Genomic DNA, 72089 nt, shown 5'->3' with positions numbered 1-72089 from the left:
CCGCACTTGATACAACTGTCCATGAGCCATAGCATCCATACGTTTCTCTTCAATCAAATTCAATTGATCGTACCGACTTTGACACCATTCAGCCTCAGTTAATTTTGCTTCCATGATTACTCGAAGAGATGGAATCTCCACTTCCAGAGGGAGAACTGCTTCCATGCCATACACAAGAGAGAAAGGAGTTGCCCCGGTTGAACTACGCACTGTAGTACGGTAACCATGCAAGGCAAAAGGTAGCATTTCATGCCAGTCTTTGTAAGTAGTGACCATCTTCTGAACAATCTTCTTGATGTTCTTGTTAGCGGCCTCAACTGCACCATTCATCTGAGGTCTATAAGGAGAAGAATTGTGATGTTCAATTTTGAATTCTTCACATAAAGCTTGCATCATGCTATTGTTCAGATTGGAACCATTGTCAGTGATGATCTTGTTGGGAACACCGTATCGACAGATGATGTTATTCTTGATAAACTTGACAACCACTTGCTTGGTCACATTTGCATAGGAGGCAGCTTCAACCCACTTGGTAAAATAGTCAATTGCCACTAGGATGAAACGATGTCCATTGGAAGCTTTTGGTTCAATTCTTCCGATCATGTCAATGCCCCACATAGAGAAAGGCCATGGGGAAGAGATAATATTGAGGGCATGTGGAGGCACATGAATCTTGTCAGCATAAATTTGACATTTGTGGCATCTCTTAGCATGCTTGTGGCAGTCACGCTCCAGAGTTATCCAGTAATAGCCGGCTCTTAATAGTTTTCTTGACATGGTATGACCCGAAGCGTGGGTCCCAAAAGTACCGTCATGTACATCATGCATTAATTTCTCAGCTTCTTGTTTGTCAACACACCTCAACAAGACCATGTCATAGTTCCCCTTGTATAGGATTTCTCCATCCAGAAGGAATTTGCTAGCCCATCGTCTTAAAGTCTTCTTATCCCTGTTGGAAGCACCAGGTGGATATTCATGATTCTGCAAGAATTGTTTGATGTTGTAATATCAAGGCTTTTTATCATTCACATCTTCATCAGCCCGATCTGGTATATTTTCAATAGTAAACACATGAGCGGGTCTATCAAGACGCTGCACCTTGATTACGGGCACGTCATTCCAATGGTTCACACGAAACATGGAAGACAAAGTAGCAAGAGCATCAGCCATCTGGTTTTCATCCCGAGGGATGTGGTGCAGCTCAACCTTGGTAAAGTATGTCAACAGACGTCTTTCATAGTCGCGGTATGGGATTAGCTTTCCATGATGAGTCTCCCATTCACCCTTTATCTGATTAATAACAAGCGCAGAATCTCCATAGATGTCAAGGTGCTTAATTCTCAGATCAATGGCTTCTTCAACGCCCAAGATGCATGCTTCATATTCAGCTATGTTGTTTGTGCATTTGAAAGTTATTCGAGCAGTGAAAGGAATGTGGTGCCCCTGCGGAGTTACAATGATGGCTCCAATTCCTTTACCATAAGCATTAACAGCACCATCGAACACCAATCCCCATTTGCTATTGGGGTCCGGCCCTTCATTGATCAGTGGTTCTTCACAGTCTTTTGCTTTCAGATACATAATCTCTTCATCAGGGAAATCAAACTTAATTGGCTGGTAATCATCGAGAGGTTGACAAGCAAGATGCTCAGCAAGGACACTTCCTTTGATTGCCTTATGAGCTTTGTACACAATATCATATTCAGACAACAACATTTGCCAACGTGCAATCTTTCCAGTAACGGCAGGCTTTTCAAAGATGTACTTGATTGGATCCATTCGGGATATCAACCAAGTTGTATGATTCACCATATAATGACGCAGGCGTTTGGCAGCCCAGGCTAAAGCACAACAAGTCTTTTCAAGCATTGTATACCGAGTTTCACAGTCAGTGAACTTCTTGCTTAGATAGTAGATAACATGTTCTTTCTTTCCGGTTTCGACTTGTTGACCGAGAACACAACCCACTGAATCATCTAACACTGACAGATACATAATCAAAGGCCTTCCTTCCACTGGTGGGACAAGGATAGGTGGCTCCAACAGGTATTCTTTAATGCTATCAAAAGCTTCCTGGCATTCATCATTCCACACAACTGGCTGATTCTTTCTAAGCAATTTGAAAATTGGTCTGCAGGTAGTAGTCATGTGAGATATGAATCTTGAAATATAATTCAGATGTCCGAGGAAACCTCTGACTTGCTTTTCAGTTTGAGGGGCCGGCATCTCTCTGATGGCTCGGACTTTGTCAGGGTCAACTTCAATGCCTCTCTGACTGACAATGAAGCCTAGCAACTTTCCAGATCGTACACCGAATGTACACTTGTTAGGATTCAACCGCAGCTTGTACTTTCTCAGTCTTTCAAACATCTTTTTCAAATACACAACATGCTGCTCTTCATCACTTGACTTCACAATCATATCCTCAACATATACTTCAATCTCTTTGTGAATCATATCATGAAACAGAGTTGTCATACCCCTTTGATAGGTAGCACCAGCGTTTATCAAGCCGAATGGCATCACTTTATAACAGAACGTTCCCCACGGAGTAATGAAGGACGTCTTTTCTCTATCTTCAGGTGACATCCGTATCTGGTTATAGCCAGAGAAACCATCCATGAAGGAGAACACTTTGGATTGAGCAGTACTGTCGACAAGAACATCAATATGAGGCAATGGGAAGTTATCTTTCGGACTGGCTTTGTTCAGATCTCTGTAATCAACACACATTCGAACTTTCCCATCTTTCTTTGGCACTGGTACAATGTTGGCAATCCACTCAGGATATTCAGCTGTCATGAGGAAACCCGCATCAATTTGCTTCTGTACCTCAGCCTTGATCTTAAGAGCCATGTCTGGACGAGACCTTCTCAACTTCTGTTTGACAGGAGGACATTCAGGTCTTGTCGGTATCCGATGTTCCACAATCTTGGGATCTAGACCCGGCATATCTTCATAGGACCATGCAAAGACATCTGGATAATCATGGAGAAGCTGAGTGATCTTCTTTTTCACTTCTGGCTCAAGTGCAGCACCAATCTTGATCTGTCGCTTGTTTTCTTCAGTACCCAGGTTGATAAGCTCGATCTCTTCCTGGTGAGGCTGAATGGCTCTTCTTTCTTGCTCAAGCAGTCGAGTGATCTCATATGGTATCTCTTCATCATCTTCCTGATCTTCAGCTTCATATACTGGGAATTCAAAATTTGGATGAACCATAGGGTCACTGTGTTCAACGGGTTTATTGTGGTTCAATCTGCATAATATGATTGTGATGATTTTAGAAAAGTGTTTTTTTGCAGATTTTTGAAATTAATAAGAAAATACAGATGTTTTGGTTTTTTCTGGCATTACCATTATTTCCAAGAAAAAGGCACTAAAAAGTAAAAAAAAAAAAAAAAACAAAGAGTCGTGAGAAAGACGACAACTTTTATTGATAACGGCAATGCCGAAACAAACATGCCCTTACAATGATATCACTTTCGCCTTGGGCAGAGCGAAAGGATTGTTATTTTGAAAACAAAGAAAACATGAGCAACAAGACACATTACATGGAAGCATGCATGACTAAAGGAACATCAATGGCCTCCCAATTTCTCACGGTGCCTCCTGGTACAACAAATGTAGGCACGTAACTACTCTCAGCAGCATCTTCAGCAATAGCATTGATAAACCCAGCACTGTAGAAAGTTCCTGTTGAAACACCGGATGTTGGGGAGAATCCAAGGCCCTCTTTACGTTTGTTTTCCAGAATCTGAATCACTTTGCCCCAGCCGGCAGCTTGTCCTTCTTGAACAGCCTTCTGGGCATCTTTCAATGAAGCCATGCTAGCACCAGCTCTCCGGGGTTCTGCACCCACAATAGTCAAGCCTTGAAATGACGTCCCTTCAGCGGACCCTGCTTCAACACAAGAGAAAGATGACACTTGGCTAACCAGATATGCTTCTTCACCATGCACAGTGACAATCTTACCGTTCTTCACAAACTTGAGCTTTTGATGCAAAGTAGAAGTTACTGCCCCAGCGTCGTGAATCCACGGTCTTCCGAGGAGACAACTGTAAGAAGCATTGATGTCCATGACCTGGAAAGTGATCTGGAATGTCTCAGGACCAATGGTAATTGGCAAGTCTACTTCCCCAAGAACATCCTTGCGGGATCCGTCGAAAGCCTTAACCAGATAGCTACTTCCCCTCAGAGAAATTCCATGATGACTTAACTGCCTTAGCGTAGATTCCGGCATTACATTTAAAGATGATCCAGTGTCCACCAACACATTGGATATCATGTCAGACTTGCAGTGTACTGAGATATGTAAAGCTAAGTTGTGGTGTTTCCCTGCTTCGGGGAGTTCATCGTCACCAAACCCCAAGTTATTGCAAACAGTAATATTACCCACTATTCCATTGAACTGATCCACAGAGACTTCATGATCAACATATGCCTGTTCCAGTACCTTCATTAACACTTTCCTGTGGGCTTCTGAGCTCAAGAGCAGAGACAAGATGGATATCTTTGACGGAGTTTGCAGCAGCTGGTCAACAATCTTATAGTCACTCTTCTTAATAAGCCTCAGAATTTCGTCCAGATTAGACTCTTCAATAGATTGGCCTGATGGGCCGGGGCTCTTGTCAATAGGAGGAGCAACTGGTGGAGTTATTGTGGCAATAGGTTTAACCACCTTCTTTTGGAATAAGGGTGGACGGATTTTCCCGCTTCTCAGAGCTGTAATTTCACTAGCAACGTTATCAACTATTGCTGGGGATACCAGAGGCACTTCCACTCCATTCTCAATCATGGTTGCATTGTACTTGTAAGGTATTGCTTTGGTAGAGGCATAAGATACATGACCAGGTAACCTGATCACCAAAGGTTCAACATTTCTTGTCTGGGATGCACTTCCAGCAGGAGAATCATGAAACACTGGCACGATCACACATACATCACTGACGATCAAGTGTTTGTCGTCCATCAGGCTCTGTATATCATCTTGCACCACACAACAACCCATAGGATTTTGGAGACATTCTGAACAAGAAGCATGATCGTGATTGAACAAAGAAGCCTGGCAAAGTTTGACATGTAGCGGTACCAAGGGAGTAACAACATTGCGGACATCCAACATGGGATCCCCTTGAGGAACGAGAACTCTTTCGAAAGCCTCGATCATGTTAACAGCAGCATGGTTTGGAAGTGGATTGTCAAGAACATGAGGAACACTATTTTCAAAAGTCAACCGTCCTTTTTCTATCAGGTCTTTCACAATATATTTCAGAGCATAGCAACCTTCAACATCGCGGCCTTGAGCGCCCTGATGGAATTCACATGTAAGATCCTGTCGGAACCTGGGAGGCAAAGGATTAGGCGGAGGCTTGCCTGGTCTAGTGACGCAGTGTCCTTTAGCGAGTAAGGTAGGGAGCAGCTCAGCATACCGCATAGGTATTGGTGGAAAATAAGTCTTGGGCCGAGGACCCTGTTGTTGCTGCTGCTGTTGTTGAGCAGGAGGCTGGGGTTGTACTTGCTGAGCAATGGCATTAACGGGCACTGGTGGTTGACCCGGCGGCAGAGGATATTGCTGATAGAATGGCGGGAAGAAAGGATGCTGAGAGTACTGCATGTATTGATAGGGCAAAGGTAATTGAGTAGCATTAGCAGGTGTAGACTGATTACTGGATACCATCCCTACTTCAGATTCTTTCCTCTTATGGTGGCCATTACCATACTTCTTTGGTGCGCTGGCTGAAGATTCACCCTTTTCAAGAACAATGATACCCTCTCTGACAGCCTCCTCTAGACGAGTTCCCATAGTAACCATATCGGAGAAGTTGTTTGGGGCAGAGACTATCATTCTCTCCTTATATTCCTTCTTCAGAGTCTTCAGGAATGTCTGTGTTAATTCTTCCTCATCAAGTCGAGGAGAAACATGGGCAGCTGCCCCTCTCCATCTCTAGGCATATTCACGGAATGTTTCATCTGATTTCTGAGACAAGGACTTAAGAGAGTCCCTATTTGGCTTCAGACGGGTGTTGAACTCATAATGACTTTCAAAGGCAGCAGCAAGATCCTCGAAAGTATGGATGTTGTCTTTGCTCAAACCAGTGTACCAATCTGCCGCATCTTCTGCTAGGCTGTCTTGGAAGCAGTGTATCATCAGTGCATCATTATCTACATAATTGGCCATCTTTCGGACGTACCGAATGACATGGCTATGTGGACAGGAAGATCCATTGTATTTTTCAAAATCTGGCACCTTAAACTTCTTAGGGATCTCAAATCGGGATATCAAGCATATATCACGAGCCTTAGTAGAGACATTGTTTCCCCGGCTAGCTTTGACCTCACGGAGTTCTCCAGCCAATTCTCTTAACTGTTGTTTCATAGCCTCCATTGCAAGGTTTTGTCCACGCGGAGTATCGACATCAATCACCTGTTGCACAGTATGGAAAATAGGATCGGTAACAACAGTAGTTACTTGAGGCATAGAGGTGGATACGGGAATCTGTCCTTGACCAGCAAAACCAGAGACACCAGCAACAGTATTAGGAGAATAGTAAGCTGAAAGCCCATAAGGACGCCCATTGGGCATAACAAACCGAGCATCAGACACCACAGTAGATAGTGGGATAGACGGAATTGCTTCAGTAGAAACTGGAACAGATGTGGCTGGTTGTTCTTGTGTAGCCATCATGGTGGACATAGCGTCATGAGCCTTAGCCAAGTCTTCTTTCATAGCAGCCAATTCGGCACGGAGCTGAGCATTTTCTTCTTCAAAGTTAGCCATGATTCTTCTCTTGTGAAATCTTGTTTGATGAATTCTATCTGGTTGGTAAACTTTGCGAGCACGAGCCACTTTTCGGACTGCGGCGGACAAAACCAGGAGGCAATGAGCACGAGATAAGTCTTTTGTGACCGATGAATGCATATGATGCATGAAATGTGTAAATGCATATGCAAAAGACTCTTTTTGTGTTATCGAAGGGTTTTAGACAAATTAGAAGTTTGTAAACATTACTAAACAACAATTAACATAAACGGGAAACAAACAACCAACATATAGTTTTACAAGACGATTCCCTTTGAAATGCTAAGCCAAGGGATAGACTTTGAAATGTAAAACAACATAAACAAATGGAAATAACGACAGGAAATGGAGATCCTCAAACATAGGAAGTGGAAGCATCATCCTCGGACTCAGACTCATAGCTGCAGTATCGTGCATAGAAGTTACGGGCACCCCTAGCCCTCTTGGAGTCTCTCATAAGCATCCTATCTTTCTCTTCAATCTCTCTCCTAGCCTTAGCTAACTCTTTCTTCAGTGTCAAGACCTCATGAGTCTGCTGCCCATCCTTTCCATCCAAAGTCATGATCAAGTTCTCAGCCTCATAGTATCTAGCCCTCCACTGATGCTTCTCCCGACTCTCCATAGCTAGATGCTCCTGATACATCTCCTGGGTAGGTGGGAGTAGGGGCAAAGGCATGGTAGGAATAGATGCAGACACATATCTCATAGAGGGGTAAGGCATACCAATCTCCTCAGCTTGGTTTATCACCCACTGTGTATAGGCCTCATGAGCAACACCGGACCTTATACCCATATGCTTCACCTCTTTCTTTCGAAGTTTAGACCAAGCTTCCATGAAATCCTCTCTTATTCCCGTGGGAGCATTGGAGTAGTGGAAGAAGTAAGGAGATGTAGCAAGATTGATGGGCTTTCCCTTCATCGGGAAACCAAATTGTCGCAAAGCGAGCTCCGGGTTATAGTTGATTCCACCCCGGGTACCAAGAAGAGGTACATTAAGAAACTTTCCACCACCAAAGATAATTTCCTTGACTCTAGAAGCGGGAGTGAGCCAAACCACTTCATTGGGAGTGAGAGCCATAATCCTCTGTGAAATAGACCAATTCTCCGGATTATCGTGGAAAGACTCCGGAAGGTACGAAATAAACCACCTATAGAGGAGAGGCACGCAACAAAGAATGTATCCACGACCCTTGCCAGAACGATCGTGAATAGCATGATATGTGTCAGCTAGCAAAGTAGGAACCGGATTCTTGGAGTGGAAGATCATAATAGCATTCATATCCACGAAGTCATCAAGATTCGGAAAGAGAATAAGCCCATAGATGAGGAGTGCAAGAATAGCCTCAAGAGTGTCCTGACAAGTGGTCTTGAGGTTGGCTTTCTCAAGTAGATACTTCGAAGTGAACCCTCGGATACGTGCCTTAGTGACAAGATTCTTGGAGACATCAGTGGTCTTGAGATAGAGATCTTTAGCAATAACCAATGGAGTAGGAGGATTCTCAAGTCCTGCGAAGGGTACTCCCTTAGCAATAGATAGACCCATCAAGTGAGAATAAGCCTCTAGAGTAGGCACCAACTGAAAGTCGGGAAAAGTAAAGCACTGATACTCCCGATCATAGAATTGCACTAGAGTGTGCACAAGCTTCTCATCCACATTAGTCTGGAGAATAGTAAGTAAAGCCCCGTAACGATGTCGGAAACCAGTCGGATCCTCAACCTTGAGTGCCAAATCTCTCAAACTAGCCAAATCCACTTCCTTGAACTTGTAGGACTTAGTCTTCCCCATTCCTACAATGTTTACAAATTCAACTTGTCTAAGCCCTTCGATAACAATGCATGGAAAAAGTTTATGCATGTATGCATGTATGCATGAATGCATGATTATGTTCAAGTTCGGAGAAAACATGGTGGGTTGAAGTTCAAAGTCGAGGAGTCATGGGTGGACACGGCGTCCGGTGAAACTAAGGCTTTAGGAAATAGTAACCGGGTTCTAAAAAGGTTCCCAAGTTGCAACCTCTCCGACGTATATCACGGTGTCACGAGACAACACTCGCTCCATGATTATATGTAAGAAGGTCTAACTTGAGTGTAGTATCGCGTGACGACTAAAACTCGAGACAACACTCGGTTTAGCCTCCGCACTACGTCCCAGAAAAATGGCCATGGATAGGTTTGGTTATCTACGGTTCATAGCGTCATAGAACAATTAGAAGTAAAGTGCCTAAACGCGACAACACGCGCCGACAACATCACCCCCAAAATGCCTTAGCTATGTGGGATTGATCGCATAATCCAAAACACGAGGCAACCCCCGGAATGAATTGTCGATTATATCCCTCTTAAATCTTAAGTTCACTCAGCCCTGGTGCAGGACTTTTGATATTCTCACCCCACACGTTTGCAAGAAATTAAACATTTATTCACATAGGAAATCAAGTAAAAGAAACAAGTAAAAAGAGCGCAAGCGTGAAAATAATGACTAGGCGTAACTCTCAAATCTCCCCAGTGAAGTCGCCAGCTGTTTTATCTTGGTTTTTCGGGTGTCAAACATTGATTACGTTTGAACCTTTTTAACCGGTGATATCTTATTTTTTCTTGGGAAGGGAAAAAGTAAGCAAAACCCTTGAGAATCGAGGTCCGGGAGTTGTTTTCGCTACGGGAAGGTGTTAGGCACCCATAACGACTATAGTATCCTATAGGAACCGTCTTTATTTTCTACGCGCGCGCTTTATTTTTAAATGCTATTTAAGAAAGTGATATTAAGCCTAAGAGTTTTCTAAGTGAAGAATTGGAGGGAGAAGAAAGTGTTTGAATTTTTGTTTTATTTGAATTGAAGGAATTTTGGTTCCTTGCCTACGTACCCTTTTAAGGGATCAAATCCACCGTAGTTCTCTTCCAAAAAATGTTTTTGTTTTTGTTGGTTGATTTTAAGTTTGAAAATTGAAGTTTGAAGAATGGAGATTGAGAGGCCTCAAGGGCGTAAGATTGGAAAAATGTGAGGTGGGATTAGTTATTTTGCAAAATGAAAGTCAAAGTATGATTAAAATTCATTAAGTTTTATTTAAGAAAGGAAAAGGAAAATTCAATGGGATTTTGATCCCAAGGTTTATTAAGAAAAATATTTGAGTGATATTGTTCATATTTTTTGGAAAATTGATTTTTCAAAGCGTAAATCCTAAGCATTGATCTAAACATACAATCCTAAACATACATCTAAACATGCATATCCTATCCATATACCTAAAGTGATGTGTGTGCATGTGTCGGTGCTTGTGTCGGTGTACATTATTAGAGTCCATTGTCCTTTACATCATTGGCCTAGATACATTCTATGGTCTTGCAAGAAATTTAAAAAAATGCATAAAAGGAAATTACAAAGTCCCTAGGTTTTTTTTTTTTTTTTTTTACATGCTAAATCTTGGCAAGAATTTAATTGCAAGAAAAATAGAGATGAATATGAGATGAGGGAAGCTTATGGGATGCATGAAATATGAAGTGAAAGGGTTAGTAGCACAAGATATAATAGGATAAAGGAATAAGACAAGAAGATGTTAAACAAAAAGTGGTAAGATTAACAAGAATAAAGTGTCAAAATACTCTAAAAATTCACCATACATCTCAATATGGATATGACTTATAATTCTCTCATTCTAACAATTCTCAAGAAGTTTTTGTTGTAGTAATAATGTGAGAGTTATAAGAACATACTCTAGTCAAGAACTATGATAAAATTTTAAATATATATGACACTTTATTTCTACACACCACTATCCATATGACTTGCAAAACAAGTAAACCACTACAACACCTCAAACTCCTAGTGAAAATATATCAAACACATGGGTAAATTCATCACAACTTCACACATCACATTTCAAAAACATGTATCAAGGATTGGAATCAAATTTAAGCACATTCTCATAAGTCTTTTCCATAAAATTCAAGAGATAAAGCCAAAACACAACACATTATTTTTTTATCCAATTTTGATTCAGGAACATCACAAGAAAACAAAGCAAAAAATGATGAGAAGCATTCACAAAAATCTTATAGAATTTTCTAAAAATTTTAGGCATGGTGAGGGTGTAAAAAACACAAGACTGTGTGCAAACAGCAAGAAAAATCCAAAAAAAAACGAAAAGGGAGTAACACAAGACCCAGGCCCAAGTACATGTTGGATCTTGGATCATCCAACAGCCTCAGAGGCGTTGGATTGATCCAACTCCTCCAAAACCCTAAATCTAATGGCCAGGAACACGTGGTGCATCATAAGCCAAAGAGAGAACACACGGCCACTGGATCTACACCGTACACACAACGAACCAGTGATCAAACGGTCAAGAAAGCAGGAGAGAGTGGACCAAACTCGAACCAGACTGGTTCGTATGAACCAGTTTGGTTCAAGTGGTATAAAAAGGCATGGGACCGGTTTTTATTCATTTTTCACTCTTTTCTCTTTCTTCCTCCTTCGCTCTCTCTCGTCTTCTCACCGTTCTCTCTAATCTAACCCTAATCAAACCCTAAAACACTCAGAGATTCATGCTATCTTCAGATTTAAACCTTGATTCCAAAACAAATGGTAGATCGACGTAGTCTGGACTTCGATCCTTACGGTTTTTTTTTGAAAATATTTTGGATCTTGAATCTTTTCGAAGAAAAACAGTTTTAAAAGCTTCGATCTACGTCGATCTATGGATGAAACACTTTTGTGTATGCTTTGGAAGAAAAGACGAAGCAGTTCATGCATTTATCTATGTTTCTGAAACTTTTTCATGGAATCAACCGTTCATTCTCCGATCTACACCATTCTTTATTCAAAACAACAATTAAACTGGAGATTTTAAAGAGAGAAGAACGAGAATTTTACCTCGGTGTAAATTGGAGAACGAATGGAGATGACGACGGAATACTTCGCGTTTTCCTTCGTTCTTTCGAAATGAGGCCTTGAACCGAAAATAAATCGGTGAGTTTGCTGGTTCTTGTACACCGGTTTGATTCAGTCCGTCTTTCTTCTTCTTCGGTTTGAATCTGGTTTTCTTCCTTCTTCTTCTCACTCTCTCAGTTCTTCGATCGTGATTGAATCTGTCACTGTAAGTGACGGAGTCTCACTTGAATTGCGAAGAAATACGATTCAATGATGAAGATTCAGTGATGAATCTCTGAGAATCGTCGTAATTTGCCTCAATTGTGATGAATTTGGTGAAGATTTGAGTTGGTTAGGGTTTGTTGGATGATGAAGTTCTTCGTGAGCTTCATCATGTTCTTGATGAGGAATGGTGTTTGATTCTGTTAGAGGAGAGAGAATTGGTGGAAACGTGTTTGTTGAGTTGGCCAAATGTGATTGATTCTGTAATGATTAGACCCTTTTATAGTTTGACATGTGTTCCTGAGATCAAATGGGATGGTGACATGTGTCCTGGACCCTAACTGATTCGGCCTTGGACCAATTTAGACTCAGGGGTCTCTTTGCAATTTCTGTAAAATTTGGGACCAACTTGCAATTAAAAAAAAGGACTGGAAAACAAATTTTAAAATGATACAGGACTGGACTGCAATTGACCTAAAAAGTTTGACCTAAAATTAAAAGGACCTAAAAAATGACACAGAGGGCTAAAATGCAATTTTAGAATTTTTTTTTTTTTAGGATTAAAAATGAAATTAAAATAAAATTGAATTAAAATTGGTAAAATGGAAAATAACGTAAAGTGAAACGATTAAAATTGACAAAATGGACTAAAATGAACCAATTACCTAAATGAGGTACTTTAAAGTAACCTCTCTCTGCCGAAATTTCGTGTGAAATGACCAGAATGCCCCTGGGGGACTAAAACGACTCAAGATGACTCAGACACAATTTTAAAATGAATTTTTAATAGAGAATTAAAGCAAAAATTCATACAAGCAAATTAAAAGACTCAGAAACAATTTTAAGAAATTAAACAGGGCTTTAACACATGAAAAGACTAAAATGCCCCTAGGGGCTAAACTGACTCAAAATGACTCCAAATGCAATTTTTGAAATGGATTTTGACATGGAATTGAAATAAGGACTTGTTCACACCATTTGAAAAGACTTAAACAATTTTTCAAAGATTGAAAGAAATTTTAACACAGGAAATGACTAAAATGCCCTTTTTCATGAATTTTGCAAGCAATATTGAAATAAAATGCAGAGAAAGATGTACTTGATCAGAGACAGTTCAAATGGCTTGAAAGGCAAGAAAAGAAGAATTGAGTTAGTATTTTTAGGTCCAAAATTAGGGTATGACAGCCCTCTCCCAGCAATAAATGTAACGTTCCTTCCTTTGCCTCCACCGCGCGGTGTAACATCCTGAAAATTACATGAAATGATTTAACGAAGTAAATTAGAAGAACTCTTGATTTTATCATTATAATGATGTTATAATGCTAGAATATTATGTTAGCTATGAAGAAATAGATTTATGATGATTAATGACGTGCTAGGAAGATTATTATGATGAAGGGGAAAAGTGAATAAAATAATATAAAGGCGGGAGGTGTATACTAGAAGTTTTAATTAAGTAGGGGAGGGAGAAGTAAAAATAATAGAAAATATAATGGAAGGAATAATAGTACGAGGTTATCCCAAATATAAATAGCGAATTAACAATCAGTGTTGTCACTTTTGCTGAAACATAGAAACAAGAGAAGAAGAGAGAAAAGGACGAGAAAACCCTAGTTCCGGATAAGAGAGCCGAAAAACCGTGACTTCAAAGATTCGAGGTAAGGGGCATATTCCTTTCACATTAAGGTATTTGTTCTATGATGGGGGTTGTTATGATTTGAATTTCGATGAAGAGAGAATTGAACTCTTTAGATGTTAATGTTGTTATGATTTGAATTTCGATGAAAAACAACGATGAAGGTACATGATGATGATGTTGAAAGATTAGAATTGAGGGAATCTAGTTTATAGTTTTGAATTGAGAGAATAGCATTAAAAAAGAGTAGATAATCAGGTAGGTTAATGAAGAATTAGTGTTGGAATGATAGTGTAACCTTAGGCTGATGATTTGGGACGAGTTTGGCGAGTTTAGGGTCTAAAAACGGAGGTTGGGAAGGTCCCCAAGACGAAATCGCAAAAAACTGCGATTTCTAAATACCCTGGGTGAAATGCAGGACCGTGCATTTTAGATGCACATACCATGCATTTTTCTCTTCCAAATTTCCCTTTTTGATTGTTTAAAAACGCACAGTCGTGCACTTTGAGACACACAACCGTGCACTTTTTCGAACCTTAAGAAAACTACTTTTTTGACCACTTTCTGCTCGAAATCAATCTTAGGTGACTTCATGAAAGTTGTAGATATGGATGTTAGCTTTCAATAGGATTTGGTTTGACCTCATTAAAACATCCACAACTTGAGTTAAGATCAAAATACGACACATGGGTCAACACAGTTGTGCACCCTGTCTAGGCTTAGGAAAAACCAACTTTTCCACAACTTTCTGTTCGAATTAGATTTAGGTGTCTTCATTTGAGTTGTAGGAATGGATGTTAGATTTCAATAGTCTTTGGTTTGGCATCATTCAGAAATTCACAACTTGAGTTATGATCAAAACATTGCACAAGGATGTTTATGATTGTGTAATTTGGTTTTTGATGATATGTGGAAAAATAGACGAACTTTGTAAAAATAGACGGGCTTTGGTGAAATGATGAATTATGACATGATAGCTTGCAAATGATTTTATGCTCATGTTAATATGATGAATAATGATTGAATTAGTGATTGATATGCACTTGATGTATTGGTTAACTTGTTGAAAATGATTAATTGTCTCTACATGCAAATTGTGCTAAATAAAAGAATGTTGACCTCTTGAATGTGGTAAATGCTAGTTGATGATTATGCTTGATGATGATTATGTTTGATGATGATTACGCTTATGATGATTTTGGTGAAGATGATTTATTGGTGGTAATAATTCATGATGGTGTGTGTTTATGTATATGTATATAATGGTGATGAATACATGTATATAAAATGGTGAAATTGGTGTTGGTGATGTCTTGTATGAACGTATGCATTTGGTGAGTCATATGTTTATGCATCATAAGTTGTTGGATATTTAGTATCCAAAGTGGTGAAATAGGATGTTTTAGCATTCGAGTTGGTGAATGAGATATTTAGCATCCGAAGTGGTGGGATCAATCGGTAAAATAATTCCGACATCCAAAAATGGTACCGCATGCATATAGAATGGTTTCTAGATCATTGTATGGATATGAATATACATGAAATGATTTATATTGGATTTTGGTGAATGATGTAAGGTAGGTGAATTATGTGAATGATGTGAACTATGTGAATGATGTGAATTATATGCATTATGTGATTTAGGCATTATGTGGATTATGTGCTTCATGTGAATATAAGTGGAGATGAGTGTATGGTTATATATTTTAAATGATGGTGTTGGTGTAATTTGATGATTATGATAAATGGAGAATGATGAAAGAAACTCTTGTATGATTAATGATGTTGATTTATGAAAGTATGTATATGTGATATTTGAAATCCTAATATACTATACTTGAATTCGTAGTTTCCTAATGTTGAATGCAAACTTACTCTCTAGTGATTTTCGTCGCCACGCCATTGTAAAATGGTGTGACGTGCAGGTTAAGGCCGCTTGAGATTACATGAGTACTGATGATTACCTCGAGGCTTCCTCATTTTCTTTTGCTTTGGAGTCTAGTCTAAACTCTGATTAGGATCTTTTGGGAGTTGTTTTATTTTATTCTATGTTGTATTTATATTGGAGAAACTTGTTGTTTTATTTTGATGTATCCGAGATTTGAATTATGTCGTTGAGACCTTGATATGATTTTGGAAATGTTTGTTTATTCTGTTGCGAAACTTTGATGTAAAATGTAATATTAATGTTTTGGAGTTTTAATGACATGACACCTTGCTGATTCAAAAAATGACATGACACCTTGATCATAATATGATTTATTTGTTGTATTTATATTAAATATTATTGGTGGGGTTCAAGGGTGTTGCAGCGTGACTCAACATCACACTCAAAAGTACAGTTTATATGTCACCTCTCTTGCACAAATCTACCTTTTTTTGACACTGACTTGAGCATTTGAGTGCCAACGTGCCTGCAAGCACCATTCTCCTCCATCGTATAAGCTTCATTTCATCTACGCCGGAACATCGCGCACTACCTTTACGTAGTAAGTTAGTAAAGAAAAAATTAATATAGTTAAAAAATTAAATGGGACTTATGATAATTTGTCGGCCCCCCTTTAATTGTTTTCTAGATTCGTCCCTGTTCCTACATGTAACTTTGTTGTAGATCAACGTTATTTAAAAAAATATCCGCTTCTTATCATGAAAGGTTAAAAACACAATGGAAAATTGGTTAAATAAGAATGAATTCTCATAATAAGAAATATTTTATGTGAAGCCCTTATTAAGTGTGCTAAAGAGACAAACATAACACATTGACTTACTTAAGAGACGTTTAATAATGACTTTAATGTTACCAAGGGTTTGTTATCAAGTTTATTAGTGTAAAAAGCTTTTTAATTGTTTTTAGTAGAGTACGAGAAATATACATTATAAAGTGATTAAATCTTAGTCTATTTGTTACATGCAAATAGAGAATAACATGGGTGAAATTCTCAAGTTTGTTTATACTCTAATTCTATTTGTTTCCTTATTTCTTGCCTCAACTACCGTTGATGGTAAGTTATTTTTTATGTTTTCTTTTGAAGGACAATTGTTAGTAATTAGTTGTTAGATTAATATTTTTTTATCGTTTTTCAAATTTTCTTATTTACTTTGAAGTCAAACACAAACTTTGATCATGTTTTATTAACATATTTGTATTCTCATTTTTCATTACAGCAAACATTGGTCGCTGTATGTCTACATTCGATTGTCCAAGAGATATGTGCATGCATATTCGTGATGTGATCTGTATTTTTAATAAATGTAAATGTGCTGGTGGTCGTTACATACAACCAGTTCCATGAGTACCAAGTCAAAAAAAAAAAAAAAAAAAAATCTCTCACTAGCTAAGATATGGAAAACCTATATGGATTTATACACTCAGATAATGGTTATCAAATAAAATAAGACAGAGAATAATATTATTAAGATTGTCTTTTTCTCTTTTAATTTTGTAGTTATTTCCTTGACCTCCAACTCAAGAATATTACATTTACTTTAAAACCTATAATTTTATTTTTATATCTTCATATTTTAACAGTTATGATTTATCTCACACTTCAAATTATATTTCTCTTTCTTTATATATTACTGACATACTCAGATGTTTTGTTTGCTTCTAGAAAATATGAAAAATTATAATGTCACTATAAAATTATAATTAGCTACCTTTTAGTTTGCTGAAAGATTGCATAGCTCAACTTGAGATATGAGTTAATGGTTTTAAGGTACTGTGTTCAAATTCAGATGAAAGAGTAAATCTTAATCTAACAACTAATTGTTAACATTTTTCATTAAAAAAAAATCAACCCTTCATTTTTTACAACCTATAATTATTTATGAAACTTTTAGACTAAGAACAATATTAAAGAGTAGAGAAGGAGAGAAAGAGAGAGAGAGAGAGAAGAGTGGGAATTATATTATTTTCTTGTGATGTACAATTATATTACATGTGATCTTTATTTATAGAGAAATACAATGATACTACTGAAGAGTTAAGTAATTAAGGGATAAGTACAAAAATGTGTGACTTAGGAGATAAGTAAAATGATGTCACTTAAGATATAAGTACAAGGATTTATGGACATCCAATTTTGATATTCATAACACTCCCCCTTGATGTCCTTCGAGGATATGCCTCATTAAAACCTTAGTAGAAAAAAAAAATCTAGTGAAGGATGCCTCATTAAAACCTTAGTAGAAAAAAAATCTAGTGAAGGAAAAATAGTATAACATCCTTTAGTGTGATAATCTGCCTCACTAAGAATCTTGCCAGGAAAACCCAATTGGTATAAATCCATGGTTTAGGGAAAAAAAATGCAGAACACATTATCTCTCTCCCATAAAGGTAATTATTTATGAGACGAAGAAGACCAAATAATATTTTGTAGTTGTTACTCAAAAACTTTAATTTGTGGTGTCTTTCATAAGGAAAAAAAACGTCATTTCATTGTTTATAAGAATCTTATTAAATTTTTTACATTTTCTATTGAAAAAAAATTAATATTCTTTGTTATGAGTAATAAAAAATTTAAAAAAGTAAATTTTATTTCGTCGACGCTTTTGGTAAATAAGATTCAATTAATATAGAAAAATGCTACTTGATGCGAATAAAAAGTTCACGAGTAGTTCACGATAGGCATGCAGTTAATGTACTAGCTCATCATTTTCCAACTAACCATCCTTGTATTCCGCTAATCCAAATATCGTACGCTCACAATTCATTCGCAATATGCTCGGGATAAATTCCTTCGCTATCAATAGCATCTCTCATTAATATAATTGTCAATGATAGAAAATAATTCTTTTTCTTCAAAAAACACAACTAATTTAATAATTTGGTGCACCGGTACACTCAAAATTTTGGGGTACCATAAAATTTGCCTTTCCGAAAAAACTTATTTAACCGTGAAATTAGTTGCAAACAATAAATCCTTTTAATTAGGATTTGACCTTAACCGTGAAATTAGTTGCAAACAATAAATCCTTTTAATTAGGATTTGACCGAGCAAGTAGCAACAAAATAAACGTGTCTCAAAAGTAAAAGTATTAACATAGAATAATGATAACTTTTAAAATAAATTACAACATAAATTTACAACATGACTTTGCTGTTGAAAGGTTATATCAACTAAACAACTTCATAGCAAACAGCGCCTATGGGTATCTGTACATCTGAGTCTCAGCGTCAAATCAAACCTCCTTTGCAAGTAACCCTTCTGGATGATCTCATCGCCGAAGTACTATCCTTTCTTGACGTGAAATCGCTTATACGGCTTAAATGTGTAAGCAAGTCATGGTACTCGCTCATCTCCAATCCTTTATTCGTCAACTTGCATCTCGATAAATCTTCACAAAAGCCACACCTAGCAGTATTTTATACACAATTTTCAACCCAACATACTCAATTAACTGCCGTTAGCATACAACGTTTACTTGAAAACAAGTCGAACACCGTTTCCATTGATGATGATACTAATTACCGTATGACGATGGACAATGAGTTTTACAGGGCTGTTGGTTCTTGCAATGGATTGTTTTGCTTGCTCCATTATTCCAAAACTCAGGAGTATCGAGAGTTCTCTCTCCGTTTCTGGAACCCAGCCATGAGATCATTGTTTGATTTGGGAACAGAGACTTACACACAATTGCTTCCCCCTCGAGATTTTGATGAAGTGCCACTTTCCATGCCAATTGTTTCCGTGTTGATGAATTGTCTATGTTTTAGTCATTGTACCAAGGAAAATAATTTTGTCATGTGGCAGATGAGAGAATTTCAAGTTGAAGCGTCTTGGACTAAATTGTTTAAATTTAGTTATCAAAATCTATATCACATCTATGGTCACTCTGGATATTTTCATTTGTTGCCATTACACTTTTTTGGTGATTCACTGATATTTGCAAGCAATAGACAACAAGTTGTTCTCTATAATAGGAGAGATAATAAAGTAGAGACTAGAACTACCAATGCCTTTTATTGGTCTCTTGCCAAGCATTATGTTGAAAGCTTAGTTTCAACTTTTTGAAAGTAAGTTCCTCTTATGATTTGCTTCTTTGAATTTTTTTGTTAGTTCATTCTCTAACAATGCTTGTTTATAAATCATTACATTTTAATATCGTATTCATGTATGGCTATTGAATCTGACCTATCTGATCGTTATTGACTAGAATCTGCTGTTCATTATATTTGTGTATATTATGGTTTTCAGTTATAGAATTCAACTTAGACTAGGTTACACTTAAATTCGTTGAATAGATTTGCACAAGAACTGGAGCTTGTAGTTTGACATAGCATATATTTTTGAGGACATGTACTGAAAATTCAAGACGGAATTGAATTCAGAAGTGTTTTTGGCATTGAAGAGTGAGGACGTTGGTTTTGGTGGGATAATGATAATTGACAGAAGCTTGGTTTTGGTGGAGATTAGAGACAGCAAGGTTGTTTAACCTTGCGATTAATTAGTCATGAATAGAAGATGAGCGGGCAACAAAAAACTAAGGGCTCGTAGTCTGACATAGCATATATTTTCGAGGACCTGTACTGTAAATTCAAGAAGGAATTGAATCCAGAAGTGTTTTTGGGTTTGAAGAGTGAGGTGATTGATGCATGTGGTAATGATAATTGACAGAAGGTTGGTTTTGGTGTCATAGCAGTCTATGTATTAGTAAAGTTCAGAAGGACTTAAACATGTAAAGAGATTAAGTATTGGAGTTGAATATTTACCTTCTTCTATTCACATATATACTCACCGAACATTTGTTTTATACCTTGCAGAAAATTTGTCTTGAAACTTCAAGTGTCGATTGAATGGTAAATGAAGAAGAATTGGACAAGGTCTTGCTACAAAGTAAGAAAACGACAAGAGATGCTAGCTGCTCAATCCAAGTCGTTCACATCGGTAGCTTACAAATTATGTCATTATGGCACAGAGGATGGATCACGGATTTTTCCCTGTTAACTTAAGAATAAGTTTGATCACTTTAATTCTTTTTATCAAGAAACGAAAAGTTGCTAAACTCTTCATGTCATTTATCTTGTTTTTTTTTTATGATGGCATTTGCTACACTAATCTAAAATGGAGATTATCTTAATTTATGTAATGAGTTTGTCGTTGTTATGAAAATTGAACATGTCATACAAGTTTTTGTCTATTCTAGCATTTGATTTATGTTAGAGAATAGTAGTGTTACAATTTGAAGCTTACAGGTATATAACATGGTGTTATCTCATTAACATTTACAAGGTTTAGAAACTTGTACAAACTTGTAAATCTGGAATTCTGATAGACTAGGTTCCAATACATGGACTGCCCAAGTCATACACACACTGCTTCTAAAAGGTTGTAGAAGCTAATTGAACAAGAGTTGGTTAGTATTCTAATTATTTTTAGGGAGGGTATTCTGTTATAAAAGGCGGAAGGAAAGCTTAGAGTCATTCAGAAAGTTTGTTAAGAGTTACAAATCATAATATGGTGTAGGGTTTCTATTAATCAGGTAACATAACAGAAAAAGGCCTACTTCAAACAATAATGTTACATGAAAATATGAATTTGCAATGTTGGTTGCACCTTTGTCACCTATGTACAAAATCTACTTTTTTTTTTTTATTTGAACAGAAAATATTATTAATCTGAAACCCCACAAGCCGTGAAGGAAGCAATAAAACAAAGGTTACAAGCAGACACACGCACCAGCCTAATCCGAGCAGAAAACCAACAAAACAACTAAAGCAATTAAACCCAGAAAAGCCCTGCCAAAACCAGACCAGCAGACCGCAAAACCCTAAAAAAACAGAAGAAGCAGGACTGCTAGTCCACCCAACAACAGCCGAAAAACAGCAGGAAAAACAAGGCAGTACCACCGAAAAAATCTCCAAAGACCCGGTCAAAACAGCTTAGCAGCTGCACCGCCAACCTTCTGCTTCTTGCTACTCTTCTCAAACCATCCTTACCTCTTCATACACTCCCCCGGATCCCAGCACCATTCATAGAATAAGCACGGCGCGGACTTGATACGGCGCAAAAACCACTGCCATGTGAGCATCTTAATGTCTTCCATCACCTCCTCCAACTATTTCGTACCATGATTAAAAATCATGTCACTCCTTGCTTTCCACATCGTCCAAATGACGGCATGCCACACAATGCAAAAACCTTTCTGTATCTTCTTCACACGGACCGACCCTAACCAACAATCCAGGTGCATAAACAGATTTGGGGGTGTTACAAAATGAATTCCCTGCCAAGCCATGACCTTACTCCAGACATTAAAGGCCATCCCACAATGCAAAAAAAGATGAGATGCTGTTTCCACTATTCCTTTGCACCATACAATTTCTCAAAGCCAAAGGATCCAAAATATTTCAAACCACAAGGTTATTTCTTGTTGGAATTCGGTCCCACAAAAGCTTCTATGAAAACGCCACGACTCTAGATGGTGCCGGACTCGTCCAAAGGCACCCATTCCTCCGCATTATATTCAACACAAAATTTTCTTAAAACTTGAATTCCTAAGCATGCATGTAGATTAGGCATAATATCATGTCATTTAATTTAATAGTGAAAGAACTCATGCATCAATTCAATGGAAGTTCGTCAAAATAAGAATAGTTCACTAATAAGGTTCACAAAGCAGAGGGATATCTAAACTCAGTCTGATCTTGTCATAAAAAAATACTAACAATTACTACCATCCAATTATTAAGTTAACTCTTGAGGTAATACCTCAGCATTTAAAAAGGAACTCTTCTTTTCACCCTTAAATTGAGTACTGGTTACCACAGACACAGACAACTTATCGCAATATCACTCACATCAATCATTCAAAACACTTTAGAAGGGAAAAGAAAACCGATAAACTTTTCTTGAAATGGTTTCATTTAACTATCTTAGGTTTCCACTGAATTTGAAATAACGATAAAAGACTTGAAAGAACCCTCCAAAAATAGGTCTAACTCAAAATATCCCCTAAAAATGATTTTGTTTTTTATTTTTTAAAACATAAATTAGGTTCTATGAATTAGTACAATCCTTCATTTTTTGTACAACTTCATCGGCGTCCTTTGCCATATGAAGTCTTAGTAAAAATATGAGAATGATATTAAACTATGGAAAACAATGATCGACTCTCCTAAACCGGATCATCTCTAGATCCAAGACTCGTATTCTGATCGAAACGCCCTGCTCTAATACCAAATGTAATATCTCATATGACTGTAAGTATTGCCGACTGATCTCACAAACAACCACGAGTATTTTTAGCGTGTTTTGTCCTCACTAGTACGTTTTTCGAGAAACATCCCAAAAGATCACCCATCCCAAAATTACTCCTAGTCAAGCACTCTTAACTATGAAGTTCTTGTGGAATAATTTACCAAAAATAAGATACATCTTATTGGTATAGGTAGTACCAAACAGTTCTTATAATCCTTCTTTTAAGCGTGTTGTCTCAAACCTGCACAATCTCAATATCCTTCTCATTCCGATGTGATTCGGTATCCTTCTTTTTAGGCACGCTTTGTCATACCTTGTTCACATGTGACAACTCCCCATCCTTTTCAGTATCGGGCTTTACAAAAGAAGTCGTTCAAAAAGTAAGCTTTTTGTGCGAGTTTATATGAGAGGGAAATGGATGACTTAGGGAGGAATGGAGAAAATAGAGAAATCTTTCAAATTATTAGGATACTACTTTTGTAGAGAATAATAAAAGAATATTCATAGTTAATATATTTTTAATTTTGAGAATAATATACTTTTGAATTTAAATAATTTATTTAAACCCACTAAAATCATTGTCCAAACAAATTTTTGAGTCACCCCATTTATGGTGGATTTCATATTTTGAAGCAAAACAAACACCATTTAAGTTGGAGGACTATCATTTCTTTGATTTCCCTTTTTTTTAAGGCAAAACTCTTCCATTTAATATACTTGTTAAAGATGATTGATAGTTTATTTTTTAAGAATAGTTGAGTTTTTTTAGAAAATATAGATTTTATTAGTAAATAGAGATTTATAGTGGTATTTATGAAGTGGGAAACCACTTTTAAATACTCAAGAAACAATAGGAACTCTTGTATACATAATACGAACTCTCAAAATATATATGTGGGGAATCTATTTTTCAAGGTTTTTCCAATTCAGTTATGAACCACAATGTACAGAAATATACTTCTTCCGTCCCATAATACTTGACACAGTTGACCTTATTACGCATGCTAATGCATAACTTTGACATTAAATATTTTGAATAATATATTAGAAAAAATTATGAAAATTTGATATTTTGAAACTACTCATCGAGACGAATCTAACGACATCTTATATGATATTATTTATCTTTGTATATTAGTATAAAAATACTGTCAAATTAAGTTAGGTCATCTATTGTGGGACGGAGGGAGTATTATAAGACATTGATCGTACGATGCAAACCATAAATCCTTTTAATTAGGATTTGACTGAGCAAGTAGCGACAAAATAAGCGTGTTTCAAAAGGAATAGTAAAAGGAATAACATAAAATAATGATTACTTTAAAATAATTACAGCATAAAATAATTTAACTAATCAACTCCACGACACACAGCACCTATGGGTATCTGCCCATCTAAGTTTCGGCGTCAAATCAACCCTCCTTTGCCGATAACCCTTCCGGATGATCTCATCGCTGAAGTCCTATCCTATCTTGACGTGAAATCACTTATACGGCTCAAATGTGTGAGCAAGTCATGGTACTCGCTCATCTCCGATCCTTTATTCGTCAAATTGCATCTCGATAAATCTTCACAAAAACCACACCTTGCAGTATTTGATCCAACATTTTCAACCCAACATACTAAACTCACTGCCTTCAGCGTACACCGTTTACTTGAAAACCAGTCGACCACTGTTTCCATTGACGATTATACTAATTACCGTATGATGATGGACAACAAGTATTACAGGATTGTTGGTTCTTGCAATGGATTGTTTTGCTTGCTCCGTTATTCCGAAACTGAGGAGTGTCAAGAGTTCTATCTCCGTTTCTGGAACCCAGCCCTGAGATCATTGACTGATGAACTAAGCTCTATACACATTTCACGCAAGGATCCCTATCCCGATTTCAAATTCTCATTTGGTTATGATATTTTAACCAACAAATATAAGGTGGTTGCCTTCCGTCCTAGTGATGTGAGAGTTTTCACTTTGGGCAATAATAATCTTTGGAGAAATATCCAAAGCTTTCCTGTGAATCCTTATCTTAGTTTTTTTAGTGTTAATGGTGGTGTCCATGTGAGTAATAGTCTTGTTTGGTTTGGCCTTCGCAACAACGTCAACAATGTCTGGTATAATTATGAGAAATGGGACAATCTTAATCCAACTGTTGATCAATGTCTGATTATCTCACTTGATTTGGGAACAGAGACTTACACACAATTGCTTCCCCCTCGAGATTTTGATGAAGTGCCAGTTTTTATGCCGATTGTTTCCGTGCTGATGAATTGTCTTTGTTTTAGCCATTGTTCCAAGGAAAATAATTTTGTTATGTGGCAAATGAGAGAATTTCGAGTTGAAGCGTCTTGGACTAAATTGTTTAAATTTAGTTATCAAAATCTATATCACATCAATGATCACTCTGGATATTGTCATTTGTTGCCATTACACTTTTTTGGTGATTCATTGATATTGGCAAGCAATAAACAACAAGTTGTTCTCTATAATAGGAGAGAAAATAAAGTAGAGGCTAGAACTACCAATGCCTACTATTGGTGTTTTGCCAAACAATATGTTGAAAGCTTAGTTTCAACTTTTTGATAGTAAGTTCCTCTTATGATCTTCTTCTTTCAATTTTTATGTTAGTAGATTTTCTAACAATTCTTGTTCATCAATCATTTTTAAATTTTCAAGTGTAATGTTTCTCAGTCACTCAAGTTTGTCAGATCTTGTTTTGCTTGAATTTAATTAATTTGGAATTTTATTATGATATTCTTGTATGGCTATTGAAATCTGATCAATCTTGCCATAATTGGAATCTGATCATGTATCATATGCTGTTAAGACGAGGTTATAATTGAAGAGTAAGGGAATAGAGATATCATAGCAGTCTATGTATTAATAAAGTTCAGAATATCTTATACATTAGCATGAATTAATCTTTTCAATCTTAAACATTTTAAATTTACAATACCTTTGAGGTGTCATGAAGGTTGTTTTTTTATTGCAGCTTTGCAAAGTCATGTATGTGGTGATAGTACTGTAATATCCAGCAATGTAATCCAATATTTGTTTTGTTGAAAAGAGATTAAGTATTGGAGTTGAATATTTCCCTCCTTCTATTCACATACATTATATATGTTGGAAATTTAGGTCTTAATAAAAAAACAGATTTCATAAAACATGTTCAACGATTATGAATCAATAGCGGAAGCAAATAAAATATTGAACATGATCATGATTGGATCTACGACATGTTTGATTTATCAAGATATTAAGAATTAGAGTATTAGGAATACCTGAATAAAGCTTTCATAGCATCTCTCTCATCAAGAATGATAACCAAAGAGAAGGTGATCTGAAACAAACATCAACATCAACACGGTTAGCGGTGGCTAATTTGGTTCTTCCTCAACCGGTACCTTTATGCGTCAAGTTCTCTTCAGATGGGGAGAAGAGAGAGTTTGCCGTGTCCGGTGTATTGGGGATCATAGCCTCTTTTATATTGGATGACCATTAGGGTTTCCCATTATTCCGTTAATGGGCCATCCGGACATCCACTCATGTTGAGTCCATATCAACTAATTAAATAATTAATTATCTAAAATAGAAATCTAATTAGCCTTATTACTTAATTTGATCACTAATCAATTAAGGCTCTAAATAAATAACTAATATAATTATTATTACGATATTTGCCCACATAATGATGTTGGAATATTATTAAATAATAAAATATTCCAACAATCTCCCACTTGGGCTACATATCTTAATAATTATACCAGAATTCTTTAGGCGCGCGTCCGAATGTTATTTATCTTTAGATTTCAACCGTACAATCTGGTCCACCTCATACATTAATAATGGGACCACCGCGGCTGTCGTCACTGACATATAACGTGACGGAACCCCGATGACCACCATATCAATGCACTTGATGACATAGATTGATATGGATGAGTGGCATGGAGATTTCATGTGATGTGATCTCTAAATCATGCCTATTTCCAACTGATCCAACTGAAAATTTTAGTGAGATCAAACTGAAGTTTACAAATTTAGTATTTGCACAAAATGATACAGAAATGGTTATAACAAAATAACCTCATGAACTTTATTTCTGCAGAAAATCAAAACATAAAGTTTGTATCGATACCAAAACAAAAGTATAGAACATAAAGTAAAAGAGACTCCCACTAATCCAAGATATCCTTAATGACAACAACCATATGAAAGACCTTATGTGTCATGTCTTTGATTAGCGGATCAGTTAGCATAAAATTTGTCTCTACTTGTCCTATCATTCAACAACAATAATGTATAAGGCAATAAACTTTATTTATGTTGTTGAATATTTATATGACTAAATTATGTCACTATATATCTTAAGTGGTCTTTCATTACCTTTTACTATATGCAACCAAGTGACATAAATACTTACAGTCATTTATTGAGTTAGGATGGGTATTATCTACTTACATCCAAAAGCCAAAGTCTGACACATAAATGATCTCCAAATTGTCAGATCTCTGATGTGAGCATAAACTGTAATATCCCGTCTGTGAGTATCGGAATATTACCATTGATCGTGCCATAAGATTAATATAAAGGAAAGTAAGTTTATTGAGAATATTATTAAGTGATGACAGTCAAATACGAGCTAAGTCTCAGAGTCGTATTTAACACGCTTAAGACAAAGGGTATTTTGGTAATTGCACGTCAAGGGAGTATTTAATTGATTTTGGGGCCAAATATCTTCATAATCTTTTCCCTTTCTCTCTCTAGGGTTTGAGTTGGAAAAATTGCTCTCCCTTCTCTCTTCTCCCACGCCTTCTTCTCTCTTTCTCTTCCTCTATCCTTTCCAACTTCTTCCATCTATGGCAAGGCTTCACCTTGTGATCTTTCAAGACACCAAATCATTCGAAGCTTGTATTGAGTTGTCTTTCTCTTGTTTTCTCCATCAAGAATAGATTATGAAGTTAGGGTTTGTTGATGCTAGAAGAGGATGATGCTTGGAAGCTTGGGGTTAAGTAATTATCTTGGTGATCTCATGGTTAAGAGCTAAAGAGAAAGTTGATTGGAAGATTGGATTGATGAAACAAGAGCTAGGGTTTGAGGTTGTTTATGGTATGTATGGAAAATTGGGATGAATTAGTGGAAGATTGAGCATAAGCTAGAGTATGGGTTGTGTTCTTGGTTAACTTAAAGTTTTGGAAACAAGAAAGCAAACTAGGGATTAGTTGTGAAGGGAAGATGATGCTTGCTTGAGCTTGAGGCTTGGAATTCCTTTAAGATTTGCAAGGTGAGTTTTATAGTTAGTTACCTACCCTTGGGATTATGTGATTCATGCTTGCAAGAAAACATATATTTATTTAGTGTTTATACATAGAAATTATTACCCCATTTGTATGTCATGCTTGCTTGACTTGTGAATACTTGATAAGTTCATGTTTTACAGGTTTCTAATGATCCTAAGGGTCATATAGCACTTGGAGATGCTTGGTTTGAGGTTTTTAAGTCAAAAATATCAATTTTGAGGTTGCTGGACTGTCACAACTCGCCACGGCGAGCAAATAGCTCGCTAGGCGAGCTAGAGGGCCGAACAGGGGGTACTGCTCGCCCCCAACTCGCAACTGCGAGCAGCTACTCGCCACGGCGAGCAAGCTTACTCGCGAGGCGAGTGGACAGTGCACAGTGCACTGTTTGCTTGTTTCGCGTATTGTTGGCATGTCCCGGCTCAAGTTTTCTTCAAGTAGTCTTTTTATAAAATAAACCCCTCAAACCAAGATCCTAATTGTTAAAGTTAAAAGGGAGATTTTCTTATAAATGAAACAAGTATTTGGCAAGTATAGTAAAGCATGGTAAATGAGAGTTAATACGATAAGAATCGGGTAGCAAGATGTTCCTTAACCAAGGGGAAAACTAGAGCCTCGACGTAGTAGTCGAGAATTAACATGTTAGCAAGAATCACTAGGGTGATAAGGTGCGAAGTATGATATCTTCACATATGATTAAGATAGGCATAGTAAGCATATAGTCGTGGATAGGATAGTTATCACTCCACCATGTTTATGAATGAACAAGTATGAACACTTACCGATAATCGGATCGATCAAGGTTCTGAGGTAAGCTTTAATGCATGAATAGGTTTAATCTTTCAAGATGTTAAGACCATGATTAAAATAATGTAGGTGGCATGTCTCTTGCTATCCACATCAGGGGGATACAAGGGGTTCTCATTATGAGAACGATTCAAGCCGTAAGGGACCCGCATGTCACCGAGTATGCAAGACTAATATTATAACCGCATGTCGGTGCTCGTGTCTCTTGTTATCCACGTCAGGGGGATAGGGGAGGTTCTCGACTCAAGGGGAATGGTTTAAGCCGTAAAGGACCCGCACGACATCGAGGGAGTCCGATGTACGTACATCGGTCATGATGGGATTGTGCTCGGGGTTACTCCACCCGGGACTCTCCATAAAATGAATCAGGATAAGAATGTTTGTTCAACGCTAACATAATGAATAATCAACTTAGACGCGATTATGTATGATATGATTATGATCACGAATGTACTCATGTATGTTTATGTTACTCATGTATGTTTATGTTAAGTACAAGTCATGACTAGGACAAGTAAAGAATATGATGCCGATGACTTCTTAGGTTTCCCTAATTGTCCGGCTTAGGATTGTGTCATGAACATGTTACATGAAGACACGTGGTGACCGTAGGTTTCCCTAATTGTCCGTCAGGTTGTATTGTAGACACGTGGTGACCGTAGGTTTCCCTTGAGGTTGCCTATAGCCTAGGATTAGGTGGAACTCACTGAGACATTATGTCTCATCCCAATCCTTATTTGTTTCAGATAAACAGGCCGGATATCAAGCTAGTTGCCGAATGGATTATTCAACAAGTGTTCGTTCATACCGCTGAAGGATGAGATGAACGTTCAAGGATGCACCTTTTATGTTTTGGACAAGATGGGATGTATTTTTATGTACGAACACATTTAGTTGTATGATGTATTCATTCGAAGCATTATTTGTTGTAAATTTTTAATGTATCCAGTACTAAATTAACGCACTTACTAGACTTTCTAGATACGTCCAGTATGGGTGTTACATTTGGTATCAGAGCAGGTCGATTCAGACCGTGCCTTGGGTCATTAAGTTACAACTAAGGAAGTGGGACCATTGGGTTCCTGGTAAATGTTTTAATTGTTGGTGTTAGTTGAGCCTGATCAACTCAATTTAACACTCGACCGGTAGAACGGATGCCTGAGAGCTGAATGGGACCAGGAGGAACGAAGTATGTGATGAAGATGATTTGAGAAGGTAGAAACTCGGAGTAAGAATAGTAAGAGTCTAATCGTGCCAAATGGTGGCCGGTGAGTTAATCCGTTTAAGTATGAACTCTCAGAGAATGCAAGGTCAAGTCAAGACGGGTTGATCCGACAACGTTTGGGAAGTGTTAAAGATATTTTGTATACCCGTAAGTGAAGAATTTGGAAATGTCTAAGAGTGGTCAGGAGCTTTGATAAGAGTCGTTATTGGAGCAAGACTGTGATATGGGAAGGAAGTATATATTTCTGGAATGTAAGTACGAGGTTACAAGATAAGGAGAAGTCGACATATGTTGATAGAATTTGTAAGTTCTCAGAGATAGAGGTTTGTTAATGAAGCCAAAGATTGGAGTGCCCAGAGAGGACAAGGTTCTAATGTTGGAATGTCGATCGAGTAGACAGAGAATGAGTCAAACCGTTCGCAGCAAACGAAGTCAAGGTTTTACGTGAACGCTTTATGTTAATGATATCAGGATTAAGGCATTAATTTCCGATGAGCCGACAATTGTACCGAATGAAGTTAATGTTTGTCATGCATATGTTAGAGGATATCTTAATGATGTTAAAGATGGATAATGTGCATTGGATTGCTTGAGAAATAAGACTTTTACGCAAAACACGCTTTCTAGAAACAGAGTTGAAGAAACTCGCCAATAGCGAAATTATCGCTATTAGCAAAATTACTCCAGTGGATTTCGCTGATAGCGAACCAGGGGCGACATTTTTTTGTTTTTTTCGAAAACTGTTAGTTCGTTTCAAGGGTCCGTAGTGACCATTGGAGAGTTGTCTTCACAACCTTTTTGCAATAAACACTCTTTATAACATCGAGTAACGAATGCACATTATAACTTAAGGTTTTCAAAGGAAAAAGGCATGGACAACCATTAACGGAATCGATTCAGTTTAAGGTGACTTCGGAAATTAATGTGTCAAGGTTAGAAAGGGGTTTAGATCAAGAGTTTAGAGGTTCCGGTATATGGAACGGACGTTATGAACGTGAAGACAGGAAGTAAGAAGTTAAGGTGGGGAGGAGTTATGTTAGATCACAAGAATTCTCAGATTTTGTGGAGTATTAGTTACCCCTCGAATCTATGATTTGCTTAATTCATTTACTAAGGCTCGTTACTATGACGAATTTTAATATTTGCAAAGTTTATAAAATTTTAGAAAAGTTATACGCATATGGGAGATTGGAATTGGTGTTCATAATTTTTTTTTAAATGGAATTCTGTATGCACCGGTCGGTTACAACACATGAAAAATAATTTGAATACTTGGAGCAAGATTTGATGACACTGTTGTGTTATCAACTCGTTCCACGAATTTTATAGTAACGACCGAGACCGAAATTTCAATATATATATATATATATATAATAAAGAAACATCAACACCAATAATCCGTGTGCAAATTTATGAAGTTTTCTTCAAGAAGAAAATTAACGAACTAGCATTGGTAAGATTAAGCAAAGCATGGCATGCGAGAAGCGAAGATACAATGTTGGATGTTCAAGAAAGGTATGCACGAGTGTATGATGAGTCAACTATGGGATTGAAGATTTTCTCAGGAATAAGTTTAAGTATGGTGATGATATGTCAGAAGGTAAGTCAACCAGTGAGTATGTAAGGTTTAACCACAAGGAAGTAATATGAGAATACGGTAAGTCTGTTGTGAGATTCAATCTCAAAAAGCCTTATGAGGTGCAAAGTATTGGTTGTCCCATCAATGGTTCTGAGTTGAGTTTAGATGGATGGTAAACGTGTAAGAAAAGGAATGTGGAGTTTCACTCGTCTCAATGGTTTTGTGTATTGTCTAAAGACAACCGGTGGGAATCAGAGGAGCGCAACGGAAGTGAATCGGTTAAGTTGTTAATAGTAAAGAAGCCTAATGGGAAGCATTATGAGACGGGTGAGCAGTTCTTGGAACATTAATGAAGTAATCAAGTTGCTTATTGGTGATGTCGAGCACATACGAAAATTGCTAATCGGATAGAAAGAGTACGTGTTCTGACAAGAGAAAATACATGTAAGATTCAGAAAGTCCTTTCTTGTGATTCAAAGTGATGATCAAGGCATCATGTGATGCGATCTGTATCTGAAGAATAAGTGCCATACGGGTGAAGGTAACAATACCCAAGCAATGTTTGAATATGATGTTCTGAAGAATCCAGTTCAGTATTCTGGAATTGAGGGAGCTAAATATTGATATGTGGATCAAGGATCCTACATGGTTTAAGTTATACAGAAATATGTGTTTGAAGCATACATATAGTTAAGAAGGAATAAAAAAGAGTTCACTTTCGAAGTTTAAGAATTTTATCACGGAAGGAAAAACGATTCATGAGTTATGCATGATGAGATTCATACTCTCCGATGCCATGATTGTTAAACGATGACGATACTTGCTTGAGTGGTGCTAAACCAGGATTTTTCAACTTTTAAAGTGAAAATGGGTATTAAGGGACTTGGAAACGAATTATTCTAAAAACATGATATTTTCACTTTCTGAAACCGATGACGCACACCATAAGTGAGTAAGTTCGCTTAAGACGTGAGGACTTCTAGAACAACTCGTCAGTGGCGAGCTTGGGCGAGATTCAACCTTTTTCCGAACCTAGAAACTCGTCCTGTGGTTTTGCAGTATTGTTATCGGTTTGGATTCAAAATGTTTTCTTTAAAAAGGAAATACATATATTCATTCCAAGAATCCGTATACCAATGTTTATAAGATTTCTTAAAGTAAAAAGATAGGACAAGTATCGTATTATCTAACAGTATGTGGTTTTTGAGAGTATGTAATGCACAACGGAAAGTAAAGTTTGACGAAATGGATAACAATGACCTCTAAAAGGACGTCTGAAACGTACAAGTATATTCTAAGGATATTCAAGTGCAAATGATTTTAGTCGGAAAGTTTAAGAGAATGTAAATTAAGATGCCGGCTGTTGAATGTAAAGTATAATGGCAAAATTTGAAGTCGCCTATCCATGCCAAGTTATATGAGTTACTGATGGTTTTGAGTGCAGGAGATCATAATAAGATCAGAAGATTTTTCCTAAGGCTCTGAAAGGAGATTCGCGGAATCGTCTAGTAAGTAATGTAAATAAGAGATACGTGTCACAAGATACATAAGGAAGAGTATGTATGAGCTAAGTGTTTACACAATAAGTTGTTTATGGTGCAATTGAGCACTATAGGGCAAACCTGAATTCTAGTGAGACTTCAGTTGAAAGGCAAATCCTGAGTGTTTCAGATAATGATAAGTTACCTATATGAATGATTTACTCTAAGCAGGTAAGATGTGGATCCGAGATATCTGGACCAATATGCCATAAGTATAAGTTTTGATCATGATGTTTTAGGTTAAGTTAAGACTATAAGAAGAATGATTCCGATGATGTAAGGATTATTTCAAGATGTTATGTTTGAACTCGTTACATGTTAAGTGATTTCTAAATTTCGAGGACGAAATTTTTTTAAGGGGGGTAGAATGTAATATCCCGCTTGTGAGTATCGGAATATTATCGTCGATCGTGCCATAAGATTATTATAAAGGAAAGTAAGTTTATTGAGAATAGTATTAAGTGATGACAGTCAAATACGAGCTAAGTCTCAGAGTCGTATTTAACACGCTTAAGACAAAGGGTATTTTGGTAATTGCACGTCAAGGGAGTATTTAATTGATTTTGGGGCCAAATATCTTCATAATCTTTTCCCTTTCTCGCTATAGGGTTTGAGTTGGAAAAATTGCTCTCCCTTCTCTCTTCTCCCACGCCTTCTTCTCTCTTTCTCTTCCTCTATCCTTTCCAACTTCTTCCATCTATGGCAAGGCTTCACCTTGTGATCTTTCAAGACACCAAATCATTAGAAGCTTGTATTGAGTTGTCTTTCTCTTCTTTTCTCCATCAAGAATAGATTATGAAGTCAGGGTTTGTCGATGCTAGAAGAGGATGATGCTTGGAAGCTTGGGGTTAAGTAATTATCTTGGTGATCTCATGGTTAAGTAATTATCTTGGTGATCTTGGTAATTATCTTCAAGTAGTCTTTTTATAAAATAAACCCCTCAAACCAAGATCCTAATTGTTAAAGTTAAAAGGGAGATTTTCTTTTAAATGAAACAAGTATTTGGCAAGTATAGTAAAGCATGGTAAATGAGAGTTAATACGATAAGAATCGGGTAGCAAGATGTTCCTTAAGCAAGGGGAAAACTAGAGCCTCGACATAGTAGTCGAGAATTAACATGTTAGCAAGAATCACTAGGGTGATAAGGCGCGAAGTATGATATCTTCGCATATGATTAAGATAGGCATAGTAAGCATATAGTCGTGGATAGGATAGTTATCACTACACCATGTTTATGAATGAACAAGTATGAACACTTACCGATAATCGGATCGATCAAGGTTCTGAGGTAAGCTTTAATGCATGAATAGGTTTAATCTTTCAAGATGTTAAAACCATGATTAAAATAATGTAGGTGGCATGTCTCTTGCTATCCATATCAGGGGGATACAAGGGGTTCTCATTATGAGAACGATTCAAGCCGTAAGGGACCCGCATGTCACCGAGTACGCAAGACTAATATTATAACTGCATGTCGGTGCTCGTGTCTCTTGTTATCCACGTCAGGGGGATAGGGGAGGTTCTCGACTCAAGGGGAATGGTTTAAGCCGTAAGGGACCCGCACGACACCGAGGGAGTCCGATGTACGTACATCGGTCATGATGGGATTGTGCTCGGGGTTACTCCACCCGGGACTCTCCATAAAATGAATCAGGATAAGAATGTTTGTTCAACGCTAACATAATGAATAATGAACTTAAACGCGATTATGTATGATATGATTATGATCACGAATGTACTCATGTATGTTTATGTTAAGTACAAGTCATGACTAGGACAAGTAAAGAATATGATGTCGATAACTTCTTAGGTTTCCCTAATTGTCCGGCTTAGGATTGTGTCATGAACATGTTACATGAAGACCTCGATGCGTTTACCGTATCTTGGCATAGTGGTCTTAGGTTCCCTTGACCGCCATGACACCCAAGATTATAGTAAGCCTATAACAAGTAAGATGAATTAAGATGGTCCTAGTATGCACATCCGTCTAAGCATGCAAGTCACCACACACGTATAATCAACCGTCAGGTTGTAAAGTAGACACGTGGTGACCGTAGGTTTCCCTTGAGGTTGCCTATAGCCTAGGATTAGGTGGAACTCACTGAGACATTATGTCTCATCCCAATCCTTATTTGTTTCAGATAAACAGGTCGGATGTCAAACTAGTTGCCGAATGGATTATTCAACAAGTGTTCGTTCGTACCGCTGAAGGATGAGATGAACGTTCAAGGATGCACCTTTTATGTTTTGGACAAGATGGGATGTATTTTTATGTACGAACACATTTAGTTGTATGATGTATTCATTCGAAGCATTATTTGTTGTAAATTTTTAATGTATCCAGTACTAAATTAACGCACTTACTAGACTTTCTAGATACGTCTAGTATGGGTGTTACATAAACTCTCTTGTTCTCTTTAATAATCCATATGGTTGCTTTTTCAACAATTCAAACTTTGAATTGCTTAAATATCTGCCAAACAATCTTTATTATATACGCTATTTCCAAATGCGTATAATAAGATCATACATAAAAAAATCCTATCGCCAAAGCAGAGGAAATTACTTAATTTTCTAAATTCATAAATTTAATAATGGGCAATATTTGAGACTAAAAAAAAAAAAGTCTCTCTCGGTGATTGATGTCACCTGTAATTTATTAACTTTAATGTCAATTTATTTTCAAATTTATTGATATAACTCTTTTGTGATATCTAAATAATACCTTGAGAAGAATCTCTAAGTATCGAAATGCCTAATACAAAAGAGGTGTCCCCAAGATCTTTCATCACTAACATTTATTAGAGATTTCTTGGTTTCACATGACAAACAAATATCATCGTTGACTAAATAAAATATAATTGACACATAAAACTCAAAATATAAATTTACTCCCACTGAACTTGTTAAATCCACAATTCTCCATAATGTTATCTCAAAACCAAATGAGACAATTACTTTATGAGAATTTGTTGTAACACTAAAGAGACAAATTTCTTAACTTATAAGTGGATTTCATGACGTTGCAAACCATATACTTTGTATCAATTGACACAAAAGCTTTATTTAGTTGGACCATATTGTATCATTAATGTCACCATTAAGAAACACTATATTGAAATCCATCTTATGCAGCTCCAAAATTATAATAAGCAAACTAGTATCATGACTGTCCTAATAGAGTCTTTCAATTAAACTAAAAAGAATTTCTCTTTTCAGTCAATTCTTAATGACACTAGAAGTCCTAGTTCTTGAGGGTGTTGAGTTTGATCTATAAGAATTAATTTCTTAACTTGATTGAGAGAAAAGAACAATAATGTTCTCATGAGGATCCAAAAATACTATAATAATAGTAGCTATATAAATTAGTTTAGAACTAATTCTTCCTCATTCAATTTTGTTCTATTACCATATCTCTCCCCCAAACTCAATATCCTCAAGTAAACTTAACAATTTATGTCTCAAAATTTCCTAAACTTGTGGGACGAAAAACTTATAGTATTCAAACCCTTAAACAATACAGAATGTCACAAGTCATAGCTGAATTGACTCTAATTATTGAACTTAAAAGACACATTGAATCATCATTTGAAAATAAAATAAAAACTAAAATTATCTCGATTTATTCAAAGAGAAATTAAAAAAGAAAAAAATCAATCCAAGTAATGATTCACCAAATTGTCTTTTAAATAAAAAAAAATCCATTAATGACAATCTAAAAACAGTTAAAAAAATGAATAAAGAAATCTTTATCAACTTTGTCCATTCTAAATTGATACATCTTTCAACATCATTGGACATAAGTCGGCAAAGACCACCTTTCTTTATTTGCCCTTATCTTTTGAGGTATTTTCCGAATGAGCACTATTTTATTTTCTTTTGCTTCAACTTTTCTTTATTTGCACACTTTATGAATTGATCCTTCAAAAGATCATTTCTAACTATAACAGTTATAAACTTAATTTTACAAATAGAATACTAAATGCTGTGAATTTTCAAACAAGTTGCCTGATAGTCGAAATTATAGTGTCTCAACAAGATTAAATATCTACTTAATGTGCTCATAATATTTTCTTTGCCTAACAATCTTAATAGAATACTCACTCTCCAATGAGAGCTTGTCTTTCTCTGTATTGCTTCAAAAAGCACCTTAGTTTAAGCAAAGGAAATATGACAAAAAAAAAATTTGTCATCTTAAACAACACCTCTAATATATATGATATTTTAGCTTTAAGATCACACATGACCTATGGAATTTGGTGTATACTCACTTGTCAAACTTGATTCTCACATTAGGTACTGAATTTGTGAGAGAATGTTAGTTTCACCATCCTTATCTAAGGTCTTGATCCAAGAACAATATCAATGCTCTTCTTTAAATCCTAAATTAGAATTTTATGACTTAAAGAATTTAACTGAAATTAGCAGATACATAAACTATATTAGTTTAGAGGGAACAAGGGTAGCAAAAGCACTCACTAAAATACCTAGTGCATCATCAATATCAAGTTTTTAAACAATAATATCAATTGCTAGTGGTATTCTATAACAATGATCAAACAATGACAAATTACTATGACAGAATAAATTCTTATAATTGTCGTGTGTTTACCATCACAAGTGTAGATGTAAACTCTTAAATACTTGAATGAGTTTACATTCTCACAACATTAATAGACATGTCAAAATTAATTAATTGTAAGACATGCACAATTGATCTTTATTTGTAAATTAAAAGACAAAAAACAAGATGCCAAGCGCACCATTAAAACACAATCTTTTGATTGCTAAGAATTAATTGCAAGCGGTACTCTCAATGCAATGATCAAATATTGGTAATAAGTCCTGTCAGATAATGGGTGCCTTTTGACATCCTCATTATCCACATGGAAAAACTTAAGAAGTCTTGTCAGGTAATGGCCGTCTTTTGACATCCTCATTACCCACATGAAAAATTTAAGAATTACCACATATTTAACATCACAAGTTGTAAATTAAAAGACCCAAAAACAAGATACCAAAGCACCATTAAAACACAATCGTTTGATTGCTAAGAATTAATTGCCAACGGTAATCTCAATGCAATGATCAAATACGGTAATAAGTCCTGTCAGACAATGGGTGCCTTTTGACATCCTCATTATCCACATGGATAAAACTTAAGAATTCCTTTCAGATAATGAGTGTCTTGACATCCTCATTATCCACATGGAAAACTTAATAATTATCTCATATTTACCATCGCAGGTATGTAATTATCCGGCCAAGCTGTGCCTTCCTTTTGGCCGACTAAAACAGCTCGCATGAACAATTCCATACTACATCTTTTATAATTCCAATTGAATCAAATCTACGCAACAGATGTTACTTTTGCAACTTGTTGTTTCAACCAAAACAACCAAAATTACTAGACATTCAATAAATGAATTTAAATGATGGTCTTAAATTTACATGGCAGATGGGAAATGTCTTAAATTTACAAGGCACTACCGACATAATGTAGGCCAAATTAGTTCATTATGTTGCTAAATAACCATAAGGCCACTCAACAACTCTTAAGTGTGAAGACAAATTCACAATAATTGAAAAGAAGATACAAGTCCCAAAAACAACACCAACATGTGTATGACAATGCATTTACAAATATCACATAAAAGCGACAACAAAAATAGCATGAAATATATTCAAAATGCATGATAAGACAAAATATTGTAGAAAACTTAATAACAATAAACTCTAACATCATAATCATGCTATAAGAAAAATATTCAATTTCAAACCAAAAGAAAATTGAATCTTATACACACCAAAATATTCATGCCACAATTGATTCACATATATCAATGATTCTTTAAATAAAATAGTGAATAACTCTAGACTCAATTATTTCCTAAATAAGGAAATATACTTTACGTTTATAAATAAACAAAGAAAATTAGAATTATTATTTTCAAAACTTTAAAGAATCAAATTCTTACTTTTTGTACCAAAAATTTATTCATAATATTTTCAGATTCGTTATTAAAAGACAACACAAACATATTTTAATCTTTATTTGCCTAGTTCTCTCAAAATAAACTTTATGTACAAAATCTTCATGAATCACAAACTAATTTCAAATGGAAATTAAGCTGCAAGATATGATAATGATATTTGAAAATCATGTCAAATCAAATCCAAATACTTATTTGTTAACAACACATTTATATTTGCTATACTTGCTACCGGAAAGATATAACAATACAAAAAAAAAACTTTATAAATAAGTCAAAACTAAATATTTGATTTGAAAAGATTAAAGATTCAACCAAATCATATTCATATGAAAATCCTTAATTCCAAAATTTCTGAAACTTAAAATAGATGTTATGGGAAATTCCAAAGATTAAAGATTCAACCAAATCATATTCATATGTCAAATGCGAAATTCCCATGCTCCTGGCAGTGAGCATGGGAATTGAGGAACTAGTCTGCTTCTCGGACTCACAGCTTGCTGTCAATCTAATCTCAGGGGAGGCATCCAAATTTCATGCCTATGCGGTTACAATTCAAAATATTAAGGAGATCATAGCTTCCCATGGATACACTATCCTTCACACTCTTAGAGAAGGAAATCATTGCGCAGACTTCCTAGCCAAGCTTGGAGCCTCATCTAATGAAGATTTATTGGTGCATCAGTCACCCCCTCATGGTCTCATCGACATGATCAAGAATGATGCTATGGGAGCTTACTTCCTAAGAGCATAATTCTGTTTCCCTGCTCTCTGTTTTCTTCTGTTTTTGTTTTTTAGCTTTGTTACCAAAAAAAAATGCGAAAAGTTCATTTGACCAGTTCTTCACGACTTGCAACATTGAAGAAAAATATTCTTTCAAAAAATAGGCTTACAAGTGTGATCGGTTACCAAAATGGTGAACTCTGTTATAAATTTCATACCGATCATATATTCTTATCTAAAATAACAAGTTAGCAAGACATCCACATGTGTTATTTTATTTGCCAAGCATGTGCAAGCTAACAAAGTAATATAATCTGGATCCAAAATATACATAATCCAAATACTAGAATTGTAACGGCCCGATTTTCAAAACAGGAGTGCATTTTTTTTTAAACAACTCAATGACATGCACTAAAGGATTCAGGATTGTCTTTAATTTAAAATCAGAGTAAGTAAAACATTTTGAAAGCATTACCAACAATACAATCTGAATCAAATGTCATATTTTATAAAACAATATTAGGCAATGAGCTTTTACAATCAAATCATGCACTACGAAAGCGTAAAATAGTGTTCGACTATTCATTTCTCATGGTAGTATCATTTACAGCGGTGCCCAAACAAAAGAAGTAAAATTACATAAACATAAGACACCACAAGTAAAACATCTAAGCTGATCCTTAACTCTGAACTGGGATGACATGGTACAAGATCCCACCAATGGCATCAAGCCTGACTGCCAAACTGCTACACCTTCAAAGCCTTTGCTATTCCCGCAAAGCACACTCCCTATTTGGATATGGGGCAAAGCCCGATCCACTGATTAATGTAAAGGGTCACGATCTAATAACAACATAATTACAAAAATACTGCAGGTATATATACTAGCATGGTAAATGGCATCAGCATAAACATTCCTCACACAAAATATAATGATGCACAATTAGCCTAGCAAATGCAGACTCTACATGTGTGATACAACCTCCACTGGCCTATCACATGCAAATGATTCCGGAATAATCCACTCCGCAGAGGGTAAGAAAATCATGATGCTCATAGATTTAAGGTGGGTTCCTTCACGGCAGACCACACCCCGCGCGTCCGTGCGTCTCCACAGACTACCGTGTACTATAAGACCATATTTAAGGTGGGTTCCTTCACGGCAGTCCACACCCCGCACGTTCGTGCGTCTCCACGAACTACCGCGTATTATAAGACCCAATCTCATAGATTTAAGGTGGGTTCCTTCACGGCAGTCCACACCCCGCGCGTTCGTGCGTCTCCACGAACTACCGCGTACTATAAGACCCGTGCGTCCAATGGACTAACACGTACCATGAAATGCATGAGCATATATTGTCCACTCAATATGTGCAAATGCAACTCTTATACATCATTCAACATATGTAGTATAAAACATGCCTCAACTGGCAGTTCACATATTATCTTTCAATTCATATCAAACAACATTTCATGAATCAACATGCATTTCATATATTTATTCACAAATCATATGAAAGCAACGCACATCAACATATCATAATCAAGTTGATTGCAAACAAATCCCACACTGGGCAAACACATTCACTTAACATATCATATTCACAATACACACAATAGGACATACACCATCCAGGCATTTAAGTAACTATGATGTTGAAGAAAGTGCCCCTTACCTGAGCAAAGCATTCCTTACAACGTACTGCTCTACACTCGTAAGCATCTACAACAGGAACGTCTCTAAACCCTCGAGCTAAGTATCCTAGCAGATACAGTGACTTAGGTAAATATCGACTCTAAAGCATTCTACCCGTTCTAAGCGAAATTCAACTCACTCGGAAATATGATCAACTTCAATAATTCCAAAAACTTAAATAAAATGTTTTCCAAAAGAGCCTTCGTCTCAAAACCTCTCAAAACACTTAATCACCATAAATTTGACAAAAGTAACTATGGAGAACTTTCTCTCATCAGAGACTTTTCTTTCGAAAATTTATCTACTCAAAACATTTTGTTCTTTAGACAATTTTCGAAATAACAATGTTTCTAAAATATTCTCCAAATACTTCGATGAGACTAATTTAAATTGCATGTTTTCCTTAAAATCACCCAAGGAAATATTTTCTCAAATACTCTAAGTCTTCTGAGAGACCTTAAAGATTTCCAAACAATTTGACAAATACTTTTCATGTTCAGGTGAATCCCAAAATATTATCCGTTTTGAAACCTCTTTTCAAAACCACTCGAAAATAAGATAAAATGAATCTGACGAATTTTCGACAAAGTCTCCTTTGTGTTTACATCGCATACCAGAGCCTCTGGCTCTGTCAACCTAACACATATTCATAGACAAAATATTTTCACCATTCAACAGTTTAAACATAAAAAATTCGAACTCTGATAGTGTCAGCAGTCACTTCCAGAGTTAGCTCAGACACATTATTTTCAGAAAATCATAATAAATTCATTCGTCATCGAAACATTGCGAACCATTGGTCCATTTCGACCATCACGACGACGCAAATCCATTGGTCAACTCATTTTCACATTTCAACAGTTTTAAAATGACGAAAATGCCCTTGTACGGTTCAGCCCTTTCATCCGGACAAATATTTCCAAAAATGCTAAAATTTTAAAAACAATCCGATCATAAATTTTCCTATAACCATATGAACTCACAAGAAAAATCAACGACATTTTTCAAAAATAATAATATTTTCATAATGCACAAAATAATATTTTCGTTCAGCTTTATATAATCATAAGCCATGTAGCTATAACTTTGGCCAAAGGAAATTTGAAAAGATAGAGCTTCTAAAACACAAAGACCATTTTAAATCAACAACAACATGATAAACTACAATCCATAACTTGATCAAAATATAAGTTTTCCACAAATCAATATTAAGTATCACTCTCTACAATAATCATTGATTTAAAAGGAATATATAAACTCTAGTAACAAAACAAACTTGTTGTTTTCAAAATCTAAGGATCACGACATATATATATATATTATGAGCTTTTATTACCAACTAATTTGGGGTTTTCTTTCTTTCTTATTTTGTTAAACAAAAACTCTTATTCTTATGAGTGGTTAATACGGCCAGCTTGGAACGAAATGGAGAAAACTTTTTGTGCATTTAGATCTAACACTAGATCTATAAAAATGAAGAAAACTTGACCTTAAACTAGTGTAGGAATTTTTATTAAGGAAAGCATAAAAGAAGGTGTAGCACTGTTACCTCTATCCTTGCTCTTCTTGCTAACAAAATACTAAAGACCCAAAGAAGCTTTTAGGAGTGAGAGAACGTAAAAAAAATAATTGAGGTATGATTATCTACTTATAGAAAAGCCAAATGCTTCTTAACCACCTATTGTTATTAGTAATCACGTGGCTAATGTTGGGCCAAGTATAAGTTAATGGTTTAATATGTATTATTCTAGATATTTATTTGTGATTTAACCTAGTCCCCAAGTCTCTAATCAAATGCGTCTCATTATATGTCGCTAACTCTTCTAATTAAACTAACTCTCGCGAAGCAAAAGTAATTTTTCTCTTGAGTCCGAATAATAATAATAATATACACTTTGTGCGGAATAAATTTTGATATCCCGCGATGATTTATTTTCTTATCAGAACTTTTCTCAACTCGCGGGTATAATATTCCTAAATTTCTCAAAACGTCATCTCAATGACAAGTAAATTTCCTGAATGAATATTAATGACTCCGAAGGTCCAATAATATTTCATTTGTAGGCGAAAACATATTCATGCTTAACAAACATTATGAACATCATACTCAATCACACATAGTAGAAAACAACGTATGTGAATCAATTCCAGATCTCACATAGTAAAATTGCTCAACCAGTATAAAGCCCTAGATTTAGTCATAGTTAAATTACGGGTCTTACATTACTACCCTCCAAAAAGAAGTTTCGTCCTCGAAACTCAGATAACAGTAACGACTTAACTAGTCATTACTGCTACAAATACTGACATGACAAGACACCTACTGTGACCCTTTACAAAGTCGTATAGACTTTAAAGTCTAAACCACCAGCTAGACATCACACCTTGAGTTCTCCACTCAGGTTCATCTCAAAGACAACACAACACGTCACTAGGTCCCTCGGGAGCCTAGGTCAACAATCAAAATTCTCGATGTCTCCACATCTACCCTCCAAAAATTTCACACTACAACACTGGGTAAGATTGACTTGTCCCATTCAACATGAAGTTCACTTTCTATCAACAACACATTAAGGATGATCAGTTCCCCAATTTGTCAATAGATCGCTAGCATTCATGATGGTGGCGTAGACCATCTTAACCAAACTGTGATAGTGTTTCTTGCAACCTGCACTCAGGTCTATCCTGAGGCACAAGGAATATAATCATTCCAACATAACATCAATTTCCATTAGTTTCTATAGTCATCTTGCTTCTTTTCGATAGAGAACAACCTCTAACATTCGACTAAGAACCTCCCAACATTCTCAAAATTGCTTTATCAAGCCTCATACAAGGTTAAGATCCTCAATTCAAGCGCTATACTCCTTTAGCCTTCCATATCTATCATTTTAATCACATCTCTTAACGAAAATTCTCTCTTGAATTTTCTTCAGGCCTCATCATCCATTAGTTTTCCTCTCAGTTGAGGCCTCAAAACTACATAAACCTCTCGAATAGCTATCAAGTGTAGAACATTCGTCACGTCCAAAACAAAATACACAAACATTCACTGCTACTCCGACCACGAAGTTGATAGAAGAACCATGAAGTTGCCGCCTCTATAAAGAGTTTTCATCCCTTATTAATATTCATTCCTTTTTGACTTACTCCAGTCACACTACTTTACCGATCTGAAACTCTTCACATAGGAATCCTATTAAAAATTCACAACTTGTTGACAAGTTTAAACAAACACCGTTTTCAATGGATCAAAATGTTAAAATCAACATCCTACTCAATGCTTAACAATGTTTACATAGAATTTCCGTCCAAGATTTCCAATACTCTCATCATGCCTTAGCATCTTAAATCTCCAGATCAACACCTAATTTGTATCAACATACCTTAACCAAAATTATTTCCTTCCCCGAATCAACGTTTATCCTCACATGAACTCTTTATACTTTCCTTAAATAACCATGTGATGTCCCAAACAAGTCTTTCCTCCCGTAAACTCCTAGCCTCTTTTCAATAATCCATATCAATCTTAACCCATTTCAACTTTCAGGATTCTCATGAAATTCCATATCCAAAATATATGTTGAAACACTTCCATTCTCATCATTGTTCAACTATCAATGTTACCAACATCTCAAATCATTGGTTTCTTAACGTGCTTATATCACGTCTTGGTATACTTCACTAACTGTTTCATCATAGACGAAATCCTCATAACTCTACTTAGAACTCATTCGTCCTACCTTTCTGAAACTCGTAAGTACAACTTTAACATCCTCATGGATTTCCTGCAATCATTCCTTACCAGACTTGAGTTCTTCCACTCAAAAGTACTTACTTTTTCAGTCGGCTACACACAATAAATATACATTGTTAACATCGATGAAACAATGCCCTTAAGTCCAAAATTCAATACCATAGTGGCAAGTTCCAAATCGTGTGTGTAACAATTCCTTCATAAATTCTCAATCTTGCAAGTCATATCTTCCAACTAATACTCATAACGCATCCCGAACCTTGGCGGAGTCCATCACCGTAGTCACTTAAATTTCCTTTTGATTCCAACATTTCCTCAATTCTTAGACTGCCTTTACTCTCTTGTCCATGTCGAACACTAACCTGTCGAGTAACTACTTTGTAGGCACTACCCTCTTTGCAGATACCTCAACTTCATCCTTTTTGACTCACTGGTCAAAATCCAAAACCATAACCGATTCAAAGTTATGTTGGGTTATTTTATAAACGTACATGATCCAAACTTCTCCTTTCTTTAACGATTATAGTCATAGCGGAATAATCTTATAATTTTCTCATTTCACTTGAGTCGTCAAGACTTATCCAAAAATCATGGAATCCTTTTTATCCAAAATAATTCACCTCCCATAGACAACTTTCGGTTACTAACGTAGATACACTTCTTCACTCATCGACAAGCTCCCATCATACTATCAAGGTCTCCTTCTAAAATTTGTTTCCTTAGATTCCCAAATGTCTGGTACTCACTTTCTCCCATTACATCTCAAAATATTACTCGGTCCAATCTTGAATTTTGTCGCGTTCTCTTAAACTGTTAGGTTCCTCTCAAAGCATACCTAACTCCAAAAATTTACTTTACGGCTTTACGTCAAAGTACTGCCGAAATCACACACTTCACTTATCTCACAAACAATTGAAACTCATAACCAAAATCCCAACGATTAACTTGTTCAAGAACAACTCATCCAATCACGAAAACAATCTGATAAGTGAAACACATTGTTCACGCTTAGTCATGGAATAAATCCTATTTAAGTTCCCATAACATTCAATTCACCTCCACCTAATCTAAGATGAATCACTACATATTAAGTCCAACGTATCTCTTGGTTCACCACCCAAAATCTAGCCGATAAAATCTCTAACCGCCTCAGGGTTATCAATCAAACCATCACTCTAATTCCACCCAAGCGTTACGAATGTTCAGACTCTCCCGGTGCTCAACAGTCTTAACGGTCTTAACACTCGCGCAACTGTACAACTCCTCAAAGCTCATTCCCCAACAACACCCATACTTCTGATTCTCTTAGATCATACAGATGTCAACACCCATCTGCAAACACTTTGTTTCAAACCTTTCTCCTCAAGATATCCATCATTAAAAGATCTAAGTCTCGAATCTAAACTACCTCGGGCACCTAGTCTCACATTCCAAGGCAACTACTACCTTTCAATCCTTTACTTCGCATTACGAAGTCTAATCGCTTCAACATGCGGCACCCCTTTAGCTCCAAAAAAAAAGTACCTCAGCTCGTATTCAAGACTTCACATACGTCATGACTGACAACTCTTCTTAATGCACCACCACTGTGGTCACATCACTTCACCAATTACCAACTTTGTTCTGTCTCATCTTGAAATTCACCGAAGAATACATCAAATGCCCTCTTCAAAGTTTCTCAAACTTTTCTCTTTCCAACAGACTTTCCATCAATCGAGCGTTCACCGATCCCAACATAACACTCGTGAGTGACTGCCAGTCAAGGTAGCTCCCAAACCTTGGTACTAGTCTGAACCCATCTCAATTCTAACTTACTGCAAACTTGTCCTCTCTAGACCATTGCATCAAAAGGGGATCAGGAACAATCGTTGACCACAATCAACTAATGCTTTAGGTTCTAGCTACTCTTTTTACAAAGGGGCTAAAACACATTTCTCCACATAAAGGAATAAACAACTAAATAAGCATATCATACTTGATTTAAAACAAAGCACATAGGACACCAAACACTTATGCGTACTAAACCCGACTCTTGATCAGCTTAGGACACCCGACTCACAACCCTTGAAGTAAATCTACTACCATGCTCTGATACCACAATGTAACGGCCCGATTTTCAAAACAGGAGTGCATTTTTTTTTAAAACAACTCAATGCCATGCACTAAAGGATTCAGGATTGTCTTTAATTTAAAATCAGAGTAAGTAAAACATTATGAAAGCATTACCAACAATACAATCTGAATCAAATGTCACATTTTATAAAACAATATTAGGCAATGAGCTTTTACTATCAAATCATGCACTACGAAAGCGTAAAATAGTGTTCGAGTATTCATTTCTCATGGTAGTATCATTTACAGCGATGCCCAAACAAAAGAAGTAAAATTACATAAACATAAGACACCGCAAGTAAAACATCTAAGCTGATCCTTAACTCTGAACTGGGATGACATGGTACAAGATCCCACCAATGGCATCAAGCCTGACTGCCAAACTGCTACACCTTCAAAGCCTTTGCTATTCCCGCAAAGCACACTCCCTATTTGGATATGGGGCAAAGCCCGATCCGTGGATTAATGTAAAGGGTCACGATCTAATAACAACATAATTACAAAAATACTGCAAGTATATATACTAGCATGGTAAATGGCATCATCATAAACATTCCTCACACAAAATATAATGATGCACAATTAGCTTAGCAAATGCAGACTCTACATGTGTGATACAACCTCCACTGGCCTATCACATGCAAATGATTCCGGAATAATCCACTCCGCAGAGGGTAAGAAAATCATGATTCTCATATATTTAAGGTGGGTTCCTTCACGGCAGTCCACACCCCGCGCGTCCGTGCGTCTCCACAGACTACCGCGTACTATAAGACCAGATTTAAGGTGGGTTCCTTCACGGCAGTCCACACCCCGCGCGTTCGTGCGTCTCCACGAACTACCGCGTATTATAAGACCCAATCTCATAGATTTAAGGTGGTTTCCTTCACGGCAGTCCACACCCCGCGCGTTCGTGCGTCTCCACGAATTACCGCGTACTATAAGACCCGTGCGTCCAACGGACTAACAAACCCATCCTAATACTCTGGATGGGCTTTATAGGGATTACCATTTAATAAAATAAGAACAGTTTCCTGCTTGCTTTTAAGATTTGCTCGTTCGTCGCAAAGTAAAAGACGAGAGATTTCGAACCTGAAGCTTTAAGAACTCCTACGTGGTAACAGGGGTTACGGCTAAAAACACCAGTTACTTCTATAAGACCAACAGCTCCTAATGGAAGATTTTCCTTTTCTATCAGCCGCGTTAGTGAAGCAGGAACTCAGAGTAACATTGCTATCTAATCGATTTTCGAAAGAGCAAACTTCATTCATTGAACGCAAGTAAGCGATAGATCCCAAAGAATCGATCTCTCTTTTAGTTGTTGAATTTCTCTTTGATTGATCAATGTGTGATATTCATGAATCAACATGCATTTCATATATTTATTCACAAATCATATGAAAGCAACGCACATCAACATATCATAATCAAGTTGATTGCAAAAAAATCCCACAATGGGCAAACACATTCACTTAACATATCATATTCATAATACACACAATAACACATACACCATCCAGGCATTTAAGTAACTATGATGTTGAAGAAAGTGCCCCTTACCTGAGCAAAGCATTCCTTACAACGTACTGCTCTACACTCGTAAGCGTCTACAACAGGAACGTCTCTAAACCCTCGAGCTAAGTATCCTAGCAGATACAGTGACTTAGGTAAATATCGACTCTAAAGCATTCTACCCGTTCTAAGCGAAATTTAACTCACTCGGAAATATGATCAACTTCAATAATTCCAAAAACTTAAATAAAATGTTTTCCAAAAGAGCCTTCGTCTCAAAACCTCTCAAAACACTTAATCACCATAAATTTGACAAAAGTAACTATGGAGAACTCTCTCTCATCAGAGACTTTTCTTTCGAAAATTTATCTACTCAAAACATTTTGTTCTTTAGACAATTTTCGAAATAACAATGTTTCTAAAATATTCTCCAAATACTTCGATGAGACTAATTTAAATTGCATGTTTTCCTTAAAATCACCCAAGGAAATATTTTCTCAAATACTCTAAGTCTTCTGAGAGACCTTAAAGATTTCCAAACAATTTGACAAATACTTTTCATGTTCAGGTGAATCCCAAAATATTATCCGTTTTGAACCCTCTTTTCAAAACCACTCGAAAATAAGATAAAATGAATCTGACGAATTTTCGACAAAGTCTCCTTTGTGTTTACATCGCATACCAGAGCCTCTGGCTCTGTCAACCTAACACAAATTCACAGACAAAATATTTTCACCATTCAACAGTTTAAACATAAAAAATTCGAACTCTGATAGTGTCAGCAGTCACTTCCAGAGTTAGCTCAGACACATTATTTTCAGAAAATCATAATAAATTCATTCGTCATCGAAACATTGCGAACCATAGGTCCATTTCGACCATCACGACGACGCAAATCCATTGGTCAACTCATTTTCACATTTCAACAGTTTTAAAATGATGAAAATGCCCTTGTACGGTTCAGCCCTTTCATCCGGACAATTATTTCCAAAAATGCTAAAATTTTAAAAACAATCCGATCATAAATTTTCCTATAACCATATGAACACACAAGAAAAATCAACGACATTTTTCAAAAATAATAATATTTTCATAATCCAGAAAATAATATTTTCGTTCAACTTTATATAATCATAAGCCATGTAGCTATAACTTTGGCCAAAGGAAATTTGAAAAGATAGAGCTTCTAAAACACAAAGACCATTTTAAATCAACAACAACATGATAAACTACAGTCCATAACTTGATCAAAATATAAGTTTTCCACAAATCAATATTAAGTATCACTCTCTACAATAATCATTGATTTAAAAGGAATATATAAACTCTAGTAACAAAACAAACTTGTTGTTTTCAAAATCTAAGGATCACGACATATATATATTATGAGCTTTTATTACCAACTAATTTGGGGTTTTCTTTCTTTCTTATTTTGTTAAACAAAAACTCTTATTCTTATGAGTGGTTAATAAGGCCAGCTTGGAACGAAATGGAGAAAACTTTTTGTGCATTTAGATCTAACACTAGATCTATAAAAATGAAGAAAACTTGACCTTAAACTAGTGTAGGAATTTTTATTAAGGAAAGCATAAAAGAAGGTATAGCACTGTTACCTCTATCCTTGCTCTTCTTGCTAACAAAATACTAAAGACCCAAAGAAGCTTTTAGGAGTGAGAGAACGTAAAAAAAATAATTGAGGTATGATTATCTACTTATAGAAAAGCCAAATGCTTCTTAACCACCTATTGTTATTAGTAATCACGTGGCTAATGTTGGGCCAAGTATAAGTTAATGGTTTAATATGTATTATTCTAGATATTTATTTGTGATTTAACTTAGTCCCCAAGTCTCTAATCAAATGCGTCTCATTATATGTCGCTAACTCTTCTAAACTAACTCTCGCGAAGCAAAAGTAATATTTCTCTTGATTCCGAATAATAATAATAATAATAATAATAATAATAATAATAATAATAATAATAATAATAATAATAATATACACTTTGTGCGGAATAAATTTTGATATCCCGCGATGATTTATTTTCTTATCGGAACTTTTCTCAACTCGCGGGTATAATATTCCTAAATTTCCCAAAACGTCATCTCAATGACAAGTAAATTTCCTGAATGAATATTAATGACTCCGAAGGTCCAATAATATTTTATTTGTAGGCGAAAACATATTCATGCTTAACAAACATTATGAACATCATACTCAATCACACATAGTAGAAAACAACGTATGTGAATCAATTCCAGATCTCACATAGTAAAATTGCTCAACCAGTATAAAGCCCTAGATTTAGTCATAGTTAAATTACGGGTCTTACAAGAATCGATGCAGACTTTAAATCAATCTCCAATTCAAATAATACGAAGGCAAATACGTATTATAACCAAATTAATACCCTTTATATATTTGTTTAAAGCAATTCATAAAAAGTAATTTTAAACACAAAATATTTGGAAATCAAAGTAAGAGTTTCTAGCCAAACTTCAACAAAGCAAAATTACCAAAGCTGCATAGCATATGGATCCATAATATATATTTCCGCAAAAGTATACAGAATAATAGCAACAATATTTACTGGATCATCGAGTCATCACAAATAAAGCAAAATAGCAATAAATGGTTGCGTCACCAAATCAAACAAAATAAATTCCCAAATAAAACATAAGAAGAAGGGGTTTATTCGAAAGAATGAATTGGAGAACTCGCATGATTAATATAAATAAATAATAAGGGATGATCACAATGAAAAGAAATTTTATGGTAGTTTGTACATACACATAAATCGATCAAACCGTGGAATTTAAGATCGACAAAATCCCCAAATTAAAATTTTAGGGCTTATACGATAAAAACAAATTGAAGAATCCTTAACAAAAATTGGAAGAACTCAAAAAACTTAATAAATCAAACATGAAGACCTGCTCTGATACCACTTGTTGGAAATTTAGGTCTTAATAAAAAAACAGATTTCATAAAATATGTTAAACGATTATGAATCAATAGCGGAAGCAAATAAAATATTGAACATGATCATGATCGGATCTACGACATGTTTGATTTATCAAGATATTAAGAATTAAAGTATTAGGAATACCTGAATAAAGCTTTCATAGCATCCCTCTCACCAAGAATGATAACCAAAGAGAAGGTGATCTGAAACAAACATCAACATCAACACGGTTAGCGGTGACTGATTTGGTTCTTCCTCAACCGGTACCTTTATGCGTCAAGTTCTCTTCAGATGGGGAGAAGAGAGAGTTTGCCATGTCCGGTGTATTGAGGACCATAACCTCTTTTATATTGGATGGCCATTAGGGTTTCCCATTATTCCGTTAATGGGCCATCCGGACATCCACTCATGTTGAGTCCATATCAACTAATTAAATAATTAATTATCCAAAATAGAAATCTAATTAGCCTTATTACTTAATTTGATCACTAATCAATTAAGACTCTAAATTGATAAATAACTAATATAATTATTATTACGATATTTGCCCACATAATGATATTGAAATATTATTAAATAATAAAATATTGCAACAATATACTCATTGAACATTTGTTTTATTCCTTACAGAAAATTTGTCTTGAAATTTCAAGTCTCAAATGAATGGTAAATGAAGAAGAATTGGACAGGTCTTGCTGCAAAGTAAGAAAACCACAAGAGATGCTGCTCGATCCAAGTCGTTCACATCGGTAGCTTAACTAATTATGTCATAATGGTATAGTGGATGAATCAAGGATTTTTCCTTGTTAACTTAAGAATAAGCTTCATCACTTTAATTCTTTTTATCAAGAAATGAGTTTTATTTTTGTTTTTTCATGTCATGTATTGCTAAACTCTTTCTTTCATTGGTTGCTAAACTCTTCATGTCATGTATGTTTTATTTTTGTTCTTTTTTTATGATGGCATTTGCTACATTGATCTGCATTGGAGATCACCCAGCCTTGTTGTCATTGTTGTGAAAAGTGAACATGTCATACAAGGTTGTTGTCTATTCTAGCATATGGTATATGTTAGAGAATAAGAGTGTTCTCACATTAACTTTTACAAGGTTTAGAAACTTGTACAAATATATGCATCTGTTTAAACTATGATAATTACATTGTAAATCTGGAATTCTGATAGACTAGGGTCCAATACATGAACTGACCCAATACATGCGAACTGATAGAAGCTACTTGAATAAGAGTTCGTTAGTATTCTGTTATAAAACAGGGAGAGAAAGCTTAGAGTCATTCAGAAAGTTCATTAACAGTTACTGCTTTGGTCTAGGAGTTCATGAACTCTGATATAGTTAGTATTCATCTTTCTTTTTCAGTCGTCAACATTGTAAGAGCTTGAAGCTCACCATTTTCATCAAATAAATTCGCAGTGTCTATCACATTCATTGCTAATCAATACTGCATATATCGCGGTGAAGATAGGAGATGTTTTAGAGACTAAAATACTCAAAAATAGATTGATGCATTACTGTTGAGAGGCTAATATACATGAGGAAAATACTGACTATGGCATTAGTCACTCAATCTAGTGACAACATGTTTTCAAGCTTTAGTTATCGAACAAATTCTATATAAACAAACAGGTTCGAATTGTTGTGGTCTACAACTTCTATAAAAATTTATGCAAACCAAGCTTTAATGAATATCGACATGTTTGTATGCTGAAATGAATACATTGTCACTTTAATACACAAGCTACAAAACAATTTTCCAAGCACTTCCCAATAATAACAGCATTAATGTATGTACCTTTAAACTCTTATTGACATTTGGGGTATGTTTGCGAGCAGAATTTTGGAGGGGAAACCTTTGGAGGGTATTACACCGTGAGCATACTAAGACAGAGGAGCAAGTTCAATAGTATAGCTCGTAGTATAAGTCATCATAGTGTAGTACATTTTAGTGAAGTTTAATACATATTAGTAGTACAATAGCCTTGTATATAAATACTAAATCCACTCTTCATTCACAGTCAATCCAAATTACACTCATTTCTCTCATTTCATATTATGATATCATTTCCTCTTTCAAGAGAGGTTGTTACAATCCTAACTAACCTTTTCCGCTGCGTTCATCACATTTTTCTCTCTTCATGGATTTTCATCAATTTTCTTACACCTTATTGATTTATTTGTGTTTTCAGCAAAATCTTTAGTAATTCTTCTTCAATTTGAAGAATTTTTCTTTTTTTGTCATCAATTGAAGTTTATTGTTTCACAAGGTTCTTCAACTTTTCATCATATTTTCTCTTTGTTTGTGGTAATTGTGTTCGTCATCTTCACCGATCTCTTTGATTCGAGTTCATCATCGTGCCTCCATGTCGGATTCAAGCAGGTTTGCGACAAGTACAATCAACTAATGATTATGTGTTTCACGCTCATCCAAGCGAAGGTCCAGATTCTGTGACTATAACTGCTCTTCTCACTAGTTTGAATCATCTTGCTTGAAGAAGATCCGTGCAACGCGCTCTTGGTGCGAAGAACAAACTCGTCTTCATTGATGGATCAATTCCAATTCCTGCTTTTGATGATCTGAGTTGTAGTGCTTGGGAATATTGTAACCTCTCATTCATTCGTGGCTTATCAATTCTATTTCTCCACAAATTACTCAAACTACTGTATTTCATGAACGAGCACTAGATCATGGAATTAAGCCAACCAAGACATCTCATGGAAGTTGTGGAATCTAAAAGATCAACTACATGAAGATTATGAAGACCCAACAACTTGAAACCCATGAGTCCCACACACGCTGTTAATAAAAAAACAACTTTTTGATGTTTTTAAGCCATGCGCCTGATGCATGCTGTGCACAGGAACTTGCCTATTTAAAGCATATTTTCACCCAAAATTAGAGATGCGACCGTGGTTGTTGCAAGAGTGTTAAAACAGAAGTTCCAATTCGAGCTTGGAATAGGCTCCAGAATTAAGAGAAGGAAGCAACACAAAAAAAAAAGTGGACTAATCCAAATTTTCACCTTCTCTTAATATTCAATGATAGAGATATTATATAGAGGCTACTGTAACAACTCTGATAGCAGGTGTCCAGTGATCCGATAAAAGTGCAACTAAAAATATTCTAACAAGTGATAAATCTAGTAACTAGTTCAATTAACCACTAGAAGCTTCTTCTGATCATTTGCTGGCATCGTTCTTTTTGGACTTATTGGTGTCATTGTCTTTAAGCCATGTTGGGCTTTTGATCACTCTTTTTTCTCTGGATGGCACGGTACCTTTATCCACCTTCGGTTCAACAACAGTCTCCTTTGTACTAGCAGCAGTAGTGTCTTTTGTACTTGTATCAATACCATAGTCACAGAATTCGTCGATCCACATGAGAACCGCGAACCAATTCGTGCGTACCGGTTCGCGGTTCTTTTCCGTACCAATTCGTGCCAATTCCTTTTCTAGTACGTTGAAAGTGACGAACCGGTGAGGAAGAAGATCGGAGCAGCCACCAGAAAGAGAAAACAGGGAAGAAGAAGAAGATGGAGCGGTTTTGAAAACAGCGGAAGGGAAAGATGAAGTGGTTTTGGCTTTGGGAACATGGAAAGAGAAAACAAAACGGTGTCAGACTTTTCTTATTTTTCTTTTTTCTATGAAAAAAACAATTAAAAAATTGGGTACTGCTGAAGCAAATTATCCCCCACGTGACCTTATTAGATACACAACTCTCCAAATCTAATTTCTAATGTTATTTTTTTTTCCTTCATATTTTGATATAAAAAAAGGCGACTATTTAATTTTAAATTTTAATTAGACCAAAATTTGTATTTTTATTTTTAAAATTTGACCAAAATTTGTTGATAGTATAATTATTAAGATATCAACATGTATAATACGAACCCAAGCGAACCGACTCTGTATACCCCCTCACGTACCGAATTCTTGACATAATGCAAACCGCGTACCGCGTACTCGTACCACGTACCGACGAATTGCGTATTTGGTGACTATGATCAATACCCTGATCTTCAGACAGAACCATGTCCTCAAGGTTCAGACATGGGAAGCGTGTCTTCAATGTTGCCATGTCTTCCCATGTAGCTTCTTGTGGCGTGAGTCCAGACCATTGGATCAGAACTTGAAGTTGTTCTTTCGTGCTGGTACGCACAACTCTGTTGGCTAGAACGACTAGAGGTTGCAACTCCACTAACGTGCCAGTGACAGTGGCATAATGACAATGGGTGTTGATCCATGAAAAGGTTTGTTGGACAAGTAAAAAACAGGGTGGATTCGCGCAGAATCTGGCAGAGCAAGTTCATATGCCACCTTGTTAATGACTTTCACCACCTTGTACATTTTACATTAAATATGTAGTTTTAAATAAATAATTGTTGTTTTTTAATAATAAGTTATTATTTTTAATATTGAACATGTTAGACAAACCCTTTATTTGTTTGTAAATTTTAATGGAGTGAGTGCTTAATGAGTATAATCTCGAGACGAATCAACAATTTCCACACGTATACAACTAAAGTACGGTGAACAAAATGATACCTTTAAATTTTTTGTTGAATATATATTCAATATCCAATTTTTTTTTTTTGGTAGTGACCGGGGTTTGAACCCCGAACCTTGCATATTTTTTGCATTAAATTATTTAAAATAAAATAAAATTTTAAAAAACACAAAATGCTTGGATGAAATACTAAGGTACTAGATGGAGAATGCATAATGTATGCAAGGTTCCGGGTTCGAACCCCGGCCACCACCAAAAAAAAAGATGGAGAATTTCTTTTTTCACCCCACTAGCTTTTCGCATGTCCTCATGATTTTGGATAATATAATTTGAACGGTGTCAAAATGTTTTAGAACATTTCAGAAGTACCCCTAAAAGAAACACTTCAGAATCTGATCCAAGATATAGAGGGTGGGAAAAGGAAATCTACTGTTTCCAAACTAGCCTCAAAAAACAAAGATACCTTATTCATAGGGAAAGAAAAACAAACTTATGTATAAGTACACTTCTCCACCCTAAACTCTAATCTCCCGCAGCAAAAAAGGGTTTTCTCAATCATCACACGATGGTAGAAATTTAGGGTTTTTAGCTGGTAACAATATCACTTCTCATCATTTCTCATCATCGTTGACTTCTCAATTGTTTGTGATTTGTGTTCATAGTTTTCCTTTTGTGTTAGTAAACACAGACACTCCTCGGATTATAAGTTTCCCCGTGACGTGTCGTGTTCGACACCGACACGAGACTGACACATATAATTCCACTTAATTAAATGATTTTTTTCAAATTATTTCCAGTGTCGGCGTGTCAATGTTTGTGTTGTGTACGGTGCTATGTCAACATCCGTGCTTCATAATGTGTTATTAACCCTACATAATATGTTTCTTACTCTTTATAGAGCTTCGGTTTGAGAGTTCTGAGTTATTGTTTTTGTATTTCACTTTGAGAGCAGTTTTGTTTTGTTTACTCAATTTGTTTCTATGCTTACTTAATATCAAACTTTTACCACTTTGAAATTTATATACATAACTATGAAATTCTTTATGGTCTGTTTCAGAAGAGAACTTTTAAGGGTTTCAGAAGACTAGGTCTATTTTGATTTACCTACATTCACGATATAAAATATTTCCCAATTCAACATTCTTTTTTATGTTGTTGATTTCAGAACATAAATGGAGCTTGAGGAAGATCGACTATCGAGTCTGCCAAAAATAATTCTTCATTGCATTTTGTTAAGGTTACCAGAGAAAGATCGTGCTAGAACAAGTGTTTTGTCCAAGGCTTGGTTAGACACATGGTATACTTTTCCTATCTTGTCTATTAGTGATATTAAAATCCCAGGAATGCCTCAAGCAGAACCAATAGAACATAGTGAGAGGAAGAGAAAGACCTTAGAATTTTGTGATTACGTGAAATGGAGAATGCTAAAATTTCGTGATCAAGGCTTGACTATCAAAGAATTTAAGCTCGATGTGTTCCGTTTAAAGCTTCACCATATATCAAACGATATTAATATTTGGTTGAAATTGGCTTGTGAATGTGGTGTTGAGGTACTACAGTATTACCAAAACTTATCGGTCAATCAACACCAATGCGAATACCATGTCTTGCCAATAAGTGTCATTGAAGCCAAATCACTTACAAAGTTGGTGTTGGATGGGTTTATAGAGATTGATCCAATATTCATGAATTATTCAATCAAGTGTCTCTCTTTGAGGGTATTGTCACTAAGGCGTGTGCATTTGGGAGATGAACATGCAATTAACCACCTCATTTCTCTTTGTCCTTTGCTTGAATATATAACTTTGAAATCATGTTATGTGTTAAGTTCTGGTGTTGGTACAATGGAGTTAATGAAGTCTTTAAGCATTAGTGGTCTGCAAAATCTCAAGAGTGTTGATGTTTCAGGAATACAATATGTTTCTATTGATGCCTCGAGTCTTGAGAATTTATGTTACTGTCCTGAGGATGATAATTACAGAGCACCATCTATGATTGTTTTTATTGATTTTGATAGGTGTAGAAATTTGAAAGAGTTATACTTGCAGTCTGTGGCAAGTACTTTTTTGACAGACAAGTGGTTTCTTGAATTGTTTCCAAAATTCCCTTTTCTTGAGAGTTTGGAATTTAAAAAATGTGCAATTGCTGAGAGGATTGATATTTCAAGTGTTCGACTTAAGAGGTTGGAGTTTTCGCGTTGCTTTAACTTGAAGGAGGTTAATATTGATGCTCCAAATCTACTGTCACTTGGATATAATGGTATTGGTGTTTCAAAACCTACTATATCTTTTTTGAGAAATTCTAGTCAGCTGGAAGTCAATATTCAAATTGCGGTCGATTATGATGATCTTTGCAACTTGAGGGAATTTGTGCAAAACATTAAACCTAACAATATTTTGACATCACTATCTCTATTCATCAGTGCATCAAATGTGGTGAGTATGAAATAGCTACTTGATTCATTGGTTAATTCAGTTTGTTTATTGATTTTTGTGTATACCTTCCCTGGATTATGTAGGATGCATTGGACCTAGTTGCCTTGCAGGTTTCATCTCCTCCGCCAAGAATCAAAAACTTGATCATAGAAGATGTTCCTAATTATGAATATATGTTCTCGTCTCTAGTAAATATCTTACTTTCAAGTTGTTGTCCTGCAACTATTTCTTTGAGGTTCTATTCTTTTTCGCGCAACAAAGCATTCGTTGAGGTATGTCATTGTCTCCCATGTTCTTTAAATTTGAAGTTCTGCTTTGAGCAATTTCTTTCATAACATATTGTGATTGTCCTATATGACTGAAGGGGGAAAAGAAACTTGTTTTCCTTTTATGCCATGTTTTCCTTTTATGTCGAACATGTTGCGTTTATGCTTAGAATGATTATATTTTTATCAATATAAATGTTATGTGTATCTTTTGAGTTCTAACTATATTGTGTTAATCGTCAATAACTGCAGTTTTTCTATGCGACGTTGATGAGAAAAGAGAATGACTGCTTTTGTAGTTCTGATGATACAAAGTGTTGGTGGCATGACTTGAAGGATGTGAAAGTCACGAGCACTGTGAAGATCGATGAGAATGTTGATTTTAAGACCATTTTGGAATCGTTGCAAGCTTGTGTACTAACTTTTCCACCTCAAGAAAGTATAAGCTTTAGTCTGGAATTTTAATGTTGTTATGATCAATAAAGTATAATGTTTTTCGTACAGTATGTTTCAATTAAATTTTTTGAGCAAGTAACTTGTTGAATAAATTGGTTAATCAAAGTATCTACATTTCTTCGCTTCTCTCCTCTTCCTTTCTGTGATATGTGTTCCTCCTTATTATTGAATTAACTGAAATTGTTATAATCAATCAATTTAGTTCCACAAATTTACGACACAGTAAACTACCTCTTGTGTAAAAAATATGGTAAGGTTGCGTGCAATACACCAAATGGTGGGATCCCTTCCCGGGCCCTGTGTATGCTGGAGTTTTAGTGCACCGGGTTGCCCTTTTTTAAACTACCTCTTAAATTAAAGAGTTTCAATCAATTTAGTTCATTCGCCAAACTATTTTCATTCGCCAAACTATTTCTTTAATAAACTTTGATTACCACTGAGTGAAGATTTATTTTAACCTTTAATAGTCTTTTGAAGAGGAGTATATCAAAACAAACATGAGACCTTTAAAATTGTGGTGTTTGAAAGAATTAAAGTAATGGTATTTTCCAATGTAACGTATTGATATTTTCAGAGACCAATAAACTAAAATGCTTGAAAATTACAATTTAAAATACTAAAATGACTATTTACTCTTTATTATTTATTCAATAATAATCATTGATTGGTGTTAATCTCTATTTTTCCTCTTCAATGTTTATAATCTGTTTTTACTTTTTCTTCTTTCGTAAACGTTTTACATTTTGCAACTGCTGTTCTGTGTCGATTGATTCGTTTTGCTTTGATGCCTCTAGGTGAATCTGAGACCAAATGTTTAAGCAAGGTAGTGAAAATCGGAACAGATCGGCCGGTTGAACCGAGAACCGAATCTGCATCTGGTTCAATAGTATTGAAAGCCACTCTGCTATAAAATTAAATAGAGAGCCGTTAAACCTGGTAAAAAATCACTACAATCGGACAAAAGTGGTGGTTCAATCAGTTCAGCAAATTAGACCACGTTTTGATTTTTGTACAAGAAAAAAAGCGACAAAAACGATGGTCATTTTCTTCCTACGCTGTAACAAACAGCGACAAAAACTATTATATGCTATAATCAGAATTCTCAGGAGTCATTATTATTTTGGAAGGGAGAAGGAGAGGAGGGAGGGAGAGAGAGTCATAATTACATGATCTGATAATCTTGTCAAATAAATTATATTTTACAGGTGACTCAAAAATTGGCGTCTGCCGCAAACAGAAGTTCACATATGGTAATAAGATATGCCCTAATCCATCACTGAATGTCAGGTGTTGTCCAAGATTAATCAAACAACATAACGCTCATCTTCTTCTTCTTCACTACTCAACTGTCTCTCTAACTTTTAGTTAACTTCTATGTTTGCTTCGATCACTGCGGAATTTTGCCAATGAAAAAAAAACCATTGCACTTGTACTATTATAAAAACTGTACTGCGCCTTCTTTATTGCATTGTGGTTGTATATAGTTTCTAAGAAATTTTTTACTTGCTCTCTAAAGAGTATATGATTATTATACTTGTGTTGAGATTTCTTGATATATGGCATATTGCGTACAAATGGATTGGAACCAGCAAGTGTTTTTTTAAATCAAACTTCGAATCAGGTTTTGGATCAGATGATGGAGTCCTTGATTTTAGGCCTAAGATTTTTTATTGGTAGTGCTCTGGTGGTGTTATTAGGTGATGATTGTTAGGAGCGTTTTCGTAAGAGGGGGATAGGATTTATCAGAAGTTGTCATGGCAGCTTGTTGCCAATGTGATGTGGTGTTGGGGATTAGATAGGTGGTCTCTAAAGTCTCAAACCCTTCATAGAATATGTGTGTATCACGCGGTCCATTTGTATAAAATTCAAGATATTAAAACATAGAAAGAGATTGTTGGCAGTAGATTGTCAGCAGTATGGTCTCCCCTTCCACGAAATGTTCGGACATGGAATGTGGATGGATCGTCAAAAGGGAAGCCGGAATCTGTGCGTATAGGTGGTGTGCTGAGGAATTCATTGTGAGAGATGAAGCCGATGTTTGCAACGTCAATTGGTTTAAAAGACTCAAATGAATCCGAGTTTAAGGCATTTGTTTTTTCAGTCTGGTTGTCCTTTCAACAGAAAATATTGGTTGAAAGGTTGTAAGATAATTATAGAATTGGAAATTAAAATGCTTAACATTGGGTGGGGTGTTGTGATGGGTGTCCATTTAATCTGAGATTCTTGAGCAAACAAAATGTAAAAACATGCCGAGTTTGATGGATGTGGGCTTTGTTAATATAAAAAAGGCATTTAACACGGGATATTTGGACCAAAATTAACAAAAATTTATAGCAGTTATGATTGTGATGAATGGGACCATCTTAATCTAACCATTGATCAATTTGTGATTATCTCACTTGATTTGGGAACAGAGACTTACACACAATTGCTTCCCCCTCGAGATTTTGATGAAGTGCCAGTTTTTATGCCAATTGTTTCCGTGCTGATGAATTGTCTTTGTTTTAGCAATTGTTCCAAGGAAAATAATTTTGTTATGTGGCAAATGAGAGAATTTCGAGTTGAAGCGTCTTGGACTAAATTGTTTAAATTTAGTTATCAAAATCTATTTCACATCAATGGTCACTCTGGATATTGTCATTTGTTGCCATTACACTTTTTTGGTGATTCACTGATATTGGCAAGCAATAAACAACAAGTTGTTCTCTATAATAGGAGAGATAATAAAGTAGAGGCTAAAACTACCAATGCCTTCTATTGCTGTTTTGATAGTAAGTTCCTATTATGATCTTCTTTCAATTTTTTTGTTAGTAGATTCTCTAACAATTCTTGTTCATCAATCATTTTTAAATTTTCAAGTGTAATGTTTCTCATTCACTCAAGTTTGTCAGATCTTGTTTTGCTTGAATTTAATTAATTTGGAATTTTATTATCATTTTTATGTATGGCTATTAAAATCTGATCAATCTTGCCATAATTGAAATCTGATCATGTATCATATGCTGTTCAGACAAGGTTATAATTGAATTTGTTCATTATATTTGTTCAGTAATAGAATTCAAGTTAGACTAGATTACAATTAAATTCATTTAATATATTCACACTAGAACTGGGAGCTCGTAGTCTGACATAGCATATATTTTCTGGAAGGAATTGAAGAGTAAGTTGATTGAAGAGAAGGTTGGTTTTGGTGGGGAATAGAGATATCATAGCAGTCTATGTACTAGTAAAGTTCAGAATATCTTATACATTAGCATGAATCTTTTCAATCTTAAACATTTAAAATGCACAATACCTTTGAGGTGTCATGAAGGTTGGTTTTTTTGCAGCTTTGCAAAGTCATGTATATAGTAATAGTACTGTAATATCCGGCAATGTAACGACTCTTTTAAGATCTTACATACATAGATGTCATCCAATATTTGGTTTGTAATATCCAGCAATGATTAAGTATTGGAGTTGAATATTTCCCTCCTTCTATTCACATATATTATTATACTCACTGAACATTTGTTTTATACCTTACAGAAAATTTGTTTTCAAGTTTCAAGCCTCAAATGAATGGTAAATGAAGAAGAATTGGACCAAAGAGATGCTGCAAAGTAAGAAAACTACAAGAGATGCTGCTCGATCCAAGTCGTTCACATCGGTAGCTTAACAAATTAAGTCATAATGGTATAGAGGATGAAAAGTTGCTACACTTCATGTCATTTATTTTTTTTTTTTTTTTATGATGGCATTTGCTACACTGATGTGCATTGGAGATTATCTTAATTTACTTATTGAGTTTGTCATTGTTATGAAAATTGAACATGTAACGCCTAAATTTGAAAGTGTCTAGAATATTCAAATAAGCGTTAAACTGGCATTGGATACATTAATTATACAAATACAAAACACGACATCAAGTCGGAAGTTCAGTTACAACACCATCCAAAGCTACTATATTACATTATTACACCAAAAGGTTTAACATTCATAGGGTAGCTACAAGACCCATAATACATATCTTATAATATAACATATGCGTCTCTAATTCACAACATAGAGATTCCATGAAGTCACGATCGATCCAAGACTTTTTCTTTACCTTTTCCTTGCGCAACCTGTGAGCCTGAACAAAAAGGAGTTGGGTGAGACATAATGTCTCAGTGAGTTCTTCCTAGCCCTAGGCTAGTGATAACCTCGGGGATAACCTATGGTTATCACGTGTCTACTTTACAACCTGGCGGTTGATTATACGTGTGTGGACTTGTACCTTTGACGGTCGTGCATGCTATAACCCATCTTAGGTCTTTCCTATTTGTTATAGGTTTGATATTCTTATACGTGCCATGGCGGTCAAGGGTTCCTAGCACCGCTTTGCTATGATACGCTAAATGTATCTAAGCCTAAACATGAATCAAATCATGGCACAGCCTATACCGGACGAATAGGGTATCCTAAGATCGTCCTTGGCAATCTTTTATAACTTGCTCATATCTATCATCAAATCATAATCATGCATTAACACATTCATTATATCATTAAGTTAGGGTTGAACAATCAAACATAATCTTGGTTCGTTTTACGGAGAGTCCCGGGTGGAGTAACCCCAAGTACACTCCCATACATGATCGATGTACGTACATCGGACTCCCTCGGTGTCGTGCGGGTCCCTTGCAGCTTGAACCGTTCCCCTTAGGTCGAGAACCTCTCGTATCCCCCTAACGTGGATAGCGAGAGACACGAACACCTACATCTTGTATTAGTCATAATCTTATGCATACATGAATGATTAATTTATAACCACTCGAGTTAAATTCCTTTAACTCGGATCCTTGATCGATCCTTAGGGTAATACATATAAGTTCATAAGCATAAAAGACATTCATTACCCTTAACATAATTAATCATGATCTACATCCTAGTTCTCAACATCTACGTCGAGGCTCTAGTTCCATTTCCCGCCTGCACTATTGCATAATGCCCATTCAACTTATCTAATAAACTCCCTCGTATGCCATGCTCATTTATGCATAATGAATACTTGCTTAGCATTCAAGAAACATTCTTTTGGAAACTATGCCTTGGTGTCTTGAATTGAGGGGTTACCATTTCAAGATTTGCTCTAAGAGAACCGCACGCAAAACGCCCAAACCACCCATGATGAGCAAAACAAGGAGTCTCCCCCATTGTCTGCTCGCCATGGCGAGTAAAATGGTGTGGGAGGCGAGTAGTTACTCGCCTAGGCGAGTTGGGGGCGAGTGGAACCCCCCATTCGCACTACTAGCTCGCCGTGGCGAGTTATGTCAGTTCAGAACATGTAAAAATGACATTTTGCACCCAAAAACCTCAAAGCAAGGCATCCCAAGGCATACTATAGTACTAGAAGTCATATAGAACCTGTAAATCAGCTATTATGCAAGTATTCATAAGTATAAAGATGCATGGCATAAAAGGGGTAACTTTCCTATACATTAACCATAGAAAATATATAGTTTTCTTGTAAGCTTTAACACTCATACCATGGAATGAAACTACTCTAGAACGCACCTTAAAATATCCTCAAATCAAGACCACAACTTGGAAACCTTGACAGCAAACCCTAAGTCCAAAACCCTAGAGAAGAGATGGATGTTGGTGAAGCTTGCTTCCAACTTGTTACCAACAAACACCAAACCCTAGCCTTGCTTAAACTTCAACTTCTTGAAAGATTAGGAGATGATTAAAGGAAAATCATGAGTAGAGAGGAATAGAAAGGTTTGCTTCATCATATCATTAACCAAAAACCAAGAACCCTAACCAACTCATGCTTGATTTCAAAGAGGAGAAGGATGAAACAAAGATTATGGGAGAAGAAGGATGGTGAGGATCGATTTTCTAGAGAGAAGGGAGAGCAAAACTTTCTTTCAAACCCTAGTGAGAGAAAGTGAAGAGGATTGTGTGAAAAATTTGGACTAAAGTCCTTAAATAGTCCCTCAGGCGCAATTACCATTATACCCCTAGCCTTAAACGCGCTTAAACTATCGTTAACAGGTAATTCTTCGTATCTTAAAAGTGAGATATTACAGAACATGTCATATAAGGTTGTTAATTGTCTATTCTAGCATATCATTTATGTTAGAGACTAAGTGTTATTTTGAAGCTGACACCTATATAACAGGGTGTTATCTCGTTAACGTTTACGAGGTTTAGAAACTTGTACAAATATATGCTGTTATTCAAACCATTATAATTACATTGTAAATCTGGAATTCTAGAAGGTTGTAGAAGATAATTGAATAAGAGTTAGTTAGTATTCTGTTAATTTTTAGGGAGAGTCTTCTGTTCGAAAGCCAGGAGTGAAATCTTAGAGTCGTTCAGAAAGTTCGTTAAGAGTTACTTAGGAGAAGTGTTCTCTCTGGTTTAGGAGCAATACTGCTTTGGTCTAGAAGTTCTTGAACTCTAGTATAGTATTCATCTTCTTCAGTCTTCAACTAAAAAAAAGAGTAAATTTTAATACGGGTCGGCCCGTTTAGCCTATGGCCTGTGTAGGGCCGGGCTTGGGTATTATTTTTGAAGCTCGTTGTTCAACTAGGCTTTTTGGCCCGGCCTGAAGCCAGTTAGGGCCGGCTCTAAACGGGCAGGGTAGCCCATTTTGAGAGCTCTAATTGCTACCCCTCTCTATTTTTTTTTCCATAGACAAAGTCGTAATTTTATCTCATATGTGTCAAACATTAAATATAATTATAAATTCGTGTTGGGATTCTACTTTCATGTAGTATGGATATTATGGTCTTGGTAGTGTGTGCAACTTTTTAATTTAATAATAATATATAGGAAGCTCGTGGATACATAGTCAAGACATATATTGAAATACAACTAAAGCTCATTGATGGACTTGTGTATATGAAGTCTCATCCTTAATGGGTTCATATATTGATGCATCCTCCCAAAGGTTTTAAGACTCTTGATTTTGTTACCTTTTATAGGGTAGACTACAAATTAACTATGTAGTATTGGAAGATTTTTTTTTTTTGATAAAGCTATGAAATGAATTAAAGAGTCAGGTGATGCCTGAACCGTTTACAACCACCAAAATCCAGCAGCAAAAGAAAAGAACAAAACAGAAACTAACAAGCAGAAACAAATCAGGTCATATCTACTCTAGTGTAGGGTAGGCCTAGTGAATCTCTGTGAAGAAGGGAACAAATGAATGCAGGTGGATGGTCCCACCAAAGAGAAGCATACGTGGGCAGATTCTGGCCATTTTTAGCCAAAGAATCCGCCACCAAATTTCCTTCCCTTAGCACATGTGAGAGAACACAATTAATCTGCCTGCAGTAGCACATACAGTTATGCCAGCGAGTCTTCATTTTCCAAGGAACTCCCTCTTGAGATTTAAAAGCCTTAACAACCCCTAAAGAGTCAGTTTCAATCCAGATATCTGATAGATGTAAGGCAGAGGCTTTTTCCATAGCGAACATACACGCACTGAACTCAGCGTCAAGAGGCGTTGCATGCCCAACATTCTGCGCAAAAGCACCTAAAAACTTAGAGAAGGAGTCACGAATCACAACTCCAACAGCACCACAAGGAGGGGACCCAAAGGATGAGCCGTCACAGTTAAACTTTATACAACCTGCAGGAGGAGGAGTCCAGGAGACTTCCCGAATAGTAGTAAAGTGTCTAGTTTTTACAGGGATACCAAACAGCCTAGAAACCTTAAAGTCCTGCATAGAGGAAACTCCTTTGCTAATGACTAGATTATAACTGAGCTTAACTTCTGCCAGAATAGAGTTAAAGAGAGAGCTCATGCTTTGTTGCTTGTTAGAAAAGTACCGCTGGTTCCTTTCAAGCCACAGACTCCAAATGGTATGCACAATGGCTGAAGTAACAAGTTGTTTGACCATCCTGCTGGAAATTCTACTAGTGCTCATAACAAGAGATAAAATGGAGGAGGAGAGATACATCAGCACCCTTCTGAAGCCAGTCCCAAAGCTGAACAATAATGGGGCATCTAAGGAAAATATGAGGGGAAGATTCATCATGTTGTCTGCAAAAGCAACAAATAGAGACAATAACACATCCCCTTGTTCTTAGGTGCTCATCAGTAGGTAGTTTGTTTAACAGCAACCTCCATGTTATGAAAGCCCTGGAAGGTGGAATGTAGGAATTCCAGAGAATTTTATCCCAAAGGACCTGTGGGCCATGCCTAAGCAGAAAGTGATAGGCTAACTTATTAGTTAAGATTCCATCCACTAATCAGTCCAGTTAAGAGAATCCTGCAAGTTTGCCAAAGGAATAGGGGTCTGCAGGATTTGAGTTGCTAACGCCCCATCTCTATGAACAAAATATTCAGGGAGACTCCAACATCCATTTACTATATAATCAGCAACAGTCATATTTAGGGACTTGTGCATACTGTCAGGAATGTTCCAGTGATCCACAATACTCCTATCTAGCCATTTATCTGTCCAAAAGAAAATGTTTTCCCCACTTCCAACACACCAAGTGGCATTCTGCTGAATGACAGAGACAAAGGACTTAACACCTGGCCAAATGGAAGAAGAGATATGATATTGTTTAGCTTTGCCTTGTGTGATGAACCTGGCCCTGCAAATCTTAGCCCATTGCTCACTAGAGGTCAAAAGTTTCCAGTAGAGCAACAGTAGAGCAGCCTTATTCATCAAACTGGGATCTTTGATAGACAAACCACCTTCACAGTGGGGCCTACTGATATCTTTCCAAGAAACCGTGTAAATTTTCTTTTGATGCACATTGCCACTCCAAATAAAATTACGGATATGCTTAGAGAGAGAGGAGAGAAGACTGGAAGGCCATCTGTAGATTTGAAAAGAGAAGACAAGCATGCTACTAAGGACCGCATTGACCAACTGAACCCTCCCCATGATTGATAGGAGTTTGCCTTTCCAAGAGCACATTTTGGCAAGCAGCCTGTCATATATAGCCTTGAAGTGACTGGATTTAGGCCTTCCTTTGAAGATTGGTAGCCCAAGATAGATGAAAGGAAAGCTCCCCTGACCAAATCCTGTTAAGGAGGCAATGGCTCTTCTCCTAGAAAGAGGGACCTGAGAGGTGTAGAACTTACTTTTTCCAGCATTAATTTTCTGACCAGCAAATTGTCCATATTTATCAAACAACTTCATAATTTCTTTGATATTAGCTATGGAACCTTGACAAAAAATTAAAACGTCGTCAGTATACAAAAAATGACTGGGAATCAACATGCTTCTGCAAGCTTTTATCTGGGTGATTTTGCCAGTCTGCGCAAGTTTAGCCAACCCTCTACTCAGCACCTCTTCAGCCAAACAAAAAAGGAGAGGGGACAGAGGATCCCCCTGTCTAACTCCTTGAGCACAACTAAAGAAGCCAACAGCTTTACCGTTCACACTCACAGACAGCTTAGCAGACTTGAGGACAGTAAGAATCCAATTGCAGAAACATTGGTTAAAACCAAAACACTGCAGGACCTTGAGTAAAAATTCCCAATTTATGGTGTCGAAGGCTTTCCGGATGTCAATTTTAAGAGCAATCCCAGCCCCAGCAGAATTTTTGTGGAGAATGTTGACTGCTTCAGAAGCAGTAATAATACAATCATGTATTTGCCTCCCAGGTATGAATCCCCTCTGCTGCTCCGAGACTATTTTAGAGGCAATTTGACCTAGTCAGTCAGCTAGGATCTTAGTAATGATTTTGAACTGGAAGTTGGCGAGCGCAATAGGCCTGAAGTTATCCAGACAATCAGCACCTGGGACTTTAGGAATCAAAATCAGCAGATTTGAGTTAAGATTGGGCATAATAAAGTTGTTGGTAAAGAAAAACTGAGTTGCTTTAATCACATCAGCACCAATAATAGACCAATAATGCTGATAGAAATGGCCCGGGAAACCGTCTGGCCCAGGAGCTGAATCACCATTCAAAGAGAAGACAGCATTCTTTATTTCAGGTGCTAGAGGGAGAGTAGTAAGTTTAGAGTTGTCATCGTGAGAAACCAGGCAAGGGATGTAGATGTCAGGCAGATTATTGACCTCAAAACTGGGAGCTGTGGAGAAAATGGAAGAATAATATTGGAGAACATGTTGCTCAATAGATTGAGGAGTGTTGAAAGTCCCGGTGTCACTTCTAAGGATGCTAATGGAACTTTGCGCTTCCCTGATTTTCACCACCCTGTGAAAATAGGCAGTATTCCTGTCACCAGCCAGAAAGCTAGCATTCCTAGATTTATCTTTCCAAAGATCATTGACAGTGTTTAAGGCCTTATAATAATTATTAAGGCAGATAAGCTCTTCTGCAGTTCTAGAAGAATTGTTCCCAAACTGGTATATATCCATTTGAGCCGCTTCAAGATTGTTGTGAGCAATCTCAAGTTGCTTATGTAAGTCACCAACAACCAATTTGTTCCAACGCTGAAGCTTGGCCTTAAGAGTCTTAAGTTTGAAATGAAGCTTGTGCATAGGGGTTCCAGTCACCTCTTCAGTCCAATGACTAGCAATGAGATCAGCACAACTATCATAGTTAGTCCAAAACCTAAAAAATTTGAATCTTGGTATAATATCAGCAGGAGGGGCTTTCTGCAGAGAAAGAAGGAGGGGAATGTGATCAGAGTAACATCTAATAAGAGTGTTACAACTGATGGAACTCCAGCAATCAAACCAAGGACCATTGCATATGGCCCTATCCAACCGTTGAGCAATGAAAGCAGCACCATCCCTCTTGTTGGTCCATGTGAACTTGACACCTTTGGTATCTAAGTGGATCAGGGAGTGAAGATTGGACCAATTTATGAAATCAAAACAAGCAACTTGGAGGGGCAATCTCCCTCCTAATTTCTCATGAGCACCAGTGATGGAGTTGAAATCTCCCAAAAAGAGCCAGGGGCCTTCATGGATGTTAATAAGATCAGTAAGCTTCTGCCATAAGCTTCTTCTGTTGATGTAGTAAGTATCAGCATAGATCACAGCAATGTAGCAATTGACTCCCTCAATGAGGCAAGACATTACAAGGCATTGTTCATGATCAAATAAGACATTTGGGTTATAGTTGTTATTCCAGAGGCACCAGATGCTGGGAATGTTGTCCAGCCTAGTGTTAAGAGCATGGTTAGTCAAATCAAGTCTGATCCAAAGCCAAGCAGGGACACTATTAAAGTTGACCATGGGTTCAGCAAGAAAAAGGAAATCAGGCTTATGTGTTTGAATCATTTGGTTAAGGTGAATTTGGGTTTCAGAATTTCCTACCCCTCTGACATTCCAAAATATCATCTTCATGTTGAGGGGTTAAGATTGTTGGTTTTTTTGGATCGGGTAACTACTCTTTCAGAGCCAGCTTTGGTAGAATTCTTAGGACTCTTGTGTTTCTTAGATTTCCTGTTGGATATAAAAGGGTGACCAGCATCAGGTGCCATGTTGTTGGCCAAATACTGTAAAGCCACAGGATGTAGAGCAGCAGAGTCAAAGTTGTCTGAGTCAGTGACAGGCTCAGATGTGCTATCAGAGGTATTATCAACCTCATCTCCCCATAATCTGCTTAGAAGCTTCACACTTTCCAATCCAGCCACAGTGTGTTGAGTAGAATTTGTGGAAGTTTGAATACTGCGCTTGTCAGGACCCAACTGATCATATTTGGTAACAGGTGAAGCAGAGATCATAGGGGTCATAGCAGATTGTTTTACCGGCAAAGGATCCAAAACTTTATCAGTTGACACAGATGCAGCCCTGAGGAATGACCGCCTCTCAGGAGCGCTGCACTGCACAAGAGAGGATGAACTGGGTGGTGGGAGTGGCAGCTCCACAGCCAGAGAGTTCAACACATGAGTGCCTAGATTACTAGTATGAGCCTGGGGAGTCCTATTTGCCAATGTACTAGGTGCCCCAGAGCTGACACAGTGAGCTAGAGATTCACTCTCCCCGGTCTTAGGTGCCTCAGAAACAAAGATGTTATCATCAATAGCCTTTGAGTTGGGGTCTAAAACCTTGCCAACTGAAGAAGCCTCCCCTACAGGAAGTACACTGTCAGCTTCTAATAGAAGGTCAAAAGCATTGTGCAGGGCCAATGTTGAGGGGGGGTTACCCACCTTCTGGATCACTGGTCTCACAGTCTCATCCGCATTGGCCCCTTCCTGGGTAAAACTGTGGTTGAGGTCAAAATTAGCTCTAACGGGAGAGATAACATGAGTCCCCGAGCTTGTATTCAGAGAGGCAACCACCAAATCAGTGTGTGTTCCCTTTACCTGTTCAGAGTCTTTTCCTGTCAGTTCAGATTGCTTCTTAGACACAGTTTCAGGGATTGAAGGCTTTTTGTTCAACTTAGAGGGAGCATCTTGCATACTAGTGGAACCAATCTTCATGCAATTTTGAATATTATGGCCTATTGTCTTGCAATTAGCACAAAAAGAAGGTTGCTTCTCATAAACAACCTGAATGGATAGAGCATGCCCTTCCCTTTCAACGACAACAGTTTCAAACAGTTTTTCCGAAAGGTCAACATCAATTAAAACTCTAGCA

The 72089-nt window shown here is 36.4% G+C and overlaps 3 protein-coding genes, 4 long non-coding RNA genes and 1 pseudogene across 7 annotated transcripts; 6 read left to right on the top strand and 2 right to left on the bottom strand.

Annotated features, from left to right (window-relative positions):
* Positions 1 to 13364: 13364 nt before the first annotated feature.
* Positions 13365 to 15727, top strand: LOC146946399 (uncharacterized). The gene is made up of 2 exons (XR_015026732.1): positions 13365 to 13543; positions 15447 to 15727. It is a non-coding gene; the product is annotated as an uncharacterized LOC146946399 (long non-coding RNA).
* Positions 15728 to 16249: 522 nt separating this feature from the next.
* Positions 16250 to 16849, top strand: LOC146946398 (uncharacterized). Its single transcript, XR_015026731.1, has 2 exons — positions 16250 to 16523; positions 16687 to 16849. It is a non-coding gene; the product is annotated as an uncharacterized LOC146946398 (long non-coding RNA).
* A 1816-nt stretch (positions 16850 to 18665) lies between these two features.
* On the top strand, positions 18666 to 20661 carry LOC146946397 (uncharacterized). The gene is made up of 2 exons (XR_015026730.1): positions 18666 to 19537; positions 20285 to 20661. It is a non-coding gene; the product is annotated as an uncharacterized LOC146946397 (long non-coding RNA).
* Positions 20662 to 24099: 3438 nt separating this feature from the next.
* LOC146946396 (F-box/kelch-repeat protein At3g23880-like) lies at positions 24100 to 25368 on the top strand. Its single transcript, XM_085744492.1, has one exon. It carries the CDS (start codon positions 24100 to 24102, stop codon positions 25300 to 25302), a length of 1203 nt encoding a protein of 400 aa, XP_085600618.1. The 3' UTR covers positions 25303 to 25368.
* Positions 25369 to 39531: 14163 nt separating this feature from the next.
* LOC146946395 (uncharacterized) lies at positions 39532 to 39915 on the top strand. The gene has a single exon (XM_085748212.1). The coding sequence runs from the start codon at positions 39532 to 39534 to the stop codon at positions 39913 to 39915; it is 384 nt and encodes a 127-aa protein (XP_085604338.1).
* Positions 39916 to 40372: 457 nt separating this feature from the next.
* On the bottom strand, positions 40373 to 43205 carry LOC146946394 (uncharacterized). The gene is made up of 3 exons (XR_015026714.1): positions 43130 to 43205; positions 41561 to 41646; positions 40373 to 40673 (listed from the first exon to the last, which is right to left on the bottom strand). It is a non-coding gene; the product is annotated as an uncharacterized LOC146946394 (long non-coding RNA).
* A 14411-nt stretch (positions 43206 to 57616) lies between these two features.
* LOC146946393 (F-box/LRR-repeat protein 13-like) lies at positions 57617 to 59709 on the top strand. The gene is made up of 3 exons (XM_085748897.1): positions 57617 to 58879; positions 58963 to 59151; positions 59398 to 59709. The coding sequence occupies exons 1-3, from the start codon at positions 57617 to 57619 to the stop codon at positions 59608 to 59610; spliced, it is 1665 nt and encodes a 554-aa protein (XP_085605023.1). The 3' UTR covers positions 59611 to 59709.
* Positions 59710 to 66713: 7004 nt separating this feature from the next.
* Positions 66714 to 67967, bottom strand: LOC146946392 (uncharacterized; annotated as a pseudogene).
* Positions 67968 to 72089: the final 4122 nt, after the last annotated feature.

This window comes from Medicago sativa, chromosome 2, assembly GCF_051527215.1.
Source record: "Medicago sativa cultivar Bolivia chromosome 2, Bolivia_mono, whole genome shotgun sequence".
Lineage (NCBI taxonomy): Eukaryota > Viridiplantae > Streptophyta > Magnoliopsida > Fabales > Fabaceae > Medicago > Medicago sativa.
This window is presented reverse-complemented; position numbering and strand designations above follow the sequence as displayed.

Bases quoted from the DNA above. Each gene is read 5' to 3' on its own strand.
- LOC146946393 (XM_085748897.1), top strand. From the start codon at position 57,617: ATGGAGCTTGAGGAAGATCGACTATCGAGTCTGCCAAAAATAATTCTT. The intron at 58,880-58,962 runs GTGAGTATGAAA...TGGATTATGTAG, and splicing joins TCATCAGTGCATCAAATGTG to GATGCATTGGACCTAGTTGC. The intron at 59,152-59,397 runs GTATGTCATTGT...CAATAACTGCAG, and splicing joins GCAACAAAGCATTCGTTGAG to TTTTTCTATGCGACGTTGAT.
- LOC146946396 (XM_085744492.1), top strand. From the start codon at position 24,100: ATGGGTATCTGCCCATCTAAGTTTCGGCGTCAAATCAACCCTCCTTTG.
- LOC146946395 (XM_085748212.1), top strand. From the start codon at position 39,532: ATGTTATGGGAAATTCCAAAGATTAAAGATTCAACCAAATCATATTCA.